The sequence below is a fragment of the Olea europaea genome, chromosome 3 (genome assembly GCF_002742605.1).
Source record: "Olea europaea var. sylvestris chromosome 3, O_europaea_v1, whole genome shotgun sequence".
Classification (NCBI taxonomy): domain Eukaryota; kingdom Viridiplantae; phylum Streptophyta; class Magnoliopsida; order Lamiales; family Oleaceae; genus Olea; species Olea europaea.
Window position 1 is genome coordinate 23,224,796 of NC_036239.1, and position 60,537 is coordinate 23,285,332.

Below are 60,537 nucleotides of genomic sequence, written 5' to 3' on the forward strand. Positions count from 1 at the left end.
ATATATATATATATATATATATAATTTTATTTTTCTAATAAGCTCATAATTTTGATTATTTGTATTTTGGTTGATAATTTTAAGTTTGTTTCCTTTTATAATGTAAGAAGATTTTGATAGGTTTTGAAATTTATTTTGAAATTTCTCGTATATTTTTATCTGTTAAATCAATATTTAAAAAGGCATAAAAAACAATATTACAGTTTTCATATCATTACAAAATTAAAACTTTAATAATGTGTTGATTTTTTATTTTTTATTTTCCATTGAAGACAATATTTTATGATTAGGGTTTTATTATTTTATGTAAAGATGATATTTCATATACGATTACTAGAATTTTAGTTAAACACAAATTTTAAAAAAATATAAAAATATTTCAAAGAATTTATAAAAGTAAACATTAGTGGATGAATTTAGAACAATATATTTTTATTTAATTTTATATATGTCTATATAGGTAAATTTATATAAGATAAAAAATATAATACAATTATATTTCTTAAAGTGAATGTATATATAAAAAATTGTGAATGCAAATAGTGGTACCCTATAATTTTCATTGCCGCCCCGCTTTAACCCTGCAAATTATAATCCCTTGACCTATTACAGGCCTCGAAATGACATCTACTCTACTGTGTGTAGAAGCATCAAACAAATGGCAAATTCACGTGCGCACACACAAAGGAGAAGGTCCTCGTATAATAAAGCTAAGGATTATGCTTGGTGTACATAATTTTATGTGTATAAGGGTGTTCATACACTCGATGCAAATTCCTGTTATTGCACTATTTTCATGGACTCTCATCCACTCGCAAACTCCCCATTAAAAGACTTTAGAAAGATGTATTCAATTGAGACTTTTGAAAACTTTGTTGGACTTTTTAAAGTGATGACCTGTTGATTTCGTTAATCTATTATAGATTTATATGGAATTAGTGGAAGTTTTTTCTAAACTTCTATGAACTTTCATTTTAAAATTTTTATAGACTTTTGTAGAATTTGAAAGTCTTTTGAAGATTTTTATTTGAAAATAGAATACACGTGGATCTAGTACAATTGTGTAAAATTCTCATATACGAGGTGTTGGTTCCCACAATTTTCCCTTTTCCTTTATTTTTTCTTCTCATATAATAAAAAAAATTAAAAGAATAAAAATTTAAGACTTTAATTAAATAAATAGAATCATGATAAACAATAAATTTAATATTCAATATTATTAATATAATATATTTTTATAAATAAATAAAAATCAATATATTTAAATTTAATTATAAATTTTTCATATAAAATTTTATAATTTAATTAATAATAGATATTTTTCAAAAAATTTAAATGAAAAAAGAATTTTTTTTTTATAAGAATACAATTTAATTTTTCATAAAAAATAGAGTTAAACAATAAGAGATGGGAAGAAAAATGGAAATAAATATAATCAATAGAAAAAAATAATCATACATCTAATGTTCGTAGAATGAAAAAGAAATGATAGATTGGATTAAAAAGGGAAAAAAAATTGTGAATGCCTCTCAAAACCTCGTGATTAATGAAAGACAAATTTTGATGTTTTATATGAGTACTTTCTACTTAAAAGTTAATATTCTAACGACTTTTATTAAAGTTTCTGGAAGTCATTAAAATTTGAATATCTCAAGATTTATAAAGAATTCTAAAAAGTCTCAATTGAATACACCATAACTTTTAGAAACTTTTTAAAAAGTCTGTAAAAAATTCAATTAAATACGCCGTGGCTTTAGAGACTTTAAAAGTCTTAATTAAATACATCAATACTTTTTTAAAGAGTATCAAAAAGTCTAAATTGAATACTTAACTTTTTAAATACTAGAAATCGTTAAAAAGTAATGCGAGAAATCGTTGAATTTCTCTACTTCTGTAAATTACTTCTCTCTTCAGAATCAAGAAGGTCCAGAAATTCAAGAAATAAAAAATTGCTGTAAATTTCTTGAATCCTCGATATACTAGCTTGTTATGGGAAAATTACGGCTCATCAATCCATTTTTCGCAGTCCTATGAAATCCTCAAAGCAGAACTGGTTTTCTGTTTTCCAGGAACTTAATGGGCAAGAAACTGGGGTTCTGCAGAATGGGTCATTTGGAATGGCACTCATGTGCATGACCTCAACAGCCAAGGTTAAAATAAGCCCGATTGTGGCTTCATTAACCGCAAATCCGACTTTAGTTTTGGGCTATTGCTCAATCAATAAAGGAATTCTCGAATTTTTGTGTAGAGAGGAAATGGAATTATGTTTTCCTCTGGTGGAATGCCCTCTTCTCACTCTGCTATCTGTACTGCATTAACTACTACTGTGGCTATGTGGCCGACTCACTGTTCCCAGTTTGTTTGGGGTTTAGCTTGACCGTTATGTATGATGCATTGATGCTATTGGTGTGAGCCAGCATGCTGGAATGCAAGCGGAGGTAATTGTTTCTGATGTTGCATTTCCTTCGTTTTCCATTTTATGGTTATTTGTTCATGTGAATGAGCATTACATTGTGAATTGGATGTGGGTAAGCTATTTTAAGTCGTTAATATGTAGCATGTCTTAAAATACTCATGCAATGGAATTCCTTCGAGATAAAAACATTCAACTGAATACTAATAGTTGCTTTCCATGTATTAGTCTTTCTGTTAAACATAGTTACAAGTATTGATGTTGTCAATTTTATCCCGCAAGTGAACGGATCGTTACAAGTGGTAAAGTGGACCTTTTGAGTCCGGATTATTGTTCCCACGAGGAATATACTTTTAACGTTCAATTTATTATTCCTAACTTTTATTTGATGAAAATAAACGAAAACAACGATTGAATGCGATTTTTTTATTTAACTACTAAAAAAATGCGAATGGATGCAATAGAAAATGAGTGAGAATTTAAATAGTAAAGGATATTATGGTGGAACAATTTCACCTAATGGTCACCTTTACTTCGTAAATCAAAATTCATATAACCTAAAGTAGTGTTCGGTCGAATTCTTCTATGATATTCAACTTACCCCTCTCGAGTTCTCGTTAAGTCTATTTAATTAGTTCAATTCCATATCTCTATGCAAATTAAATTTAATGAAACGAAACATTGGTTCTAAGAATTCACACACGACCGCAGCAATCAATATAGGTATCTCTACACGTTATATCGATTTATCGGATTTTAACATGTGGTCTAAACAAATAATCCGCATCTTTACGCAATTATCGTTCACAGATCATCTAATTAGTGGTCAAGTAATTAAATGCATTAAGAACAACATTAAAATCAACACATAAAATATAAAAGCACTAGAATCTTAATTCAACGAAATAAAGGGTTCCAAACAAGTTACGTTGTTCGCCCTAAAATAAAATTTAGCTACGCATAATAATGGAGGAAAAACACAAGTTTATTAGGAAATTCATCACCGGGAATTGATGGAACATGAATAAATTTTCAATTATGCTCCAACCGTACAACTTCGTTTGTGTAATTCTCCCTTTTCTATCTCTGTTTGCGCGTGTATTGATTTCAGCAGTAAGCAACCCAATTCCTTCACCTAGCAGCCGAAATTTCCGTGTGTATGGAGATAAATTTCAGCAGTCAGCAACCTTATTAATTCAATAGTTTTCTTTGCTTCGGTTTCCGTGTCGGCAGCCGCCAATTCACTCCAAACTCGCCTCACTTTCTGTGCTTGAATTTTTTTTTTTTTTTTTTTGATAACCCAGGTGTCCCAGCTTAGCCGGACTAAATTCTGGACCTTTAGCCCCCGGCCCCTCAGTGACTAGTAGCTTGAATTTAGTAATACTCTTGGCTGCCCTCTGTGTGTATGTATCTCTTATGAAAGCAGCCAACAACCCTTTTTTATTCCTCAAGCCAGCTGCAATTTATTTCCCAAGAACTCTCCAATTTCTTTGGTTGCCTCCTCTCCATTTTCCGTGCGTGATGGAGCCGCTATAATTGACTCCAAATTGGAGTCCAATTTTCTCCCATCGACTCCTCCCTTTTTTTTTTTTTTTTTTTTTACAAGGTGTCCTATTCTAGACTAATCCTTGGGTCTGTGATCCGGCCCCTCTCCACACAGTCCGGTTAATCGCAGGATGTGCCTCCAACTGGCCAGGGTCCGAGCGCTCCCCACCTGGTCTGCCAAAGTGCCAAGCAAGCCAATCCAAGTTGCACCTTGCCTTCCAAGAATAATCCTTGCCTTCCAAGTTCCCACTTGCCTTCCAAGAATAAATTCTTGCCTTCCAAATGTTCCCTTGCCTTCCAAGAATAAATCCTTGCCTTCCAAGAGCCCCATGTTTCGAACTCACGACCTCTGCTCTGCCAGGTTTGACAGCGTCCGTCCTTTGCCAGTGGAGAAGTGCCCTGGGGGGCGACTCCTCCCTTTTCTTCTAGGCGTATATGTATGTATATAACTTTCCACCAGCAAACCTATTTCCACAGAGGCACACGTGATCCCTTTAATTTCATTCCCGCTGCAAGTCCAACTAAAGCCCAATTATGTCCATTGCCATTTAATATAATATTTCAATGTTTCATCTTTCCAAAATAATGCAATTGAGTCCTTCAATTTCCGAAATATGAAATTTGATCTCCTATTTTGTATCCAATAGCCAATTTAGTCCTTGTACTTTGGATTGTCACTTTTCGCCAATTTTTTGCCTCTTTCCTTCAATTCCTTTTCGTTCATAAAGTTTTACCAATTAAACATAAAATGCACGAATTTAGGATAAAATTTGTCTAAAAAACTACCAAATATTGTCATTTTAAGTCATCAAATAAGTGTATAAAATACACTTATCAAATATTACCAAACTTAAACATTTGTTTGTTCTCAAACAAAATTAGAACCTAAATAATAACAAACACACAAGTATGCAAAAATATTTGGTTGAACAGTTTAGCTTTTTATCACAAGATTTGAGATCATCGTATGAAATTTACAAACCGCTTCAAAGTCATAATACTAAATCAATATCTACTCTTTCAATGCAAAATCGACGTGTGTGTGTGAAGAATTAAGTAGACATTAATGAATTCACAAGTTATTCCAATTCCCGACCCTCTATGGTCAAATATATTTTTACATTTCTCATTTGATTCACACACCCCCAAACTTATTCTTTTCACTTTTTTCCCAGTGTGTAGCCTAAGGTTGAATATTTCATTACTATCCTTACCCTCTCGAGTTTAGGTAGACTTTACGAGTTGCAAGTCAACACTTCAATTAATAGAGATTCTCCAATTATTTGATTGCTTTGACCTCCAAAACTCAACTAGGCTAATTATCCTCCATCGAAAGTTAAATTCCCTCAAATAAGTGTAAGGAATTAACCAAGGTATTTAGTGTTTTTGCTCTTTTCATGCACTTGATTTTCCTGTTTTTTACAAGTTATTTTATTATTATTATTTTTTATTTTTTTGCATTCTCTCCATTAAGCTTTCCAGATGACCCGTGTAGCAGACTTTAGGCCGATGACTCCCAAATCAGATGATTTTAGGGCACCAGGTTTTAAACACCCTTACAGACTTACTGATCCGAGTAAAAAAGGCTTCGAAGGGAAATTTTCTTTTTCAAATGCCACTTCATCTCTGATTGCTTTCTAAATGACCCCTTTAGTAAGCTTTAAGCCGATGATTCCCAAGTCAGACGACTTTAGAGCACCAGGTTTTAAGATACCCTTACAGGCTTAATTACTCGAGTCATAAAGGCTTTAGAGAGAAATTTAAAATTTTCAAATGTATGTCTTAATTAGTGCAATACCCCTTATCACATACTTATTCAAACAAACCGACCTTCAATTTAAGACTTTCGTCAAGTTTTATCATGTTAATATAAGACAATCCACACATAAATTTTCACATATGGAATCCACATTCACACCGCATCTTCCTACAACTGTAAAGCCACCCCCAAACTGTGCTAAATTTGGTTTAAGGATAAGTAATTTAATATGGTTTAGGTAAAGGATCTACATTCAACTAAATCAACCTATCAATAGCACGAAATAACTCATTTCATCACAATGTCGAACTCAATTCTAGTGCGCTTGTAATATCAGATTTTACAAGGTTAAGTTTCAATTAGTTTAGCATGCATCTCATCCACAATTCATAAATCAATACCAAATCTCAAATTAAATTAGCATAGTCAACCAGACTGTCTAACCCACACAAGCACACAACTAAATAAGAGACATTTATTATTTTTTTATTTTTTTGAAATTTTTTTCTTTTTTTTTTCCTCTTTTATTTATTATTATTATTATTATTTTTTAACGAACACACAAAAAACATATAAACACATGAAAAGTTTTGAAATTTTTTATTTTTTTTGAAATTTTTTTCTTTTTTTTTTCTCTTTTATTTTTTTTAATGAACACACAAAAAACATATAAACACATGAAAAGCAAAAACTAAAAGTTTTTTCACCCTTAAACTTAAAACTGACATTGTTCCCAATGTTATAATGCATAAATAAGCACATAAAGGGGTAGAAATGGAAAGGAAGAAGGTGCTCCCCAAAATTTTTCTTTTGAATGTGTGAGGCAATATATGTGACGACTGGATAATCTTCTTCATCATGTTTTCCCTCGAATATATGTTGGTTTAATTGTTCCACGACGTCATGCCTCTACACATAGCAGTAAATCAAATATTAAAGATTAAATAACATAGAACATGTGTTACTTAGTCCAAACAATCAAAATAACCAACAATAAATTCAAGGGTCTACGGGCAGAAGAGATATGGGTGATGACTCTAGAATAAACTAATAAATTAAACTAAACTATCTTATAACTGGACAAACAAAAAAAAAGCTTGAGTTGCCTCCCAAGAAACGCTTCTTTTAAATCATTAGCTGGACATAGTGCCGCAGTTATTTGGGAACAGCTAGATCAAGACTCTCTTTAGCGGTGGGGAAATCTTCCACATAATGTTTTATGCGTTGGCCATTTACTTTGAAATTTCTTTTAGTTGGATGGTATAATTCAACTGTCCCGTAGGGAAACACCTGAGAGACCGTAAAAGGATCGGACCATCTAGACTTCAATTTTCTTGGAAAAAGCTTAAGTTGGGAATTGTAAAATAGCACTTGATCCCCCACTCGGAAAATTCGTTGCCTGATATTCTTGTCATGCCACTGCTTTGTCCTTTCTTTGTAGATGGATGTATTCTCATATGCCTCTCTTCTAAATTCCTCCAACTCATGTAGCTGTAGTACTCTTGTTTTTCCAGCTTTTTTGAGGTCCATGTTTAACTGCTTCAATGTTCAGTATACTCTGTGCTCAAACTCCACTAGTAGGTGACATGCTTTCCCAAAGACTAGTCGGTATGGGGACATTCCTATAGGTGTCTTGTAAGCTGTGCGATATGTCCATAAAGTATCATCCAATGTTTTTGACCAATCCTTGCGAAATGCATTCACAGTGACCTCCAAAATTCTTTTCAATTGTCTATTTGACGTTTCCACTTGTCCATTTGTCTGAGGGTGATAAGGAGTGGCAATTCGATGTTGTACCCCGTACTTATGCAAAACTGCCTGGAATAACCGATTGCGGAAGTGCGTTCCACCATCACTTATAATGGCCAGGTGATCCATAGCGGTTAAATATGTGTTTCTTTATGAAGTCCACCACTACCCTTGCATCATTTGTAGGCAATGTTTTAGCTTCCACCCATTTTGAAACATAGTCCACCGCCACCAGGATGTACTGATTGTTGTAAGATGATGGAAACGGACCCATAAAATCAACCCCCCAGACATCAAATATTTCCACTTCCAAAATGTTGTTAAGTGGCATCTCGTGACGCGCTGATATGTTACCTGTTCTTTAACACTTATCGCATGACCTACAGAAACTGTGGCAGCCCTTGAACAATTTAAGCTAAAAGAAACCACATTGGAGCACCTTTGCTGCTGTTTTAGTGAGGCCAAAGTGCCCTCCATAAGCTGAAGCATGTGCTCGTGAAAGGATGGGTTTCATCTCATCCTCAGGCACACATCTCCTAATCATCTAGTATGCCCCTCTCCTATATAAATTTTAGATCATCCCAATAATAGAATTTCGCTTCATAACTGAGCTTCTTCTTTTGCTGATAGGTGAGATCCGGATCCATATAGCCACTGGCTAAGTAATTAACAATGTCTGCATACCACGGAGCTTTTTCTACTTGTAGTAACTGTTCATCTGGGAAGACCTTATTAATATTCACATCATCTGAATCCTTCAGCTACTCTATCCTTGATAAGTGATCCGCTACCTGATTTTCTGTTCCTTTTTTATCACGAGTTTCGATGTCAAATTCTTGCAGTAATAGCACCCAGCGAATTAGCATTGGTTTCACATCCTTCTTCTCAAACAAATACTTCGGAGCTGTATAGTCTATATAAGCTATCACCTTGGACCCAATCAAATAAGAACGGAATTTGTCAAAAGCAAAAACAACTGCGAGCATTTCCTTTTCAGTTGTTGCATAGTTGATCTGAGCATCAGTCAATGTTTTGCTAGCGTAGTAGATAACATGAAATACTTTTCCGTTGCGTTGTCCAAGCACTGCCCCCACTACAAAATCACTGGCGTCACACATGAGCTCAAAAGGAAATTCCCAATCTAGAGCCACTATCACAGGTGCCGATGTCAATTTTTCTTTCAAAGTGTTAAAGGCTTTCAAACACTCATCAGAAAATTGAAATGGTATATCTTTCTCTAGCAGATTGCACAACGGTTTTGTAATTTTTGCAAAGTCTTGAATGAATCTTCTGTAAAACCCTGCATGTCCCAGAAAACTCCTAATCTCCTTTACTAAATTAGGTGGCTGCAATTTCTCAATCACCTGTATTTTGGCTTTGTCCACTTCAATGCCATGTACAGAAATTCGATGTCCCAGTACTATTCATTCCTTTACCATGAAATGACATTTTTCTCAATTAAGTACAAGGTTCTTCTCCTCACATCTTTGCAATACAAGAGCCAACCGATCCAAGCAATCCTCAAATGAATCTCCAAACACAGAAAAATCGTCCATAAAAATCTCAATATACTTTTCTACCATGTCAGAAAAGATGGTCATCATGTATCGTTGAAAGGTTGCCGGTGCATTGCATAAACCAAAAGGCATTTTTCTAAATGTAAATGTTCCATAAAGGAATGTGAAGGTTGTCTTCTCTTGGTCTTCTGGAGCAATTACTATCTGATTGTACACTGAATATCCATCCAGAAAGCAATAATGAGAATGTCCTGCCAACCTTTTCAACATCTGATTAATGAATGGCAATGGATTCTGGTTGCATTATTTAGCTTCCTATAATCTATACATACTCTCTACCCTGTCACTAACCGTGTTGGTATCAACTCGTTGTTCTCGTTCTTCTCCACTGTTATTCTACCCTTTTTAGGTACAACATGTACATGACTCACCCACGAACTTCAGATATGGGATAAATTATTCCTGCATCCACTAATTTCAACACTTCTTTTCGCACGACTTCTTTTAAGGTTGGATTCAATCGGCGTTGTCCTTCCACTGATGCCCTTGACCCGTCCTCCATTAAAATCTCGTCTATGCAAAGAGTTGGACCGATCCCTCTTATGTCAGCTATTGTCCATCCAATTGCCATTTTATGCTGCCTGAGTACCTTCAACAATTTATTCTCTTCTTCCCTTGTCATATCATTTGCAATGATTACTGGTAGTGTTGTAGATTCTCCCAAATCTGCATAAAAAAGATGGGAAGGTAAGGGCTTTAGTTCAAGAGTGGGTGCCTTTTCCATTGAGGGTATCGGGGAAGAAGGGTTGTCACCAAGAGATTTATATTGCCAATGCCTTCTTCCTATGGGTTGCTCGGCTAAGTTGACAACACATTCAGCTTTTCCTACATTTGTTGCTTTCAATTGCGCAAGTTCTGCCTCACAAAGATTTGTGTGATGCTCTATATCAAATATATCCGCCACAAGCTCTTCAAGAACATCAACTTGGCAGCAAGTGTCGGAAGTCAATGGGTATTTCATTGCCTTGAACACGTTGAATATGACTTGCTCATTGTCCACTCGAAAAATCATTTTTCCATCATTCAATGCTCTACTAGTAGCTAAGAAGGGTCTTCCCAAGATCAGAAGAATATTTGTCAACTTTGACCAGCACATCTTCAATAATTTCTTTTGGTCGTTTGATCGATCTGTCGGCCAGTTACGAAGAGATTGTTGTAGGTTTTGCTTCTCATAATCCAAGAGACCTGTAGACAGAGATAGACATCAAATTAACACTGGCACCTAAATCATATAAAGAATGTTCAAAGAAATTAGAACCAATTGTACAAGGTATAGTGAAACTCCCTGGGTCTTTTAGTTTAGGAGGTAGCTTTCTCAATAGTATTGCACTGCACTTCTTGTTCAGTCTCATGTTCTTCCAGCTTCCTTTTGTTAGTTAGGATCTCTTTCAAGAATTTTCTGTAGCTAGGCATTTGGGCAATTGCGTCTGCAAATGGAATATTGATGTGTAGTTTCTTGAAAATCTCCACAAACTTGGCAAACTGATTATCTAACTTCTTTCTTTGTAACCTTTGAGGGAAGGGAATTGGTGGCACATAAGCCTTCACGGGGCTAGGTGTTCTCACTGCAGGTGTTTCTTTCTTTTCGTTCTCCTTGTCAGTTGGTTGTTCAAACTCTATTTCTATTCCAACCTCTTCACCCATTATTTTCTTTTCTTTTCGCTCTGGTCTCTTCACATGTATTTCTGAAAGTTGCACCCCACTCCTGGTAGTAATAGCTTGCACTTGCTCTTTTGGATTAACCATCGTGTTGCCTGGGAATTTCTCTTGTGGACGTTCTGCAAGCTGTTGAGCTATCTGACCAATTTGTGTTTCCAGCTTCTTGATTGACGCTTACTGATTCTAAAAGTTAGTGTCAATCTGCTGAAACACCTTGTCAGTCTTCTGCATGTACTAGTTGAACATCTCCCCCAAACTTGATTTTTTCTCCTGTTGGGCATTATTTGAACTGTTCCCTTGCTGATTATCCGACCATCTGATGTTTGGGTGTTGTCTCCATCCTGGGTTGTACGTTGAGCAAATGGATTAAAATTTCGAGACCCATTCTGAATGAAATTGACCTGTTCGTTGGGATAGCCTATAGATGTGTAGTTTTCTGTCAGATGATTAGCCTCGCAGTTATCGCATGATGGACCAGCTGTCACTGCATGTGATCCTTTCGTTTGTGATTTTACCAATAACTCCACCTGTTTTGTCAATGCTACTATTTGGGCGTTGGTAGCTTCTGTGCTGTCTAACTCATACATTCCTCCTGTTTTCGGTGGCGCCACTCTTTTCGATGAGAACATTGAATGTGTAGTGGCAATCAACTCAAACAGTTCCATGGTTTGCTGCACAGATTTTCCTATAATTGATCCTCCAGCCGAGGCATCGACTTGGGATTTTGACAGTGGTGTAAGTCCAGTGTAGAAGAATTGCACTTGATTACCTATAGTAATTCCATGGTTTGGGCATTTTCTCATCATCTCATTAAACCTATTCCATGCTTCGTGATAGCTTTCTTCCTCTTTCTGTTGAAAAGTTTGAATTTTCAATCTGATTTTAGCTACCCTCGCAGATGGGAAAAATATATTTTAGAACTTCCTGGTTAGTTCTTCCCATGTAGTAATGCTGGCGTGAGGCTCAGCATCTAACCACTCCAATGCAGCATCTCTCAATGTAAACGGGAATAGTCGTAGTTTAATAGCATCTTCATTGACCCTCGGAGCATGAAAGTTCTGACAGTTTCTGAGTAATCTAGAGATATGCGTGTTTGGATTCTCATGAGGTAGCCCGTAGAATTGCAGGGTGTTGCTCATCAAGTTAATCCAATTTGGCCTAATCTGAAAGTTATTCACCCCAAAATTTGGATACACGATACTACAGCACATGAGTGCTGCTATAGGTGTCAGGAACTTTGATATTGGCAAATCACCTTCATTTATTTCCCCTCACTGATGCTGTTGTTCCGGTGGTGCCACCACTCTTGTGACCATTTGTCCAATCAGCCGAATAGGTATAGGGATTTGTTGATTGTCAGCCATTTGATGTTGCTTTTTTTGTTTGTGTTCTTTGCGTCTTCGTCTGAAGGTATGTTCTATCTCCGAATCAAACGGTTCGAGATGTTCGTCTTTGGCACGGAGTATACAACGAATACAATTTATCTGTAAATAAAAGAAAAATAAACAAATTAAATAACAATTAAAATAAAAATTAATTAAGACTAGAAGAAATAGTCCCTGGCAACGGCGCCACAAACTTGTTGTCGATTTTATCCCACAAGTGAACGGATCGTAACAAGTAGTAAAGTGGACCTTTTGAGTCCGAATTATCGTTCCAACGAGGACTATACTTTTAATGCTCGATTTATTATTCCTAACTTTTATTTGACGAAAATAAACGAAAACAACGATTGAATGCGATTTTTTTATCTAACTACTAAAAAAATGCAAATGGATGCAACAAAAAATGAGTGAGAATTCAAATAATAAGGGACATTAGGGTGGAACAATTTCACCTAATGGTCATCTTTACTTCGTAGATCAAGATTCATACAACCTAAAGTAGTGTTCGGTCGAATTCTTCTATGGTATTCAACTTACCCCTCTCGAGTTCTCGTTAAGTCTATTTAATTAGTTCAATTCCATATCTCTATGCAAATTAAATTTAATGAAACGAAACATTGGTTCTAAGAATTCACACACGACCGCAGCAATCAATATAGGTATCTCTACACGTTATATCGATTTATCGAATTTTAACATGTGGTCTAAACAAATAATCCGTATCTTTACGCAATTATCGTTCACAGATCATCTAATTAGTGGTCAAGTAATTAAATGCATTAAGAACAACATTAAAATCAACACATAAAATATAAAAGCACTAGAATCTTAATTCAACGAAATAAAGGGTTCCAAACAAGTTACGTTGTTCGCCCTAAAATCAAATTTAGCTACGCATAATAATGGAGGAAAAACACAAGTTTATTAGGAAATTCATCACCGGGAATTGATGGAACGTGAATAAATTTTCAATTATGCTCCAACCGTACAACTCCGTTCGTGTAATTCTCCCTTTTCTGTCTCTGTTTACGCGTTTATTGATTTCAGCAGTAAGCAACTCAATTCCTTCACCTAGCAGTCGAAATTTTCATGTGTATGGAGATAAATTACAGCAGTCGGCAGCCTTATTAATTCAACAGTTTTCTTTACTTCGGTTTTCGTGTCGACAGCCGCCAATTCACTCCAAACTTGCCCTACTTTCTGTGCTTGAATTTAATAATACTCTTGGCTGCCCTCTGTGTGTATGTATCTCTTATGAAAGCAGCCAACAACCCTTTTTTATTCCCCAAGCCAGTTGCAACTTATTTCCCAAGAACTCTCCAATTTCTTTGGTTGCCTCCTCTCCATTTTCCGTGCGTGATGGAGCCGCCATAATTGACTCCAAATTGGAGTCCAATTTTCTCCCACCGGCTCCTCCCTTTTCTTCTAGGCGTATATGTATGTATATAACTTTCCACCAGCGAACCTATTTCCACAGAGGCACACGTGACCCCTTTAATTTCATTCCCACTGCAAGTCCAACTAAAGCCCAATTAAGTCCATTGTCATTTAATTTAATATTTCAATGTTTCATCTTTACAAAATAATGCAATTGAGTCCTTCAATTTCCGAAATATGAAATTTGATCTCCTATTTTGTATCCAATGGCCAATTTAGTCCTTGTACTTTGGATTGTCGCTTTTCGCCAATTGTTTGCCTCTTTCCTTCAATTCCTTTTCGTTCATAAAGTTTTACCTATTAAACATAAAATACAAGAATTTAGGATATAATTTGTCCAAATAACTACCAGATATTGTCATTTTAAGTCGTCGAATAAGTGTATAAAATACACTTATCAATTGACCATTAAACTAGTTTCCATGCTGCTCAAACACGAGATATCACATGAAACTGTGATAATTTTGTTCAAAAATACCGTAATCTTTTTGTTTTTATACACTTGAGATGCAAGTTTTATGCATTTCGACTTGTTACAACTTGTACACTAGTCATGTGTTTCTTCCTGTCTCTTCGCATCCAAAAAGGTGTTTCAAATTTTCAATCATTAGCCATTACAACTAGAACGACGAATTGCATTTACCTTTTTGAACTTGTTACATTTCTGTTGCATTATGCATGTACTGAGCCGCAGACCACATGATAATGATATTCTCTTAGGTCAACTTGAACTTGTCCTCGACCTTTGGTTTGGGTATAAATGGATTGCCAACGGTTATGATTTCTGTCTTAAACTTCAAATCAAAAGAAGCATTTGTATCCTCTTTATGCCCTGGACTGGAGTTTTGCGGAACTGAATTTGCATGTAGTTGGAAGTTTCAGTTGATGTTTACTAATTTAACTTATTTAAATAAATGACAAATTCAACTTACTCAAATAAATGACGTGTCCTAACTTGATCTGTTCTGGAAGTGATTATCTAGAAAAAGTCGAGTGGTTAAGAAATGTGTTATTGGTGGTTGGTAATACTTTTGCTTGCTAAATTTGCTCTCAAGTACATGATTAAGTTTGTGAATGGAATATTTCTAGGTGAGACTGCAGGATCAATGAACTGAGATTGTTGGCACTTGGCACCCTTCATTTGATGACATTGATAAATAAATATGTTTGCATTTCTAATCTAACTTATAATAAAAAAAGGAAAGAGGGTCTACTATTGATGCAATAATAAATTAATCCAATTTTATTGTGCATGATGTTATTTTTTATTTTTCATTTTGCTTATGTCAAACAAATGTTCTTCCACACATCATGCCAGTAGCATTAAAAAAATAATTATATCAAACAAATGTTCTTCCACACATCATGCCACTAGCATTAAAAAAATAATAATAATTTTAGTAAATTTAAAATGTCACGAGAAAAAAAAAACTATTCGCACAGCGCGGAGAGATGGCAAACCATTTGCGTAGTAAAAAAGGAAAAAAAACTCTCCACACTATACGGAGAGATGACAATCCATGTGCGGAGTGCAAAGTGTATATATATATATATATATATATATATATATATATATATATTGGCAAACTCTCTGTACAGTGCGAAGTTAAAAAATAAAATTCCGCACAGTGATTGTCACGTGCGTTGCATGAATTTTAGCTTTATCGTATTTTTATCAGTGTATGAATTTTGATTTTTTGGAAAGTTTTTGAAACAATATCTAGAAATATTTCTATAATATAAGAAAATAATTGCAAATTATTTTTACAATTGTATAACAATATTGTATCATCTAGAAAAAATATACTTGTATATTTCATACTTGAATAAAAAATAGACGAGATTATATAAATTATTTTGCTTGTATTCTTTGATAGTGTTGATATGATTGAGTTGAATGTGAAGATTATAATTCTAAATTTTGTGTAATTCAATGTTGAAAAATTGAAGATTGAGCATCATATTCATGTGCATTTATATTTTATGCTTCATATATATTTATTTTATGCTTATGTTAAAAAAATAAAAATTTGAATTTTTTTTAAAATTCGGTTTGGTAAGTGAATGTACGGTGTTCTGCATTCTCGGTATTTGTAAATGCAAAAATCGGTATATAAAAATTTAGTAAGCTGCAAATACGGTAGGTAGCAGATACGGTAAGCTGCAAATACGGTAAAGTAAAAATACGATAAGTTATTTGCAAATATGGTAGGCTGAAAATACGATAAGTTACAAATACGGTAGGCAGCATATACAGTAAGTTATTTGCAAATACGATAGGCTGCAAATACGGTAGGCAGCATATAGTGCCTGCAAATACGTTAAACTGCATATATGGATTTTAGATTTGTTATAAATGTATAAAATTTATTAAATATTGAATTTTTTAAGTATTAAATGTTGTAATTCAATATTGTTTCATTTTTTATAATTGTATTTCCGAAAAAAAAGTGGTTATGAAATTGCTAATTTTTAAATGTGTTTGTTTGTTGAAGATAAAAATGAATTTTTTTATATTATTTGTAAAAAAAATTTATTGTAATTTTATTAGCGTAATGAAAAGATTTATTATGCATTTTTTATTTTTTGCATTTTGTGAAGAATTTTGTTTATGGTGATTGACAAATATTCTTCCACACACGCATCATGCCAACAATATTAAAAAATAATAATAATAATTTTAGTATATATAAACTCCATGAGACAAAAAAAAAATATTCGCACATGAGCAAAAAAAAAAAGACTCCGCAAAGTTCGGAGAGATGACAAACTATCTCTCCGCACAGTATAAAGAAAAAAACAAAAACTCTAGGGACTTTATCTGCAAGTTCCAAGAGGCATTTTCTCAAACAATTTTTGAGCAATGCATTGAACACTTTAATTCCTTGCTTACAACTCGAAAGTATAATTTCATTGAAAATTATATCCGCTTTTAATGTCCAAGAGCTGTTATCAAGTAAGTGTAAAATATTAAATTTGGGTGGTAACCTAGAGCTTCCATTTGTGAAAGTAATGTCATGGTACTATCAATATCCCCTTCGTTGCATAACTCACATATTATTTCATTGTATGAATTACAAGAAAGCTCCTTTTCAATACTGTAAATATGATTTGCATGCTCAGAAATTGAGCTGTGACTGAAATTTAAAAAAGACACAATTGATTTTGAGCCATGTTTTTCAACTCTGTTTCGTTGTATATACGAAAAATTTACAATCTTAAAATTTAACTTGTAATTAAGGATTTGAAAACAATTCTTCACACTGTGCAGAGAGTTAGTTTGTCATCTCTCCGCATTGTGTGGAGAGTTTTTTTTTTACTCCGCACATGGTTCAACTCTTTCCGCACTGTGCGAAGAGGTTTTTTTTCTCTCCGCACTTTTTTTTACTCCGCACATGGTTCAACTCTCTACGCACTGTGCGGAGAGTTTTTTTCTCTCCTCATTGTGCAGAGAGTTTTTTTTTTACTCTCCGCACTGTGCGGAGAGTTGGTTTGTCATCTCTCCGCACTGTGCGGAGAGTTTTTTTTACTCCACACTGTGCCAAGAGTTTGTCAACTCTCCATACATGGTTCAACTCTCTCCGCACTCTACGGAGAGGTTTTTTTCTCTCTGCACATTTTTTTATTTTTATTCCGCACTTGGTTCAACTCTCTACGGAGAGTTTTTTTTTCCAATTTTACAATATTGAATTACACAAAATTTAGAAATATAATATTCGCGTTTAATTCAATCATATCAACACTATCAAAAAATACAAGCAAAATAGCTTGTATATTTCTTATTCAAGCATGAAATATACATGCATATTTTTTTGTGGATAACATACTGCCATGCAATTATAAAAATAATTTGCAATTATTTTCTTATATTATGAAAAAAAATTTAGATATTACTTCAAAAATTTTCCAAAAAACTAAAATTCATATATTAATAAAAATACGATAAATACAAAATTCGTGCAATGCACGTAATAGCGACTAGTTCTTTGAAGTGTTGAATTAGTTCAAGGGAATGAAACCAATACTTGGCCCTTCGCGGCTTCTTTCTCACCAGTCACACACTTCAACTCAATGACCCTGATTTGATTAGGATTGGACATGGTTCGATCCGAAATGTTCGGGTATTTAATAAGTAGAAGCGTCAGGTCCAAATTTAATTATGAAATCGTTCGGGTCCAGTTCCATTCGGTTCGGCTCGGTTCTCAGGTTCCGTATTATAATTATTTTTTTAATATTTACAAAGTTACATTAATTCAACTAATGATATATTCAATTTTAACTCTTACAAAATAACGTAGTCCAATTTTATGTGTCTTTTACGTCTCTTTTTGTGGAGTTTTTCATTAATTTGATTGTTAAAATTATAAGAAGAAGAAGATAGCGAGCTCACAATAATTAAGAGAGGCATTGTCAAACTTCATTTCGATTTCTCCAGAACAGTAGAAATGCACTACGGTAGAGTAACAAGTTTTAATAAAATTTAGATCAATTTGATTAAATTGATTTTGAATTGAAAATTAGAAATAGGAAAAATCATATTTTGGGTTTGAACTAAATTAATTAGTTAGCAAATTTATTTTGAAAAATAAAATAATTTGACTTATTTAAAATTAATTAATTAAAAAAATTAGAGAGATTCAATTCTCATTCGGTTCTTGATCTAGAACCGAGAACATAACCAAATTCTTCGATTCTCGATTCAAATAATCGTTCAAACATTTAACATAAAAGGAACCGCCCAGTTCAAGTCGTGTCAGGTTGGGTTTGATTGGTTTACCTCGAGAGTTAGATTCGATAGTTAGCAACTGGCACGCGACTTCATTAATGTGCCTTGGAGCATGTTTTGCTAAGTTCAAGAGTAATTGTAAGTTACTTTTATGTGAATTCGTGTCCTTGTTATTTACATTTAAGTAAAAATAATTATTTGTTTGAAAGTAACTCTTGCCTTGTTTCGAGATAAGCAATTCATGCAATAAAAAGAACTATAGGACTTATTTACTTGCCCACTCATGCTGTTGCAGTGGTTCTGTTAACTTTTTTTCTTTTGATTTTAGTTGTTAAGACGCTTTCTACTAGTGCGCTTTTTTGCGTGTGATTAATGATATTAAACGATGTATAACTTATTGTTGACATATAAAAATTCAGTCCAAATTGAACGGCCCAAGGAATGAAGCCCAATTGGAGGATCCCCAAATCAAATAGCCCAAAGAACGAAGCCCAATCAGACAATTCAGGATGAAGGCCCAAATAGGGAGGCCCATGAACGCGGTAACACCATCGCCCAAACTTGCAAGTCGCCCAGGATCTGAGCGAATGGAGTGCCATGCAGTCGCCCAGAACTGCTAATCTATTCTCGTCCAAACCTTCGAGTCGCCTAAGGTCTTAGCAAACATGAAGTGTTATGGTTATCAAGAAGCGCAGTTATCAAAGCAGTTATTAAGCAGCCCTATCACGTTCCACGATTCAAGGAATTCAATTGAAAACGGTTGAACGACAAAGAGTAATGACAGCAGTTAGAAAAGGAAGTTCCATGACAAGTTGGCCATTACGAGGAAAGTGGGCAATTATAGAACGATCAAGCAGTTTTTAGGCGGTTGATCACAAAGAGATCATCCAGGGAGTATAAAAGGAAGAAAAGACATAGAGCAAAGGTCCCCGAATCAAAAACTCTCAAACAGAGAATATGTAATTTTAAATTTCTTAGTTTAGATTTAAACACTTCTTTCAGTAACTCGTGTGCTTGCGCCCTTTGGAGGCATTCTGTTTTTACTTTCCGATTGTAAAGTCATCGCCAATAAAAACGCCACTTTTTGGGACTTTGTCTCAAGAGGTTTGTCCCTTACACAATTATCTGATCCCTTTTTAATTATTAGCGACTAACCCGCGCGAAACAATTTGGCACGCCCAGTGGGACAGTAGTGTTTGGTGTTGAAAATACAAAAGGTGAAACAATATGCCTCAAAGATCCAATAAGGAAGCAGCAAGTCAGGGAGGAGTCCAGTCTGTGATCGAGCAATATGAGGAGCAGCATGCCTCTCCACGAACAGATGGACAGAATCAGAGCAATAACAGTCGTTACGAACCAATGACAGAGTTGAGTCCTCGAACTATGCGTGCATTACTTGGAGAACTCACACAAGATGTCGTTGAACAGGTAAATCTTCGAAATATTCATAATATGGAAAGATTTACCCAAAATGGGAATGCAAATTATGACAACATGGCCAAACAACTAAACACTTTGAACGAAATAATAAATAAGTTAGTAGGCCAAATATGTCAACCGGTTCTGCCTCTTGCAAACCACTTTCAAACTAGGACAATTGTGGGACATAATCCCTCAGTCCTAAATTCGAATCAAGGGATAGAACCACTTTCTGGTCCCTCTACTTCAAACCAAGGGGGTGGTGCAGCGCAAAATCAAAACAATGGTAGTGGTACGCCTAACTTGGGGGGTAATCCAAATGTAAGAGATAATGTCCTAAGTAATGGACAGAATACCCCACGTGTTAATGAGGGAATAGATGTTCAGGCTAATGGTAATGGCCCATATCATGGTAACTTTGTTGCCAATCAAGGACCAAATATCAGGCCTCATACAAATCAACCAGTTAACCAACCTGTAGGAATTCCATATGACCCCAACGTCATGTTGAGGAATCAGATTATGAAAATCATACAGGATCAGATGGCTTTTGAGATGCGTCCTGTCATTAGGCCGACTTACACAAAGCCATATCTTGATTGGGTAGACCAAGCATATCCATGGCCTAGAGGGTATAAAGTGCCAGAATTCTCACTGTTTACCGGTTTAGGGGAGGTGTCTATTCTAGAACACATAGGGCGATTCACATTGCAAAGTGGTGATGTAACTAATTACCATAAAATGAGATTTTTCCCTAGTTCATTAACAGGAGTAGCTTTCTCCTGGTTCATCAACTTGCCAGCGAACTTTGTTCAAACATGGCAACAATTGGAACAATTATTCCACGCTCAATTTTATAAAACTGTGTCTGAAGTTACTTTGGCTGATTTGGCGAATCTACGTCAAATGCCAAACGAATGGGCAGAAAGTTTTCTCCAAAGGTTCAAGACAACAAGAAGCAAGTGTTTTGTACCTCCGCCCGAAAAAAAATTTGTCAAAATCGCTCAAGGTTGTTTGAACTTTGATTTAAAAAAGAAATTCCAAGACAAGGAATTTCCTGACCTTTTTCAGATGAGTGTGAATGTGATTAGGTATAAACGACTGATAAGAGAAGAAGAGCAGATGCAAAATTCTAGTAAAGGGACTTATTACAAAGACCCAAATTTTGACGTTCATACCATCAGCGACGAGTCATACGATCAAGCCAAAATGTGTTTGGCTGAATTGGTCAAAAGAGACACGTATACTTGTCCTATAATGGCTAAGTCTAGACCATCGGGCAAGGATGAGCCCATGAAAGATGGAAACATAAAGGCTAGAACGTTCTCGTTTGATGTAACCAAAGCTGACCTTATATTTGATAAATTATATAGGGATAAGCAGATAAAGCTGAGCAATAAGCATAAATTGCCAAATCCTGAACAAATTAAGGGTAAAAAATATTGTAAGTGGCATAATGCATGGTCACATTTGACTAACAATTGCTTGGTTTTTCACCATGTATTGCAGGATGCCATTGAATCAGGACGAATTACGTTCAACGATAAGAAGAAGATGGCAGTGGATGAAAATCGTTTTCCACAGTCACTTGGAGTGAACATGGTGACGTCTGGTTTCAAAAACAAGTTGTCAAAATTCAAATTGGTCATAGATGATGGAGAAGAAGACCTTGAACCACATCCCAGTGTCTTTGAACGAATCAAGGGGAAGGAGCTAAAAAAGGACGAAGACGTCCTGTGTGCAAGATGTAAAAGAGAAGTGAGTGGGAACACGGAGAAACCAGGGATATGGCAGCATCCCCATCGCCCTACTTTCTTCTCAAACACTCAGCCTGGTAGAGGGCGAGGTATATCATTCTATAGAGGACCGCCTTTTGAGAGGCAGTTCAGATCAGTAAATAGTGGGAGAACATTCAGGTCGCAACCTCGCCGACCAAATGTATGGCATTCATTCCAGTATAGTGCAGGGATGGCGATACCCTTCAATGAGATAACTAGAACCCAGCAAAGGCGTTTCCAAAGAAATTATGGACGAATGATGAGACAACAACAGGGGGTGTCACATCCTAAGGCGCCTAAACTACTCAAAGTAACCAACCAAAATGTTCTCAAGGACAGTGAAGAAAATGGTACAGACAAATCAATGAAAGAGTTGCCAGAAACTTTTTCTGGGAGATCAAAATTTGAGCGAGACAGAAGGGATGGAGAAGATCCAGATCAGTCCCTTACTATCAAGTTCGGTACGTTACCTCCTGTCGTGGCTAATAATTACTTACTGGCCAATGAATTCAAGAATAAAGAAAAAGAAGAAGAAGAAAGGGAGGACAACGAAGGAGAGGCTTGCGTGCTGGAATGTGAAGAAGGCCAGACTTCTAGAGAGACCTACAATGATGAAGAAGACGACGAGATGACAGACATCAAAGAAGAAATCGATCTAGAAGCAGAAAAAAGAAGGAGAGGAGTATCGCACAATATTCTGTTAAAGCAACTACATTGAGAGGGAGTTCGCGAAGTAGACTTGTTGGGAGAACCATCTGGGCGTTCTTTCGATTTCTACGTACTGTACGGGACGCCCAAAAGGAAGAAGAGAGTGCCTCACTCTGAAAAGTATGGATCACCTCCAAGAATAATGCCCCCTCCCACAGGTTGGGTAACTGATGAAGAAGCATTAGAAAACAGTAAGGAGGAAATTCAGGAGACAGAGGCTCAGCGTGATATGCTGCACGTCGACTTATCACAGGAGGATAATTCGACAAAAAATAAGCAGGAAGTAGAAATAGAGGCTGCCGAAAAGGTTATTTTTAAACGGCCAGCCATGAAGTTGACTAAACACTTGAGGCCATTGTACGTTAAAGCTCTAGTTAACGGCATCCCTGTGGTAAAAGTGATTATCGACAATGGAGCAGCTATAAATACCATTTCATTTAGGATGATGAGGAAATTTGCAAAGACAGAGGGTAACATGATTCCAACAGAAGTCATCCTTACGAGTTTCAATGGAGGAGCAACTTCAGCTAAGAGAGTTATGCCATTGGACATAACTATAGGGACAACTACTAGGACCACAGTCTTCTTTGTAATAGATGGTCCTACTAGTTACAATGTGTTACTAGGAAGAGATTGGATACACGGAAGTCGCTGCATACCCTCATCACTCCATCAATGCCTGGTCTTTTAGAACAACAAGGGTGAAGCAGAGGTGGTAAAGGGCCGATCATAGGCCTTTTGTCGTAGAAGAAAACTCAGTGGAAAGGTTCATGTACGAAGGAAACTATGGACCTGTTAGGGTAGTCCAAGATGGGGAAGAAACTCAGATTGTCGCACAGAGTGAAGAGCCATTTTCAGTGGACGCACTCACTGAAATGTTCAGCCAAATGAGACCAAATATAGTGGTCTTAGAAGAGCCAGTAATTGGCAAAAGAATAATCAAGGAGTCTTGAATGAATTCTAAGCCACAAAAGCAAATGGCCGATATTCAGGCCTTCAAAGCCAGATTAATGGCTTTCAATAAAGAATGCAAGGACAAAACGAAAGAAGAGGCAGCCCTAAGAGCGCTGAAAGACAAATGGGCAGTATTCGAGTTAGAACAAAGCATTGGCCGAGAAGTCAACAAGGTGGACTGTTTAGAAGAAGAAGTACTTACAAAGGAATTGGACGACGAAGTGATGCGGATCATCAAACATGGATACGCTCAAGCACAAGACCCTCTGATCAAAGTAAATATTGGCAATGAAGGAGAAGATCGTCCAACATTTATCAGGCAGATGCTCGATCAAGAGGTTAGTGATAAATTAATCGCTTTGCTAAAGGAGTATAAAGATTGTTTTGTTTGGGAATATGAACAAATGTCTGGTTTAGATAGAGACTTGGTGGAATATAGGTTACCAACTAAGCCTAATTTTAAACATCATAGTCAACCTCCTAAACATTTTGCTCCTAATGTACTCCCTGAGATTAAGAAAGAGATAGAGCGATTATTGAAAGCAAGCTTTATTAGAACAGCCAAATATGTCGAATGGTTGTCCAATATCGTGCCAGTACTTAAAAAGAATGGTAAACTAAGGGTGTGCATAGACTTTAGGAATTTAAACATAGCTACACCCAAAGATGAGTATCCAATGCCCACGGTGGATTCTTTAGTAGACTCAACTGCCGGATACGTCATGTATTCTTTCATGGATGGGTATTCAGGATACAATCAAATTTATATGGCTGAAGAAGACATACACAAAACTGCCTTTAGATGCCCTGGATCTCTAGGATGTTTTGAATGGGTGGTCATGCCTTTCGGCCTAAAAAATGCAGGAGCAACTTATCAAAGGGCAATGAACTTAATCTTTCATGATATGATAGGCAAGTTTGTTGAAGTGTATGTAGATGATATAGTGGTCAAATCTATTAAAGAAGAGGACAATTTCGAACAGTTAAGATGTTCGTTTGAGCGAATGAAGCAATATAAGTTAAAGTTGAATCCCTTGAAATGTACATTTGGTGTTAATGTATGGAACTTTCTTGGTTTCTTGGTACACAAAAGAGGGATTGAACTTGATAAAAATAAAGCGAAGGCCATTTTAGAGGCCAAACCACCTAATAACAAAAAAGAATTGCAAAGGTTTTTAGGCCAAATAAACTTTTTAAAATGCTTTATTTCTAACTGTGTAGGGCGAACTAAAGTCTTTTCACCGCTCTAAAAGCTGAAAAATCAGGACGAATTCGTCTGGAAAGAAGAACATCAAAAGGCTTTTGAAAACCTGAAGACATATTTATCAAGTCCACCAGTGTTGGTGTCACCAATCCAAGGACGCCCAATGAAAGTATACGTATCGGCTGAAAAAGAATCAATAGCTGGAATGGTCGCGCAGGAAGACCAATTTAGTGAAGAAAGGGCAATTTACTACTTAAGTAGGAGGTTAACAAAATGTGAATGTAATTACTCTGCTATCGAAAAATTATGCCTTGCATTGTATTTCAGATGTACAAAATTAAGGGCTTATTTATGGCCCGTAACCATTTATTTAATTTCTAAAGTAAATTTAGTTAAGTATATGTTCTCTCACCCTATTTTACACCAAATGGTAGGCCTTTGGACATTAGCTTTATCAGAATTCGAGATACAATATATACCCCAAAAGGCAGTCAAAAATCAGGCTTTGGCTAACTTTCTAGCCGATCATCCATGCCTTGACATGCCTGAAGAAATTGAATTAGAAATCAATTCGTTCAAGCTAAAACCTTGGGTGTTGTATTTCGATAGGTCAAAAACCTCTAAAGGTGCAGGAGTATGAGAAGCATTGATTAATCCTTTAGGGATTTGCTACAAGTTCGCGTTCACTTTAGACAGGATGTGCACCAACAATCAGACCAAATATGAAGCCTTAATCGTAGGCCTAGAACTAATGATAGATATGAGAGTAAAAAATGTGATCGTTAGGGACGATTCTCAATTGGTAATTCACCAATTGATTGGTGATTTTAAATGCCAAAGTAATTCCATTATAAGTCAATATGAGATCGCCCAAGAATTGTTAGAAGAATTCGACCAAGTAGAACTTCAATGCGTTAATAGGATATATAACGACATGGCAAATGAGTTGGCCCAAATGGTCTCAGGGTACTTAAAGGTTTTGAATTGGAAGTCTACTTGTGAGTATGGAACCATATTGCCCGTGAGCCAAAGAAGGGCGAGAAGGATTAAACTTCACTGCATACAAGATGAAGATACAATGGATTGGAGAACAGAGATTAAAAAGTTCTTTAAAGAACCTAATAGAGGGATTAGCAGGAAAATGAAGCTGTGTTTGCTGAACTATACACTAATAGATGAAGAGTTGTTTAAGAAATGCTCTGATGGTGTATTGCTAAAGTGTGTAAGTTTGCAAGAAGCCAAGACGATCATGGCTGAGGTGCACGAAGGGATATGTGGAGCTCATCAAGCTGGCCAAAGGATGAGATGGTTAATTATTAGGAGTGGATATTGTTGGCCAAAGATGGGAGAATTATGCGTTCAGTATATAAAGAGTTGTTTAACATGTCAAAAGCATGGTCCAATACAAAGGGCGCCAGCACGAGAGATGGCACCTATTATTAAACATTGGCTGTTCAAGGGTTGGGCGATAGACCTGATAGGGAAGATTTATCCCCCATCGTCCAAGCAACATATTTTTGTTATAGTTGCAACCGACTATTTCACCAAGTGGGTAGAGGCAGTACCTTTGAAAGAGATCACCCAAAAGAATGTCATAGAATTTATTCGTGATCACATCATTTATAGGTTTGGAATTCCACAAACGTTGATAGTAGATCACGGAACATCTTTGAATGGGGATCAAGTGAACAAATTCTTGAGCGAGTTTGGGGTTAAATTAGTAAAGTCCACACCATATTACGCTCAATCCAACGGACAAGCAGAATCTTCTAATAAGATTCTAAAAAATATTATCAGAAAGATGATAGATGAAAATGCCAGAAATTACGAATGTCTGAATAAGGCCTTATGGGCTTATAGAACATCACCTCGATCAAGTACCAAAATTACTCATTTTCAACTTACTTATGGACATGAGGTCGTTTCGCCTATGGAAATCAACGTGTAATCCATTAGAGTGTGCTTGCAACATAAGTTAAATGATGATGAGTATACCAAATCACTAGTTCAAAATTTATTGGGGTTGGACGAATTAAAGTTGGACATCCTAAATAGATTGCAAGTTCAAAAACAAAGAATGACTAAGTTTTATAATAAAAAAGTCATAGCCAAGTCGTTTAGCCTAGGCGAATTAGTTTGGAAGACGATACTCGCTTTGGATAGCAAGGATCAAAAATACGGGAAGGGGTCACCCAGTTGGGAAGGACCATACAAAGTAAATAGTGTGTTGCCCAATGGAGCATATTATTTGGAAGATTTAGATGGCACCAAGCACGTGAGATTCATCAACGGCAAATATTTGAAAAAATATGTTCCTTTTTTATGGAAAAGTGAACAGATAAAATCGTAATCAAAACATGTTGAACGATTAAGGATAAAAAGGTCAGAGCGAAATATGTTCAAATAAATTCCTTTATTATCAAACGTTCATTACAAAGTTGCAAGATACAAATAATAGATGCTCTACAAGCTACAATTAAAAGTAAACTAATCTCCCGGTCGATCGCCGAGTAAGAGGGTGGACTGGCCTCGCACCGCCTTCCTAAATGCATCGCTGCAATAGCGGGCAAAGAGGCTGAGAAGCACTCTCAGCAAGCAAGGTGACCCACAAGCATCCCAAAAATTGTCTTCCATCATCGAACCCCTTGTAAAGAACAAAGAGACGATGGAAAGAACTTTGATGGGAAAAACTTCGCTGCTGGGAAAAACTTCGCTGCTGGCCAAAAAATATTTCCTATATCTCCTATACCAAAGGTGACATCAAGACAAGTAGTAAAATGGGCGGACCAAATAATCCATTTTTATAGAAGAAGAAGAAGGTTTTGGATTGATTGTCAGAATGCCAAACAATGGCAACAAATTGATTTCGAAGAAGAGAATGAAAATGAAGATGGAAGATGGAAAGTGCGAAGCATACGTGCATTTATATGAAGAGACAGAATATGAACAGCCACATTCTGCCTAATAAATGGAATTAAGTAACCCAAAGACTTGGGAAAAGAGGTGGAAATATCAAGAGAAAATGTGCAAAATTTTTAGCACAAAGCAGTTAGATGCTTGAAGGATTGGCGATTAAAAGACAAACGTCTAATAAATGCACAAGAAGTTAACATAGATGTTCATTAATGATGTACAAGGTTACAAAGGGAAAGTCAAATGCGAAATTACAAAAAGAAAAAGTTAAGGCATTATACGTCTTAATTACAATCCGCCCCATACCGAACGAATTCTTTCCCTAAGTTTCCCCCAGTCCTCGTTCTGCCGAGAGGAAGTGATGTTCAATTCGGCCACAACATCATCATCAACTTCCAACTTCTTATACTGCTCGACCAAAAACTTAGTTCGTTTAATTCCTTGGGAGGCGTTACGCTTTTTAGCAGCCATTCTCACCTTGCAGTCGTCCATTTTGGCTTGAAGTTCCTTCATCTGAGCAGCCAAACTGGCCATCAAAAAGTCTTCAATCATGACTTCGGAAGAGATTTCTTTCAACTCGTCCTCAGCTTTGTTGATTTCCAGAAGCAAAGACTCTTTTTCAGATACGGGGCGAAGATATTGAGTACTTTTGGCCTTCAGTTCAACATTCTTGGCCAGCAAGGAGAGGACCTCGAAATGGATAACTTTCAACGTCGCTTTAAAATCAACAAAAAGATTGAGCGACGGAAGTGTCAGTGCTTGCTCCAACTTCGCATTCAAATGCTCAAGCTTATCCTTATGTCTGACAGCACAAGCCTTACCAATGTCCATATCCATGAAGGACACGTACTCAAATATCGACTGCTTGAGGAACTTCATATCTTCTTCTGAAGAAGTAGCAGGACGACCAGCTGGAGCAGGGCGAGATGTCTTGACTTGCCCCCAAAAAGCGAACAAGTCTTGGATGGAACGCATAATCTTATCAACATCCTGCAAAGAAAATTGCCAATAGTGAAGATTCTCACTACAACGAACAAGATCGAAGTAAAAGTGAAGCAAAGATTACCTCATCAATAATCTTGGAAGATGGCATATCCCCAGCCAAGTCTGCCACCTGTGGCTCCACCATTCTTGAGGACTTCCCCTTGTTTAAGCGAAAAGATGTTGCCACAACGGGCAGACTCAAAGGAGCATCTGCAGAACTCAAAAGCAACAAATGAGAAACCAATAGCACAAGCAAAGGTAAATCATCAAAAAACTGAATTACCTTCTACTTCGATGTTTGGGGGGTCGACGCCCTAGGAAGAAGGTGGCTCATCCATTGGTTGTGATGAGGATTCTGGAACTGAAGATATCTCTTTAAGCATAGTCCCTTCATTGGTAAGTTTGGATGAAGCAGCCTCAGCGGAGGATGATGGAGCAGGAGCTGCCGACACCAAGGCCTTCAAAAGAGAGGCTGAATTTTTCTGAGAAGTCCAAATAAACCATCACCACACAGAAAAGTTTCAAGTATGGAAAAATATTCTTGTGAATAAACCAATTTAATTACCTTCCTCCTGGTGATAAGAGGGGTATCATCAACATCATCCTCCAGAATGGGAGATGCTAAGGCTGGCCGTTTGTGGCTCGGGGCACTTTTGGTTGCAGTAGGCTTGGCAGGGAGAGAAGAAGATGGACGAGCAGACTGTTTAGCGCGACGAGGAGGAGAATGACTCTGGATGGACAAAGGGATGACTAAAACAGGATGAGGGAAAGAAATGCTTGGCTGATCCAGTGAATGAAAGGCACGATTGGCATCAGTCGCAAACAATCTGCGCTTCACTGACGGTCAGTGTTATTCAAAAAGGGGATGGACGTCGCGGCTAGAATTGAAGGGGGCTAATGAAAAATGGCTCGTCAAAAGAAGATTGCGAGCATTTATAACCTCTGCCTCCGCCTTATTAATAATATGGAAGCGGTCTATCAAGTTCCTTGAATAGCAAGGAGGAACAGGCCAGGTTTGGCCGAAACCAAGTTGGCAAGCAAAAAATTGGGGAGCATATATTTCTACCCAGTCTTGGCATGGTCCCAGTCATAATATCATGAAATAACTCCCTCCCGGTTAAAAACTGGATCCAAATGAGCAGAGAGGTGCTCGCGCTGTCTATAGTGGAGGGAGGATGCACATAGTCTGGAGTCAAAAAGGGAGGAAAAGGAAAGAAAGAAGGGATTGAATCCAAAGAATAAAAGAATGAAAAATGTCCCTTCTAGACATATTTACAGGAGCCAGGGGCTCAATGGCTAGCCCATAGCAGCTAGCAGAAGGACAAGAAAATGATGGAGCACCAAGCGATGGAAAATAGGATCTCAACCACATTTGAGTGAACCAAAGAGGTCCACTGCCAGTGGGAGATGCACCATTCTTCAATTGAGATTGAAGAGAAGCTATGCCTCTATAGAGAGTAGCCAAAAAGAAAGAACATAAATTCAGAGGTCTATCACGCGCCAATTCGTGCGCTATGGGTAAATAACTCAGGGAGGGCTTTATACTTGGCACACGAAAAACATATTTATAAAGCCAAACCAGAAGAAAGACCACTCACTCAGTATGGGAAGGCTCAGCGCTCGAGTGGTTATAAAGGGTTTGCAGGCTTGAATAAGACTCGGTAAGGTTTTTACCAAACTTTGGGGCGCCACCAGAAACCAAGATATCAGGAAAAATGGTATCGCCCAAAGGTGGCAGATTCACTAGGGCCCCAACATCCCTTAAAGTAATAGACATGAGGCCAAGAGGGAAAACAAAGGTATTATACTCAGAAAACCAAAAACTTAAAGCGGTTGAAAAAAGTGCTGAATCAAAAGTAGGGGGTTGAAGAGAGATTTCTAATAAATCAGAAATCTTAGCATTATCAAAAAGTGCCTTAGTAGGACCATGGTCCACAAGGCGAGCATGCCACCTACGGAAAACTACATCAGATTTAGGCCAAGTGCGAATACCTCTTTCGCGAAGCGGCCCCAGCGGCAGAGAGTTTAGAAATTGAGGGCCTTGAGTACAAGGAAACAGCTAGCCCACTGCCGCTTGTTCGACTGCCTCTGCATTGTTGAAAAAAAGACCTAGGTAGAACTCATTGAGTTCGACATTGGCAAGTGCGAGAAAGTTCGGAATTATGTATGGACGATTAAGGAGTTTTTGAAAGTCTTCAAAACTAAAGGAGTCGCCAGATTGAGATTGTGAAGTAGCCATTAGAGACGAAATGAAGTTTTTCAGAGTTACGTAGCAGGGAAGCAAAGAGATGAACAATAAAAATGTGAGAGAGAAGCGCGAAAAAAGTGAGGCGTGATTTAATGGTGCAGTGAAATGGCGTATTTGGGGGGTTATAAGGGTTTGCAAAACGTCGCACCTTTTCAAGCTATAGAAGAAAACAATGATTGAAATTCTTGGGAATTTCGAATGTTGCTGGAAACACAAAGTGAATATGGCAAAATTTAATAATTGGTATTAATTCTGCCATATTGGGGGATAATTGTTGACACATAAAAATTCAGCCAAATCGAACGGCCCAAAGAATGAAGCCCAATTGGAGGATCCCCAAATCAGATAGCCCAAAGAATGAAGCCCAATCAGACAATGCAGGATGAAGGCCCAAATAGGAAGGCCCATGAACGCGGTAACACCATCGCCTAAGCTTGCAAGTCGCCCAGGATCTGAGCAAATGGAGTGTCATGCAGTCACCTAGAGCTGCTACTCTATTCTCGCCCAAGGTCTTAGCAAACATGAAGTGTTATGGTTATCAAGAAGCGCAGTTATCAAAGCAGTTATTAAACAGCCCTATCACGTTCCACGATTCAAGAAATTCAATTGAAGACGGTTGAACGACAAAGAGTAATGGCAGCAGTTAGAAAAAGCAGTTCCATGACAAGTTAGCCATTACGAGGAAAAGTAGACAGTTATAGAACGATCAAGCAGTTTTTAGGCGGTTGATCACAAAGAGATCATCCAGGAAGTATAAAAGGAAGAAAAGATATAGAGCAAAGGACCCTGAATCAAAAACTCTCAAACAGAGAATATGTAACTTTAAATTTCTTAATTTAGATTTAAACACTTCTTTCAGTAACTCGTGTGCTTGCGCCCCTTGGAGGCATTCTGTTTTTACTTTCCAATTGTAAAGTCATCGCCAATAAATACGCCTATTTTTGGGACTTTGTCTCAAGAGGTTTGTCCCTTACACAATCGTCTGATCCATTTTTAATTGTTAGCGACTAACCCGCGCGAAACACATATACAATGAATGTGGGTTCTCAATCTGATCGTTGAGGACTTATTCGTAGGGCATCCAATGAGCCAAAGAAAGCTCAAAGAACTCTGTCCCAGGTTCTTGCTCGAGCTCTGTTCGGAATAGTGGTAGCTTTGATTTGTCAGGGTCCTTAAGTAAATTAGCCGTACCAATTAATGATACTTTTATTCCACTGATCTTACTGCCAGTGGGCCCAACTGCCACCGGATGGAATTACTCTTGAATAGAGTCACAAAAAGTTGTAAATCATTTTTATGGTAACTTGAGTTTTGTAGCCTCATTTGGGAGTGCTGACGAAACACTGAACAGTTTTAAAGAAAAAAACGATTAGAATCTTATTTACTGTAATATTGGCGATATGTACGCATCATCATTGTTCATTTTATTAACAAAAAAATTGCTGATTTCCTCTATCCGTCTCTGTATTTATCAAACTTCCCCCCACTCTTTGCTCCGTGTCTTGAAGATGGTAGAAGAAAGACGAACAGATACGTAGCCCCCGTTTGAACCACATTATTGTAAAAATGAGAATAAAAAATATAGTCGTTATGAACCTCACACAAGAGATAAAAAGTCAAATATGGTGGCTTGATTTAATAGATAATGATAATATTTTTCATTTTAATGAAGAAATAACGTGACTCAAAAGCTCTTTGTTCATCTTTCATGAACAAGTTCAACATATACCTATAAATATTTGGGTGGAGTGGGGTGCATATATCAAACTCGCGGCTAGTCTTTGCCCCATACCTTGAAGATGGCAGGAGGGAAACAAAACAGATTGACAAGCTCTAGATCCAAAAATGGCATAGCATGTGTAAAGATGCGACTAAATGTACAGCAGGCGTCTTTTCTTGTTACTTCTGCTCAAAATACTGCAAGTACACATCATATATATAATTTACAAATGGAGGAAAGAATTGGATAATCACCATAATTATTCATACTGCAAATTATTTATCAAGATATCACAAACATATCACCACATTTGAGCATAATACAGAATAATTATCACATTTTATGATATCAGTGACTTGAATATAGCAATTCTGCTCCAGCATACTTAAGAGTAAGTTTTACTATTTTTGCATTCAAAGGGACAGTCACTAGAACAGATCATCAGCTTCATCTATTATGAGAAGACGTCAAAGGTTTTCAGTTGGGGGTTTTATTTAGAAAGTGTCACTATTATTCCCCAAACAAGAGAAAAGAAATAACAACCGTGATGGTTTAATATGCAACTCGATAAAAGAAAAAAATGATTTCAGAATGATATCAACTGAATTTTTGTAAGCTCTTTGAGTTGTTAATCGGAGCAAAAAATTAACTTAAAACAGGCAAAGGTGACAGGGCATGAGAAAACCAATACCTCAATGACAATCCTCCGAATAAATTTCTCATTCACAGCTTCGTGCGCCTTTTCAGTTTCCGCTTCGATCTCTTCCTGTAAAAGGGAATAAAAAATTTGGAGCAAGAAATTAGAATGACTAATAGCCAAGAAAACCTAAAAGGATATTACTTCTATGTTGTCTAACAGATACCAGGACTAGAACCAGATTGAAACCCTTACAAGGTTTATAAGATTTTTAATTACCTCTTGGTTGGCTTGCTGATCCCAAATACGCCCTTCATCAATCCATTTATATCAACAGAACGGTCCTGCATGATTTTATCATGATATATCTTACTACCTATTTCTAAGATTAGTTCTTCTACTTCTTCCAATGTTTGGTCCACATTGAGCTGCAGCTGTCCTTTTCTGATGACAGTCACACTGAAACCATTCGCCTTGGCTTCTCGAAAAGCATCCTGCAGAGAATCAGAAAAGGTGAAGTACATTATTCGAGTTCGCCCCCAAGAAGAAAACTTCATTTTTTCTCTTAACCATTTTCCTGGGGGTGGGGGAGTTTTTCACAAATATAAAGAAAGATAAACATCACATTCAAAAGTAACCGAAACAAAATCCATGAGAACACAATCGAAGAAGCATAAAGGTATGAAATACCTTGGGAGGTCTGGCAACAACAAAGGCATTTCCATTTCCTAGAATTTCCATTTGAGCTTGTATAATGTAACAAAGATTCTTACAATCACCAGCATCCTCAAAAGCAATCACATGATACTGCTTTGGGTCCAATTCAAGATCAGCAGCCATCTCCAGTGAGTAGAAACCCACTCTCTGCTCCCCATTTTCTACTGTGTACAATTCTATGCACTGCAAGCCAGAAAGTCAATAAAAGTACTAATTCAGCCATCACTTTATAGATACTAATATTGGTCTGCAATCAAATGAAAAACAAGGGCAAGAAGTGTACTTATATTGTATTATCTTACAGTAAGGAATGATGTTTGCCTTTATTCACATTAGAATGTTTGGATAAACACTACAGGGTAACAGGATGTACCAGTACGAAGGGTAGATCTAGCCACCACAAATAATCTTCTTCCTTTTCTTCTGCATATTCACGATACTTGTTAACAACAGCTTGAGGTCCAAATAGTTCCATTTCTCTTTTGACTTTTTCGAGTTTTTCCTTAACGAATTTACGACCCTTCTCGGGAATTTTGTCCATTAGGTCAGCTGCTTCCTGTATTTCTTTCTCAGTGATCCATCTATCCAAGTCTTTACCCATTTCCTTCATTACACCTCTGACTTCTGGGTCTGTTTCTGCATTGTACGACTCCAAGAATCCTTGGGACCATTTCTTAGTGTGTTGCCAGTACTCCCTCCCAGACCTTTTGCCAGCTCTCATGGAACCATCACTGCCTTCTATAATAGTCTTTGAAGATATTGTAGCCTCTTTCCGAAGTTCTGTACTTCCATCAGAGACATCTTTTGACCTAGGCATATTGTCATGAGATGAAGGTTCTTCAGATTTCTGAAGGACATTTTGGTCAGTCTTCTTTACGAGAAATGAATCGTTAATGCTTTCACCAAGAAGTTCTTTTCTCTGTTCTAAGAAATTGTTAAGGAACTCGGGATTCTTTTCTGCTGGGGGAACTTTCCACCGAGGTATGATTTTCTCTGGTGGATCATACAAGCTAATGCCATCTACAATAACAAAAAGAAGTCACATTAGAAAATCTATCTTATCGAATAATAGAAGAAGGCAAGGGTAGATCCAGGATTTAAAATTACGGTGAATCTGTCATTCAACATAATTAGCAAAATTATTGAATTATTCAGTTTCATATTAAATACTATTAGATCAAAGAAGAAAGAAAAAGTTTCACCTGCTCCATAATCAAGGTTCTCAATGTTGGAATGGAAATATTTGTGCAGATTCATTAGCTTCTCATTTTCCTGTTCAACTTTCTTCTCAAGGCCAGCAAAAAATGAACATTTATCTTCTTCATCTACGAGATAAAACGGATCTCTTCCTGAAAGTTCGTTTTCTCTAACTTTGAATACAATATCTCTGAGCTTTTCATCTTTCATCCACTCGAGTTCATTGTCATCTCCTAGGGACTTAAGCTCTAACTCTTGATTTGTATTTTCCCTTGCCATCCAGTAGTTATCTCTAAAGCCAGCTCCAATCTTTTGCACAATGGGCTCAAATTCTTGAAAATTTTTCTCAATCCAGTTTTCCTTATTTCGAGATGATGCTATCTTTGCACTTCCGCCATTAACTTCATTACTGTTGGTTGTTTCAGGCATTTCAAGATCCATCCCTGCTGCAATGTTTTCAGTACCTTCAGAATTATGCTTCTCATGCGAAGAAGATGCTTTTTCCAACAAGCTTGAATCTTCATGACCTCTATTTTGACTGCTGAGGCTCACTCCATGACCTGAGGGCATCCAGCTGTTATCTAGATAATTTAGGCCATTCACTTTTCCGTCTACCACTTCAAAGTCCCCATTGTTAGCTGAAGCATGTTCCTTTACCTCAGAACTGGAATCTTTGTGACTTCCACTTAAAAATGAAGAGTCGGAAAATTTGATATTGTTGTCAGATGCTTCATTTGTACTTGGTATAACTAAAACAGTGTCAACTTGTTCTTTAATTCTGGCTACATGTTCTTGATTTACGTCTGCTTTGTCATTCTTTCTAGAGAGGTATTCTCGAGCTTCTTTAACGGATTTTATGACCCGCAATTTAGTTCTCACAGAACTTTTACCAGAATGTAAATTAACTTCATTCAAATATGAGGAGTTCAAACCAAGTTTCATGTTGCTAACCTCAAGTGTCGAATTCTCGCTGTCATCTGAATTTGATATGTTACAAATTTGCATCGGAATTTCTTCTATTGAAGCTTCATCAGTAGGAAGTCCAATATTTTCCTTGAAATCACCAAATGATGTAAGCATAGAAGTTTCTTCAGAATCTGTAATATCCATTGCCTGTCCATTAGGAAGGTCATTGTGAGACCTCGCACCACCATCCTCTCCATCACTATTGTCCTCTGAAGAACCTTTTTGCTCAAGTTCCCGTGCATGCCTCGCCATTGCTCTGATTTCTTCAATTTTGTCATTAAAATTGTTAGGTTTATAACCCGAATACTCCATTACTGCCAACTCATTATCCAATACATTAGCTTTAATAATGTTGTTCACAACTTCTTCCTTATCAAGCTGAGGCCTCCGGAGATATACACTTGTTGACTCTGTGGAATCCTGCATAACTTCTACACTACCCTTCACCATTTTCTCTCTCTCCATTCTAGCTTTCATCTTCCTCCTCAACATTTCCTTCTCCAACCTTGTGTATTCCTCACTATCTTCCCTGAATGTGAAGACTCCTCTAACTGCCCAAACCACAAATAAACCACACAATACTATGAACCCAACTCTCGACATTCTAGAAAATGTGCCTGGCTTTATTTTAACACCCTGAATCACGTCCAGAAAATCTGATTTTTCACCTGACATTACAAACTTCACCACTGAACTATTCTTCGGAATCACCCCGCTACCCCTCTCCATTTCTCTAGCCAAATCTTTAGCAAAAGAAATTTTAAAATTCACTTCAGCTAAGCCCTCGGTTTCATTATCATCCCCCGGATTTACTTGACTTCTTCTCAAAATTTCATCTTCGTTCACAATTACCCTTTTAATTTTACCTTCAGTATCCTGAAAAGCAGTAAATATAGGACCAGTTCCAATGCCCCACATTTCTGTATCCTTCTTATACTGCTCAACCCAACTCTCTAACTTATTCCACAAAACTGACTCACCCAAAATCTTTCTTCTCGGTTCTGTTTCCGGTTCTATAACACTGCCACGTTCGACATTATTATCACCAAAACTCTTATCAAGATTGCTCATTTTGTCTAGATTACTGTTTTCTTTACCATAACTATCAAAATTAGATTCAGGAATATCAATTTCATTGAATTTATGAACTGGGTTTTCGATATCATTCACCTGTTGTTGGGGTTCAGTGAGTTTCTTCCTCAGATAATTTTGGCGGTTTGTGGGTCTGCCAAAATGAGCTGAAACTTGGAATTTCTTCGAGCAGGGTAAACAGAGAATAAACTGAGGCTGTAAAGAAGGACTTCTAGAGTTGGGTACGGTTACTTTTGATGGGTATTTCATGTTTTTCCATGTTGTGAAGGGGAAATTGTGGGATAAAAATGGAATTTTAGAAGAAATTTGACAATTTATGGAGACGATAGAGTTCAATGACTCCATGGATGTGAAGAACAGGAGAGAGCACTTAAAACGATGCCTAAAACCCTGGGGAAGTTTTTAGGCATCCAGTGAGGATTTATCTGCAGCGTCAATTTTTAAACTGAAAAACCGAATTATGCCCTATAAATATTTCTTTTTTTCAGTAAATTTCTAAAATAATTTCGAGAACTTTGCTTTCTACAAAGTGCGTAAATCCATTTACTGGAATGTAGCATTCATTTTTGGACGACTCAAGGCACGGTTATGTACAAAGTTTAATCTTGTATATGTACAATCTAGTTCAAATGCAGATCATGCATTAGTCCCAAATATTATACATACGACCTTCAATGAGAATTTTTTCATCTCAACGTGGTCTTAGATTAAGAAGTGTTCGAGCCACATTATTTTGGTAATAATGCATTCTTGAATAATGTATTGATGGAAAATGTGTGATTAAAAAATAAGGAAAAGTTTTTTATCTACGTGTAATATTATTTTATTGAAGAATGTGTAGTTGAAATAATGTCAAATCACTGTTTACAAATGTATTTTTTTGTAATAATGTGACTCAAACAGACCCTTAAAAATGAAAAATAAGTTCAATGAAAAATTAAAAAAAGCAAAAGTTTAGACAGATAAGAAAATGTACACTTGCTTAGCAAGTTTCAAAAATATCTCTCTGTATTGAACTCACAACATCAGCAATTTCAAAAATAAAAGCTTATTGATAAGAGCTGAAACCTCCACAACATATACATACATTTCTTGCCAACATTAAACATATCGAACCACTAATAACAGTTAACAGAAAGTTCGACATGAACGGGTAAAAAATAAAATAAAAATAAAACAAAGCAGCATTTAACTGCAAAGATTTGGTATGCACACTCCACCATCTGGATTCTGCTGTTCCTTCCATATTCGCCCTGTTACACGAAGCTTAAGCTCTTTTCCATCTCCTCCCGAGAAAAAAAGTGCCATATTACGCTGTATAATGAGGCCGTCATGGCTGTCCCGAACTTTTCTATGACTATCCCGAATGCTCCGTGGGGTGCCTTCCCAGATAAGTTTCCGGCCATTCCCCCCAACCTCCAAGCTATAACTGTAGTTTCGAGCCTCCACTTCGTCTCCCATGAATCGAAGAAATGCCATATAAACAGGAGCCGTACCAAGTTGAAAAGCTTCAAAATGAAGACAGAAATACTGGCCAAAACAATGGAAAACCTGAAAAAAATGATGGGCAAAGACTTCAGCAGTTACAACGCACAAGGACATCAATTGTGTACACACTCAATATTCAAAACGGGAAAGCTAGAAAATAATCAAGAAAGTTTGGCATGGATTAGCTGGGTTCAAGATTAACATTGATGTCGCAATAGAATGAATTCTATTTGATAATTACGCAAAGCATTTCCAGTTATGGGCATGGGCGTGGAGACATTACATAAATTACAAATATTATTATTTTGTTCCGAATGGAGTTGCAACACCGCAAGTTAGAAAAAGAGAGTAAACAAAATTAACATGGTCTCATGATCTTGTCACATTAGATCTCCAAACAGATCTAGTGATGTGCAGAGCAGGTTAATGGCAAGACGAATTTACGTAGAGAACCCTAAATTCATTGGGAATTATTGTCTCGCTGGAGTTGCAACACAACTCAGGATCTAATCAAACAGCAAGTTGTTCGGTGAACCCCCTTAACTGTTGTTGCTATGAGCCATTGAAAAGCCTAATGAGTCAAATGGGCATTAAAATCCTTGAAGGTACATTATATATTATATATATAACATCTTTTCAGCAACAAAGATGAGATAAAATCCAAACCAAAATGAGAAGGAAAAGAGTATCCTTACAGTCAGCATCCATGTAGCGTTCTCCACATCTTGAGGATTTGATTTAACATAGCGGTGATTGAATGTGCAACCGGAGTGCATATCTACCTTGTGATCATCTCTCAAATGAGAGACCAGGTATGGTATATCCCCGACTACTGAGCACTCCGAGCCAGCATATGGGCAATTGTAAGGCCTAAAATTACAAACCACCTCGTGCTTCAACTTACTGTAGTACGGTAAGATTTGTGGGCATCCGAGGGAGAAATACTTGCAAGGAAGTTCAAGTGATTCTGCAACTTTTTCAAGCGCTAAACATCGAATATCACCAAGTTCTTGTCTACAAGTGGGACATTGATTGTGAACCCGTACTTTACAGGTGGAACAGAGTGTGTGTCCATTGTGGCACTGCAGTAAAAAGACACTTTATGAATCTGCGGAGCACTTAAATGCGATCAATATTGTCAACACGCATAAAAACTAAACGCAAAAATATGATTTATAAGTACACTCGCAAACCACTGTGACTCTGTGAGTGCATTTGATAGTGTTGTTCTGCTTAGTAGATTGCACCAGCCTCTTTTGACAATGTGATGTCAAGAGAGCTCATAAAATAAATTTTGCTTCATTCATAAAGAAATACAAAAGTACATCAGACGATAAGAACAAAAAAGACAGGTTCAGTTCAAGGTATTGATATGAAGAGGAGCTGCATGGTTCCAGTTTTAGGTCCGTGGAATCTGTCTACACATATACTATCCATGTGTTTGCATGTTTTTCTATGACTTGAAGTAAAGCCTGTTTACAAAAAAAAAAAATGTCTCAGAGCTCATACCAGAGATACGAGAGTTGATATCTCAGAGACCCTTGACGAATAGGTGAGCCACTATTTCATGACAAAAGCAATCCAGACGAATATGCACTTGGAATGCTAATTCATAAAGTGAAAGGAATATGCCTAAATCCATTTTAGTAAGACAACATGGAAAACTTTCTTCCAAGAAAAACCAGGTAGCTCCACAACAATGATTGAATGAGACAAGGGATGGCAAAGATTTCAAAGCCTCTTGTCCATCCAAGATACAAGTTACACCACGATTTTGAATCAAAAAAGAGATTTCAAGAAATGATAGATCTATTCACTCTATCAATATAACCGAGCCAGATCTCATGTATCATAAGGGATATGCCTTTTCTTTGATCAAGAACAAATTGATAAGAATATAGCAAGACTAAGATACAGTATCACCGGGCTTCAAATTGGAAAAGGTAAAGGTCAAGGGTCGAACTGGAGGCTAAGAAATAAATAATTAGGTTATGAAATTTAATTTTCATCGATGCTCAATTAGATTTTCACATCAACAATATCAAAATCAATTTATAAAGAGGGGAAAAAAATACTATTCTTTTCCTCTTCGATATTTGAGCATTACTGTCTCAATATAGTCAAATCTGCTCATTCTAAAAATAATACCCACATTCAACACACACTGTCTCTAAAAAAGTACCTAACTCCACTCTTTATTTCTCTATCATAGGAAGAGCTAAACAGGAAAATGAAAGGGAAACTCAAACAGCGCCACAAGCCAATCTGCAATGCCCTTATTCCACTTCTTCACCATTCATCTCTACCTCTCTTTTTTATAGTTGGTCAGCTTCTCCACGGGAGGAGTTAAAGTCTCTTAGGTGTAGGCATCACCCATATAGCGGGAGAATGATCATATTGGATTTAATCAGGGGCGGACCCACATGGGGTCATATGGGGTCAAATGAACCCACAAAATTTTGCCCCTTTTTTTTTTTTTTTAACAATCTACTTTGATGCATTCATCGGGATCCCAAATAAAGTCAAAATATTGCATTCTTAATATCATTTCGAAATACTCATGACCTAATTTTTCACCCATTAATGGCATGCGAAATGGTCAACTATAGCAAAAGTTATGACATGTTAAAGTAGGTCCTTTGAAACTAGTATTTTGAGAATTTCGATAATATCCTAATTTTAAAAATTCGTTTACGATTATATACTATCTGAATCCACAAATTGTCTATGTCATGTGAAAGTTTGTTTCGAAAACTACATCGTTTTCATATCGAATGATCCAAACGGATATCGAAGATAGTTAAATATGTATCAAACGTATGCCTCAAAAAAGACGTCTAACTCGTTTTTTCTTCTAAAAAATTCAATTAATTATTATTTTTGCACGATAAATTTTTCAATATAATTTATATCGTTCATTCAGAAGTCTTACATGAAATATGACGTAAATTTTTTAGGATCGTTACGGATTAAATGCAATTAGAATTACTTTCAAATTATATTTGCTTTAAATTTGAATTTCATTTACTTCCTGAACTAAACTTGAATTTTATTTCAATTCATTTAATTTCTATATTCTTAGCATTTGCCAGTGAAATGATAAACAAAACTATACAAGTAGTAAAATTTATTTAATAATATTAATAACGATGTAATTATACGATGTTTTCAAAGTGTCAAAATACATATTAACTTATTTTCATTGATATTATGTTGTTTATAAAATTTTGACCCCACAATACTAAAGGTCTGGGTCCACCCCTGGATTCAATTGAATGGTACCAACGAAATCGGTTAGTACTTCCCTTGGGATAACAGATTGATCTTTCCCAAAAGCTCACCTCGACGGGAAGGTTTGGCACCTCGATGTCAGCTCTTCACCAATGGGGGGCGCACGGTACTTCTCGACTTTTTTGTTGTTCTGTAATACCCACCAAACTGCCCTTTCTTTTTAACCTTTTTGTTCTCCACATAGGCACATACTCACAAGGTGCATGCCGAGGAAAATATTAAAGCTCTTGAGAAACTAGCTCATGAAGATGGGTGAAGACTGAAGATGAAGAAGATTATTCAATGAATTTCCTTCTTTCAGAAAATCAATTATAAAAAATGTGTTTGTGCGGCCAGTTCACCAACTTCTTGCCGGCTTCTTTCTAAACAGTTTTAGCCATGTAATCCAGCCAGTTCTTGTTTCCAGGCTGAACTGGCCTGTCTGGTGCATTTTTGAAAATAGAGGCTAATCATTCAACACAAATCGAATTATTCAGGTTTAGTTAATAAGAAAGATTAGAAAAGCACAAGGTAACTCCCTTGAAGTATGAAAGCAAAGGTTACAGGTCTAAGGCGCCTTGGTTTCATTAAAAGAAATAGTTGGGCATTTATTGTTTGAGGGGAAAAATCACGGCATGGAAAGATGATGCCTATTTTTATCTTCTTTTCCTTACTCTGCATTCCAGGTGTAATATCACCATGGCTAGAAAGGCAATTTTTGAACACCAGAAGCCCAACGAAGAGTGAAAACTATGAGCTAAAGCCCTTATTCGCCAATTGACTTTATAAAGACCTTTTGTTACAGCATCGAACATATTCGTTTTTCTTTCCTTTCTTTTTCTAAAACTGGGGGTGGGGGTATAAAACAGCATTGACTAAGTTAAAATTCTGCATCCTAAATGCACATTTTTAGTCAATGACAACCAGAATCCAAAAATAGAGGTTCTTTTTTTGAACAATAATAATAGATCTCCAATTTTTAACAAAAAGCTTCGCTTCTGCATTCAATTCAACCAACATCAGATCATGTCACCTTTTCAGCCGAAATATAACAGATGAAGAAAGATAACAAAAGATCACAACTTCAGTATAAAGTATAAGATACTCATTTCTTGATATTAAATAATTGATGAAAGCATTTAATGATCTCATAAGGAATTTGGATGACTAGGGCTTTTTCAGATCCATAATCATGCTTGGCTCTTTTGGCCTAAGGCACAGATAATGCCAACTGGCATATCTATAATGACCATTTAAAAATGAACTTCTTCAACAATTTTAATGCTGGCCCGGGCCTAATGCTCCTTTAACTATCTCTTCTGATCTCAGTAATCCACATATGAGATATGGTTTATTTTTCTGTTATATTCTTTCCAAACTCCAAGTCATAAGATGACCCAAGTTTCCTACATACAATTATCACTGATCGGTTTAATGGGATTCACCTTACACCAGATGAAAATCTGAGAGAGAGATTTGAGAGACCAATTCGGAAACCAGTTTTTCAGCATCATGAACATGATACAAGACTACTTTTTCCAAATCGACAACATAGCTTATTCTGAAAAATAAAAGGCTATTTATCCATTATCCTAACATGCTCTTCTACAAACCAAATTCGCTGCATCAGCATCATATGTATACAAGAAATAAAATGCAGGAGAGCCCGATAACCCATTTTTTTAATTCCTAATAAAATTCAGCAATTTCCCAAACCTGGAACGCAAATTCCAATCAGCACATCCTTTTTAAAAGGGTCTACCTAGTACATACTACTGCCAAGATCAAACAGAAAAAGCTACAATCTTGCATCGATTAACCCATCAAGATAGCTATGGATAACCCAAGTTTCTTCAAAATGAACCAAAATTACAAGAAAAAAATAGAATCTGGAATGAAATCGACACAAACCAATTAATCAAAATTGGAAAAAATAGGGACAAAAAGCAAAAAAGGGCAAAACCTGGTGGATAGGAGGGTACATAGAATTGGTACAAACAGGGCATTCAAGAAGCTCATGGACACTGGAGCCTGGATGAATCACCACACTGTTGAGATTATTAATGCTAGATGGCTTGGAAGATGAAAACTTAGAGTAAGTATGGGGGTGGGGGACCTGATCCGCATCAATGCCATCAGTGGATGATATGCATTCAATTCGAGACTCCATTCTTGCAGATCCTTTTTTCTATTCTTCCTTGACAAATTTGTAGATCAACTATTGTACATCACAAGTAGTTTTTGACGTGGGTACATGTATTTTCTTGATGGGTTTTTCTCAGTCATGGTTTCGAATCGGTTATCAGTAAAATCTGGAGTTTTCCGACTATGGAGAGAGAGAGAGAGAGAGAGAGAGAGGAGTTCTCTAGAAGAAGATGCTTTCCTTGATAGGGCTAACCTTTCTCATGCTTTTTCCGGAGTGAGAGCATCTGAAGGGGTAGTTAAATTATGCCCGGGTTTAGGCCCGAGTCTACGCATCTGTTAAGAAGAGAATTTGTGAAAATTGATTTTTCTTTTTTTTTTAAAGTGATTAAAAAGTAGAATAAAATTTAATTTACTTGCAAAATTATTTTATTCAAAAAATGTGGTTAAAAATGAGTTCAAAGATAAATGAATTTTTTAGACTGATGCTCAATCCTGAGCTTAGAATTATTTTGAAAAGAACTCAAATTTAGGTTTAACCTAGAAATTGCTTTATTGTTTTAAAAATAATTGAAGCTTAGATGGTGTAAGAAAATCTCACTTCACTTGAAAATATCGTTAAAGTGTTCACACCCATCACTCGTTAAAATTTTCTCAGTTTGTTTCGACACAACTAATTACATTGCATATGAGGTTATCATGTGATATAAATTGCCATCCAAATATTTTTTAAATAATTAACATATACAAGAAAACGTAATGTGACTTTAGTGTTAGTTATATTTCTAGGCTTAAACCATATAGTAAATCCGCTTTTTTACTTTAACAACTTTTGCTGACTTGACGTGATAAGTAACGTCGTTTGGTCACACGTTGACAATGAATGAGGGGAGAAACTTCGCAGTCTTTGCCAACAAAAAAATACAAAATGCCCACAAGGTCGGTTGATCAACAACAACTCCACAATTGATCAATGCTCATATACAAGGTCACTCCAAAGACATAATGCCCACAAGGTCAACAATCACCATCAACTTGACAGTTGATCAGTGCTCAATCAAGGCCTCCGATAATATTAGAGATCAAAATATTAAGGAGGGGTGACAGTTGGCAATTTTTTGCATACTCTACCATTGGACTCATGTATGGATTGGTACATGTCAACGAAAAAGACAGAATACCCACATAGGTTGACTAATCACCAACAATTTGACGGTTGATTAGTGCCCGATCAAAGCCTCTAATCACTACTATGATCAAAAGATTAATGAGTGTTTACACTCGGGAAATTTTTGCATACTTTGCCAATGGACCAATACATAGATAGTAAAAGTCAATGAAAAAGGGAGAATGTACACAAGGTTGACTAAATTAATCACCCTTGAATTGATCAAAAGATTAAAGAGTGGTGAAAATTGGTAAATTTTTGCTAACTTTACCATTGGATCCATGTACCTTGAAGTTGATCATAGTCAAGCGGTGATATCCTTCACATTTTTCATTATTCCTTTGATCTCTCGACTACCTATTATGTACTATTTTAATTAAATAATGTATATCGATTAGAATAAAAGGCATAATATGTAAAGACGTTTTAGTTTTAATAATACAATGCAATTAATTAAACAAAATTATACATTAAGCCCTTGTTTGATCCTCCATTTTGGGGAAATAATGCATCATAAATAGTAGATTGATGGAAAATGTGTGGTTAAAAATTAAAGAAATTTTTTAAATATATGTGTAATATTATTTTATTGAAAAATATGTGATTAAAAATAAATTTTTAAAAGAATGAGAATCAAACAAGGACTAATAAATTGTGCTCTCATTGTACAATTTTTAGATCATGATGTCAATAAGCTTAAATATATTTCTAAAAATCTTTATGAATATCTAACAATATTAACATGTTTTGTTTAATGATGATGTTTTGTTGGTCCAAAAAGCCTCCTACCTACCTAGAGTATAATGTCTTGATAGTCGAACAATAATATCGTCATCTGGTGTTTGTTTATCGAGAACAACGTGATTACAATTTATCTTTATAAATATCACATCTTCTAAAATAGCACCGATATGTCCTGATCTAATCTCAATTCAATTATGTGACACGACGACGACTCACGAAGATAAAACAAAAGGTACATACCTTATTAATGGGCACTATCTAACTCATAAGAACCAACTAGGTACCTTTAAAGATCATGTCGAAACAAATATAGTGACTACACAATTGAATAATGCTACATAGCATTAGTTTAAATGACTGAAAGCTTCACGAGTTACAATTGTTGAGCACCCCTGGTCCTACATGGTATTACTTAACAAAAATAAACAATGAGAGCCCAACAAACAAGATATCATGAATTTTATATCGAATGTAAGTTTCAAAAGTCAACAATGAGAGCCCAACAAACAAGATACTTATTTCTTGATTAGGGATACTTCTCAATGTCGTATATTTATCATTTTTTTTTCACAATATCAAACCCTGACTTAACAATCAAACAAAATCTGTAACACCCTCAAATCTAAAAATTTGATTATAAATTTTTCTTTAATATAAAAGATATTAACGACTTTCACTTAAGAAAATAATTTTAGAAAACTTTTATATTTAATAAAAATATAAGATGATCAAATTAAAAGTTAAACTTATTTCAAATTGAGTCAACATTGAATGTATTAGTATCGAGTCCGTCTCACCACAAATAGTCTTCTCGAATCATCATGTCTTCATCATCTAAAAATGGTGAGGGGTAACGTGGAATGAGCTAACGCTTAGTAAGCAAATCTCATACATATGATGTACACGTGAATTATTTCAAGATAAAAATATTTCTCAACATGTATCCCCTTTCTTTCATTTATTTAAAAAAAAAATTAACATTAACGTCGTGAATCGCCTATTTAATCAGAATGAAGTGGATAGTTAATATTTGGAACCCTGCCAAATCCTACCGGTATTACCGCAAAGCGGTTAAAATTATCATTATCATTAAATATCGACCATTGGTCGGGTGTACCCCACGTCCCATTTCCCATTCACACCTTTCATGGCATATACATACACTTCGTACTAAAAATATTTGGGATACATTACTTTTTAAAATATTCATTGACTCTTGTTATTTGGAAATTTTTTTTTTCTTCGAACTTCCTGAATACTTATGGATGCACTGATGTGCATGAATATGTCATGAGAAGTATTAATGACATAAAATGTAATAATTAAATATCAAATTCACATAAGGACAATTTAAGTAACATATTTGTACATTTAACTCTATGACGTACACATGAAAATAATGAGAGGTTTACTTACCTTTAACATTTAGCAACTCACTTTCTAAATAGTAGGTGGAGATGTCCTTGATTGCCTACTACTCGTCATGCCAAAATTCCTAGTTCATTATCATTGATTAAAACAAGGCTTCCCCAAACCCATCATTTGACGTTATTATTTTACGAGACTCATTATATGTTATCTCATTTTTAATACCACTTTAGTATTTATCAAGAACTGAAAAGAAGCTTCAAATTAACTATGATCATGCATTTTAGATTCATAAAAATGAAGAACAATTTTTATATATAAGTGCATTTTAAACTCGCACAAGTGAAAAAAATATCTTAAACTTCGTATGTTTCTATATTAATTGGTGTATCCATGGTTCCACTGCAGTGAGAGATTCACATTAAAGCAGTACCTACAGTTAAAATGCACAAGAAGAATTTACTAACAAAAGATTTAAAACATGTAACGATGAGTATAAGAAGAATAATTCACTAATGTGCATTAAAATGAATTAGAAATCACAAAACTTATAACCGGCGCACCATTGATCAATAATTATGAATGTACAAAATTTCATATTCCTGCATATAAGATTGTTTTTCCCTTTTCATCAATAGATAGGGGCTATTGTAAGTATTACGCCTTAGGTCTAATCAACTTTGGACATAAATACTTTCGATATATAATTAATGCAATTTAATAGCAAATCTATTATTTAATTAATAGACAATTAAATAAGTAATAGAGTCCGTAGATTCAAATCTTCATAATTTGTTAATCATAAGGAGTTGTGATTGTGAGATACAAATTACATCTGATTGAATCTTAAATCGTCCGTGATCGTAAGTAATAACGAGATACGGATATCGTTATTACGGATAGACCATCATATGTGGCATTTCTTACTTATAAAGTAAGTAACTGATCTCACAAGTTAAAGTGTGGTGACACTTAAACGAACAAGTGGATGTTTTGTTATAGAACAAAACGTTGGAGACCCACCGAGAGATTCCACGTGGATAACTATCTGAGTGTCAGTGGTTAATCTCTAACGTTCGATAGTGGAATTGGTCCTTTGACTTGAGGTCGTCATGGTACATTCTATGAGAACAGTCATACTTTGGCGCTGTTGGATGTTGCTCTACAAAGGACCGCTAATACGGCATCGTTCGAGTACGTCAAGAATCATATGAAAGTTGTGATTGACCAATAAAGGATTTGTCACTCTTAGATAGTAGAAGATTATGATCTGCGTTTCATTCAATTAAGTCGATGATGAAATCCTTGGCCAAGGTGTACTCATAAGTCGAAAAGAAGTTTTCGACTTATATTGACTTAATAGTGGAGTGAAAGATACGATCGATAATCGAGATTGACACACTTCCATATCTCGTAATTGATTGGATCATATTGACGAAAAGATTATAATTTCACGGTAAACAAAGGAGTTTGGTTTTGTCATACCACGTGATATTTCCTGTTACATGTATTGTCCTGACACATTGCTAGATGTCAATATGGGACGACGAGTGTGACTGGTGATAAATTAAAAGGGTATTGTAATTTATCAATTTTGACTAAATCAAATTAATATTTCACGGCGTTAAGCATCGTGATCGGGAACCTGATGGGTCACACACAAAAGAGAATTGGAAGATTGTAATTTGTCAATTAATTAATTTAACAATCGTTGGATAAATTAATTAATTTGATTGGTTATTTATAGGCCCAAATTAATTAATTGGATTAATTAATTTAAGGACCGGATTTAATTAAATGGATTAATTAATTATTGGACTGGACCGGGCCAAGCCCGTTTGGACTTATATAAATATATGGCTAGGGTTTTCAATCCATATGGTTTTTCTCATAATTATTCTTGCTAGTACAAGAGGAGAAAACCCTGGTAGCTGCAATCTTGTTCTTTGTGTAGATCATCGTTAGGGGCTGGACAATTGGACAGCTGTGGGTGGCGAATCAAGATTACTAGAACGAAAAGAAAAGCAAAAAATTTGCAGAATTCTTCAAAAGTACAATCTTTATCACGATTTCTATTTAAACACAAAGGGATCCTCGGTGGAAATCGAAATAATTTTAATTTTCTGCTGTGCATATATAAGTAGATTTCCAACAGTGGTATCAGAGCCTACTTTGTGTTTGTTAGAGATTGTTTAATGTCTTTGTGCAATCAAAAGTTGATTATTGTGCATGTTCTAGTTTCTAGCAATTAAGAATATTTGTTATCACAATCAAAATTTAATTTTTCATAAATAAAAAAATAAAGGGGTTGGGCATCGCGCCGCGCACTGCCCTGCGCTTGTAGCAGCGCTCGGCGCCGCTGCAATCAGGAAGCGGCGCCTGACAGCATGAAATGCGACACTGGTCGCTCCATCATTGGTAACGGCCAGCGTCGCTACTGAACTTTGCAGCAGCGAAGTGCGCTGCTGGTTGAAATTACAGCAGCGCGCGATGCTGCTGCTTGGGCTGGGGTCAGTTTGTAAATTATTTAAGTAAGGATAGTTCTTGCAATATTTGATATTGAGGACTCCTTTCCTGCAATTCCATTTTCGGGGTCTGATTGCAATTAATAAATGAAATGGGGCTTCTGTGCAATTTCAATATTTCGAAGGCCCTGCCATTAATTTCAAACTTGGGTCAAACTGTAATTTTCAAAAAAGGTTTTGAATATGAATTTTAAAATGGTTTTAAAATTGTATTTTAAATGGGCTTGACCCATAATTTTAATTTTGACCCAAATTAAAAGTTTTATTTAAAATTGATGACTTTTTATATTTTCGTTAAAATATGATTTTAACTTAAATATTAAATTTGACCATAAATTGAATTTATTTTATTTAGGAGTGTTATCCTAAATTAAAATATTAATTCAATTTAAATTAGAGTTTGACTCTAAATTAGTACTTAATTAAAATTTGATTTTAATTAATTATTCACCCGAACATATTCTAGAAATTAGAATTGGATTCTAATTTGACATTTAATTAAAATTTGATTTTAATTCATTTGTCCTGCCCTAAAATTTGTTCCAATTAGAGTTGGACTCTAATTTGGTATTTACTTAAAAATATGATTTTAATTAAATATATTTGCCCTGAAATCGTGGAATTTGAGTTAGACTCTAGTTTCGTTATTTAATTAAAATTTGATTTTGATTAAATTCAACCGCCTTAAGTTATGAAATTAGAGTTGGACTCTAATTTGATATTTAATTAAAATTTGATTTTAATTAAATGATATCGCCATATTATTGTTGAATTACAGTTGAACTCTAATTTGGTATTTAATTAAAATTTGATTTTAATTAAATATGCCCGCTAATTAAATAATTGATTAATATGATTAATTAATTATTTAATTGGTCCGATCCATTTGTTTAAAAGAGTTTAGACAATTTTAATTACTAGAAACTTGAAACTAGTTTGCATATAATATTAAATATTATATAAGTATGCATTTATGTGATGAATGTATTATTAGTGGACGATTATGGACTCGACCATATGGATGTGTTGAATGGTTAATTTTTATTCTTATCGTTTTACGGGTCTGCGAGCTCTTAATTGTTTTGGGTCTGTGAACCCGTTATTATTGTTATTATTATGGGTCTGCGAACTCTTAATCATTTTGGACCTGTGAGTCCGTTATTATTATTTTTACTATGGGTCTGCGAGTCCAATTTCATTTAGGTCTGGGTGCCAACTAGTATAGGATATAGATTGCAACTAGACTAATTGAAGAAACAAGAAGAGGAGGAGACAATGGAGATTGTGCATTGATACTGTTCAATGCTATACCCTCTAGGAATCGACCAACTAATCTTCCTTATGGTTCGAGAAGACTAAATAGTAAAAGTCCATAATCGTCCACACTATATATATATATATATATATATATATATATATATATATTTATTTATTTATTTATTTGCATGGTAGATGTATGATAATATATATATTATTGTTACGATGAGACCTTTGAATGCAAAAACCTCTCAATAAAATATTAAGTCATATTTTACTTTCGTCTTTCATCATTATAGTGAAAAATCAGAGTCCCAAATCGTTTCAACTTGTTGAGTACACTCAAGATTGGTCTATTAGGGATATATTTGACACTATGAAATATTGGATATTTCAGAATGATAGATTCGACTTAACTAAAGTTTATCTCTTGTTGAGTACACTCAAGAAGATAAGTTTTAGAGGCGTGTTAAAATAACACATAAGATGTGTAATGACAAAGAGTTGTCAGCTTAACGATCTGGGAGTTGTATGGAGATGCAATTGATAATAATATCTACCTAAATATTTTATTAAGGTTTGTTGAGTACACTCAAGGTCTTGATATAACAGATGGGATCCTAACTCATTGGGAGTCAAATATGAACTCCATAAATTTATGTGAGGAAGTCATAAATTTGAGTTAAATAGTGGGAGTATAATTAATTTAATAAAAGTCCATGTTAAATTAATTGATGCATTTTTTATATTATTCTTTCCTTTTTCGTTATTTATACTTATTGAATCGTGTGTAGCCATATGTATTTGAATGTCATACTAGATGCCAACAACCAAACTAGATTTTCTTAATTGACACTGCAATTTGAGAATTGTTCTTATGCGTGAGAAAATTGGTCACGTCCTTGAGTAGCCCTTTCCAGAGATACCGCTGATGACTCGATTAAAGAAGAGGTGGCTACTATAATAAACGCAGTGATGACAATAGTACTGCAACGTATGTGATCCCTGCAACTATGTCACCTGAGTTACAAAAGCAACTTGAGAGTATAAATGTTAACACATAATTCTTCATTACAAAGAGTTGTATGATAGTAATCATGTGTGGAAGGATATGAGACTTTCAAACAACTATACTGATGCAAAGTGACAAAAGAATTTTCCGTCAATCCTCATGTGCTGAAGATGATTGACATGAGAAGCGTCTCAATTGAGTTCAATCATTAACTATGAACTAAGTGTTGACTTAGCTCTACAATCTTTGTCATAGAGTTATTCATACTAATTATGAATTATGATATGAATAAGCTCGAATGCATACTCATTAAGTTGTTTAACATGCTTAGGACTGTTAAGCCATTTATCAAAATTGGTAATAAGCAAACCATTGATTCCTCTAAGAGAGTTAAGAGGAAATCTAAAGGGGTTTTGAGAAAGCACCTAATATGGTTAAGACAGTCTAAGTGAAGGATAATACCAAATCTAATGACACTTAGTTTTATTATAGAATGAAAGGTCATTGAAAGGAATATTGCGTGGCTTACGTCTACTTCACGAGTTTCTTTGGTATTTGATACCAGATGTAAATCTCATATTTATACAAATATAGAGAAACTAAATATAAGTAGACAACTGCAAAAGGGAGAAGTTGAGCTACACGTTGGAGATGAGCAAAGGTTGCTCATTGCCTGTATGAATATACTTCTTGCTATTGCCTTTTGGTTTAGTATTGGAATTAGAGAAATGTCGCTTTATACCCACCATAACTGAAACATTAAAATGAATTTCATGTTCGAACATGAACTATTTTAATGTTAAGGATAATTGTTGTTCTTATTTATCTTGATATAGATCCTAATGGCTATGGCAAATTACAAAATGACGTTTATATTCTTTAATACTAAGGATTCTGTAATGAGTATAGAAATTATAAAGCGTAAATGCGATAATCTAATTATTACCAAAATCTGGCATGACAGATTTTGTCATATAGATGAAATGCAATTCCAAAGTTACATAAAGATGTATACTCGAGATTAATTGATTTTGACAAGTACAAATTACGCATGTCTGGCACAATGACCAAATCTTCTTTTATTTGAAAAGAAGAAAGGTCAGTATAATTACTGGTCTAATGCATAGTGATGTATATGGATTCATGTCAATTGATGTCAGATAATATTTCTCTTATTTCATCAATGATCATGTATACTTTATGAAACTCGAACATGAAACTCTTGAAAAGTTCAAGAGATTCAAACTAGAAGTAGAAAAATAAATATGTAAAGATACTCTCACATTAAGATTCGATCGAGTGAGAATTTCTTGAAGATAAAATTTGGATTATCTAAGAGAGAATGAGATTCTCTTGCAGTGAACTCCTCCATATACACTACAGTATAGTGATATATCTAGAAGGAGGAATCGTTAATTATTAGATATAATGCGATTAATAACAATCCATGCAAATCTCCCAAAATTGTTTTGGGGTCATGCATTGATTGCAGTGTGCAACACACTAAATCATGTCACATCTAAGTTAGTTAACAGAAATTCGTATGAGTTATGGAAAGGCAGTATTCCAAATTTATCTCATATGAAAGTTTGGGGCCATGACACTTATTTGAAGTGCCTTGAATCGGATAAGTTTGACACTAAATTTGATAAATACGTATTTGTGGGGATATTCAAAGCAGACATTTGAATATAAATTCTATTATCATGAAGAAAGTCTTCGTCTCACGATATATTGTCTTCTTAGAAAAAATATTTACTCTAAGGGAGGACAGTAGGAGCAAAATAGAACTTGAAATAGTTCAAGAGTCCACAGATATAGTTAAACAAGTAGATAAATCCAAGTTTGATCCCATATCTGATATGGACATACTATTAATCAGGGAGTAGAGACTTCTGAGGACATGTCAGCTCTATGTGAGTCTAGTAGGATCATTTAACCTTCAAGAAGGTACGAATCCGTGATTACTAATCAGGTATTACTAATTTAGGATGATGAACCTACTAATTCCACCAAAATAAAGTCAAGTGTTGACTTAAAAGAGACATCAAGAGGCCATGATACTCGAGATGAACTCGGGGGTATGTGAACAAGGTTTGGACCTTGGTCGAGCCTCTTGATGGAATAAAACCCATAAGGTTTTGTAAATAGTTTACAAGGAAAAGGTCGATATGGATGGGAATATCCATATATACAAAGCAAGGCTAGAAGTAAATGTTAAGTGTTGACTTTGGTGAAACCTTTCTCCTGTGGTCTTGCTGAAGTCCATTTGGGTTTTACTTGCAACAGTTGCATATCATAACTATAGGTTAAGATAAGTCTCTATGGAGTTGAAATCTTCGATTTAATGAAAAAGTCAAAGTTTTTGATTTTATCAAATTTGAAGATGAATTGTGTGTTTACAAGAAGATAGTGGGAGCATTGTCGTATTCCTGAGATTATAGAAAACGACATCCTTATGTTTCAATCGTTGAAATAAAAGGTTGTCAAATGATTTATTCATGAACGATATGGGAGAAGTAACTTGATCTATAGATCTAGAAAATTGCCTAATTCATCCCAATTTACATTGATAAAATCTTGAGAAGATTTTATATGGAGAAATTGGTTTACTCTTAAGTGGTATGCTGGAAAGATTCCAAACGTGAAGCAACCGTTGATTCAATAGTAGAAACCTAATATATGATTACTTTAGAAGTAGCAAAGAGTTGAAATCTGGATCATGAAGTTCAAAAATGAACTTGGAGTAGTTCCTGATATTTTTGATCACATGTCATTGTATTGTGATAACAATAGAGCCATTGCGAAAGCGAAGGAACTAATGTCTTATCATTGATCCAAACATGTATTAAGGCGGTATAATCTCATTAGAGAGATAATACATAGAAATGATGTAAAGAGAAGAACAAATTCTCACATTTAACAATATTGCAGATCCACTGACAAAAAGTTGTCGTAGCATAAACATGATCGTCATGTAGACTTATGGTATTGGATACATAAATGATTGGATCTAGTGCAAGTGGGAGTTTATAAGTATTATGCCATAGGTCTAATCAATTTTGGACATAAATACTTTTGATATGTAATTAATGTAATTTAATGGCAGATCTATTATTTAAATAAATAATAGAGTCCGTAGATTCGAATCCTCATAATTTGTTAATCACAAGGAGTTGTGATTGTGAGATAAAATTACATTTGATTGAATCTTAAATCGTCCGTGGTCGTAAGTAATAATGAGAGACGGATATGGTTATTACGGATAGACCATCACATGTGGCATTTCTTACTTATGAAGTAAGTAGCTGATCTCACAAGTTAAAATGAACCTGTGGATGTTTTGTTATAGAACAAAATATTGGAGACCCACCGAGAGATTTCACATGGATAATTATTTGAGTGTCAGTGGTTAATCTCTAACGTTCGATAGTGAAATTGGTCTTTTGACTTGAGGTCGTCATGGTACCTTATATGAAGACAGTCATACTTTGGCGTTGTTGGATGTTGCTCTGTAAAGGACCGCTAATATGACATCGTTTGGGTACGTCAAGAATCATATGAAAGTTGTGATTGACCAATAAAGGATTCGTCACTCTTAGATAGTAGGAGATTATAATCCACGTTTCATTCAATTAAGTCGATGATGAAATCCTTGGTCAAGGTGTACTCATAAGTCGAAAAGAAGTTTTCTACTTATATTGACTTAATAGTGGAGTGAAAGATACAATCGATAATTGAGATTGACACACTTTCATATCTCGTAATTGATTAGATCATATTGACGAAGGGATTATAATTTCACGGTAAACAAAGGAGTTTGATTTTATCATATCACGTGACATTTCCCGTTATATGTATTGTCCTGACACATTGCTAGATATCAATGTGGGACGGCGAGTATGATTGGTGATAAATTAAAAGGGTATTTTAATTTATCAATTTTGATTAAATCAAAATAATATTTCACGACGTTAGGCATCGTGATCGGGAACCTGATGGGCTACACACAAAAGAGAATTGGAAGATTGCAATTTGTCAATTAATTAATTTAACAATCGTTGAATAAATTAATTAACTGGATTGGTTATTTATAGACCCGAATCAATTAATTGGATTAATTAATTCGCGGATCAGATTTAATTAAATGGATTAATTAAATATTGGACCGGACGGGACCAGGCCCGTTTGGACTTATATAAATATATGGTTAGGGTTTTCAATCCATATGGTTTTTCTCATAATTATTCTTGTTAGCACAAGAGGAGAAAATCCTGATAGCTGCAATCTTGTTCTCTGTGTGGATCACCATTTGAGGTTGGATAATTGGACAGCTGTGGGTGGCGAATCAAGATTGCTGGAACGAAAAGAAAAGCAAAAGATTTGCAGAATTCTTCAGAGGTATAATCTTTATCACGATTTCTATCTAAATGCAAAGAGATCCTCGATGAAAATCGAAATAATTTTAATTTTTCGTGGTGCATGTATAAATAGATTTCCAACAGCTATGACATGAATATAACTCACTTGGGCATGTGTTGGCTATTTTGAAAAGTATTCTAGTAAGTAAACATTACTATAGAAAATTATTACATATATGCTCAACAATCCTACAGACCTCAAGTTTAACATAAAATGCATCTTATTTTATTAAATTCTAGTCAGATTAAATTTTAAGTATTTGCAGATATTAACCTAGATAAATTAAGAAATTTCTCATATAAAAATATATTCACCAAAAGAAAGGCCAATCAAATCAAACCATAAATATTTACATTTGATCTCATTGGATCCATTTTTAAGCTTTTGTAATTGTGGGCAATGCAATTTAAATAAATAGGCATACAATAATATTTAAATATATTATATCCACATGTATGTGCATACAAGTGGTTATTAAATGATGAAGGCGGCCATGATATAATTTAAAGGTCCGTTTGATTGTAAAAGTGTAAAAAATAAATCAATTCCATTTAAGTTGGAAAAGAAAAAACCACAAAAATCATAGAAATTCGGTTTCCACTTAATTGGCCAAAAAATGCTTTAAATATTTGTACTTTGAAATTCGAATTTCATTTCCACTTTTGCATCAAACAACCAAAATAAAAAACGAATTCTTCGGATGTAACATTTTTCGTGGAATTTAATGCTTCAAATGGATCATAAATGTATTGGCAAATGACATGAAAGATATAATTGAATTCACATATGATGGAAATAAAATAAGAATCTAATACCTTTGCCAAAGATGCAAATCGGAAAAGAGACGCCAAAATAAGCTTTAGGAACTCGGGAGAACGTACAGTTAATTTGCAATGAGCTAGGTATATAAATAGAAAAAGAAATCAATACTTTTAAATCTAATTACGTTTACTGTGGCATAAAATCTGTAAATTACGTAATTAGACACCAAATCTTTCCATATTATCCCGTAATGTATTAATTCCACAATGTCATCCAATTATTATTCTTGAATTAATTTACCAAATATATATTGAAAGAAATTTCTAACTCGACAACTAAATCTAAATGCTAGATAAATTAAAAAGTACATAGTGAAATAATCATATTTTATAATTTCATATAATTTAAATAAAATCATAAATATATTAAACTTTAATTAATAGGAAAGGCAAATTGTCTTTGATGTTCAAGGTATATTCCACTGGAAATAAAATAATTAGTCCCGATGAAAATAATTGTATGTATTTTTTTTCTTTTTTTCTTTTTTTAATTTTATTTATTATTATTTTTTGAAGGTTACGCTTATCCCATGTCAAACATTATAACCACACCGTTATATTGTACCAACATAATAAATTTTTAACATTGCTGGAACATTCTTAAAACAAATATATTTCTACGTTGTGAGCTTATTCCAATATATTTCAGGTCACTTGAAATTATTATAAACCATTTTTGCTCTTTATTACATTAATAAACAGACATCATATTACCCCCTAAGCACACCCGTGGGGAGCAAACCCGACCCGAGAAGTCTCCAGGTCGAATACAACTTCAAAACCTTGCTGCTGAATGTTTCCAATTATAGAAAACCCGTCGCTCGTACCCGCAAATGCAAAGCAAAACCTTCCTTTAGAGTCCACAGGAATTAAATAATTCGACGCCGGCAATAAGATATCGACATTTGTAAAATGTAGAACCACAGTTGGAACCATCACTTCCGACTTTCCGGTAAAGTTATAACAAGTATCGAATAGCAAGAGATTCTGTGCCGATTTCAAATTCGAAGCTCCGGCACGAAAAGCGTCTCGTAAAGCAATATACGCGGGTAAAACTAAACGTGTTACTGACGTACCCGAATCTATAATCACCCCTCCGTTACCGCTTCGGTTCAGTCTAAAAAGTGATGATGTGATACCCGGAACTCGAACTCCTCCAACTGAAATTCCATTTAAGCCCACATAGTAAAATGAGCCTAATATTGGGTTCGTTAACATAGGGGTAAAAACGACATTTCGAGAAATTGACGATGGACCGAAGATAATCCACGACGGGTTGGAGGAAGCGAATCGGTCCACCAAACAGTAAGAGAATTTCCCTCCAAACCGGTGGCCAGTCTGAATCGGAAATGACAATTTCCCACGGCCAAGACCCAATAAACCGGAGGCGCCCATGAACAATCCCTCATTGTCGTGGCCACATCCGAGGGCGAAATTGTTGACATGACTCCGGGCAAACCTTAGCGTTTCAATTGCCAATTCACCGATGGTGAACGACCCATCGCCGTAGTTGACTTCATATTGGCATTTCTTCCGGGTGCTGCAGCTCGGCGAGTACAGCAGTCGGCAGAGAGGTGACCCACACGCTACACTGGCAAATGACTTGGATTTACTCGAGATGAATATGGGATCAGTCTGATTGTAACATTTTTGGCAAGGGGCGCACTGGACCCAAGAAACGTCACTCCCAGTATCCAACACCATGGAAAAGTACCTCGCCGGTGTCCCAATTCCAATACGCGCTAAGTACTCCCCACTTCCCTGTGCAAAACCCGACGTCACAGGACTGCTAAAATCACCCTCCTTCCTTGGCCGCGCGTGTCTACCACCCCTCGCCACCATATTACTCAGCATTGAAACTCTGACGCTATCCCGTTCAAGACGGAGATTGAATAGAGCTTCTGGGGTAGAACTGAGAGCAGATGGTGACAAATTATCGACATGGTGCAAGTCTACAGACAGTAGTGTAGTTTCGGCTTCGGATTCAGTTGTCGGAATAATCCTGGCTTCTTTTTGGATTGTCCAATTGAGGGACTGAGGCATGGGGAGGAAGTGGATAACAAGAGTTTGGTACTGAAGAGAAGTGGAAATGGACATAAGGGAAAGGAAAATGAGCAAGGAAATGGATTTTTCTTTGCTGTCCATTTTCCTAGTGAGAAAGAGAAGTGGGGAAGATGGAGCATCATATATATAATGGAGGATGGAGACTAGACTGAAAGAAAAAGTATGTGAAAGTGTTAAAATAAGGGGTTTATTTATAATTAGTCACAAACAAGGAGGAGGAATCCTTCTAATGGTAGACTGAAAATGAATATTGATGTATCAACTCGAAAAGGGACGTATTTTCATCATCACATGGGATGTAATACGTGACCAAGCGAGTTGAACATCATTTTTTTCTGAATCCAAGTTAATACCAGAAAAGATACTCTTGATTCCTAGCAGGCATGCTTTTAGCTGTTCTTTAATGGACTATTATAGACGGACTTTGCTACACTTACATTGGCGTGTACATAAGGGTGTCCATTATGGACACCTTTATGTACACGCCAATGTATAACAAGAATAATCCATTATAAACACTGCACTCGCCTAGGCAAACAGACACAAACATTTTGTTTAAACCAATTATAATCTAGTCTTAACACAAGACAAGTCAACTAGATAAGGTTATTGAGTTGGTGAAGGTGATAAGACACTTCTTGTGGCCATTGCTTCTTGTTTGATTAAGATTACCAAGATTTCCATATAATCTAAAATTGGTTTCAAAAGCATCATATCTAGTTAAAGAGGGGAGGAGGAGGGATAATTACTGAGAGGGCAATATCTAGTTTTGTCAATAAAATTCTGTATGAGAAAACCGTGTGGGCCTGCAAAGATAAAACTTGTGTAACTAGCATGGAAAAAAGAAGAAAAAAAGTAGAGAGCTAAATGAAGAGGGAACTTGGCTGGAAAGGAAAAATTTGCATGAGGTTGCATGTTGTGTAGGAGCTCTGAACTTTATTTCAAAGACATAAATGGATAACAAGCATTGTATTCTAAATTCTCAATGGAACCTTCAAAGTAGGAAAGCTCAAAAAGACCATTAAACTAACACGTGCTACACTTGTCGAAATAAGGGCAACTAAGTCATTTTGAGGGAATGACAGGTGACGACACTTGTTGATTATCTTGTAACCGATTCAGTTAATATTCACGCTTTCTTCACTTGCCCTTGGACCATTTATTGACAGTAGTAGCTAATCTGGATACGAGAAATAGCAAGTGATTTTTAGGCGAGCCTTCTTTTGCTTTCCTTCCCTCTCGTGTCGCCTTCATCTCGCCAATGACTAGTTGAGTTCTCGGATTTTATTTCGAGGGTTAACACACCATGTATCCAAATAGGCGCAAAACATCCCCATTTTTTGCTATACTTTTACACACTTGCTTTATCTCGTGTTTCAATTTAGAAAAATATGCAACGAGAAGCATTCAAAATATATCACAAGGAGTTAATTTAAACCCTCACTTAACCTAGGTTTTTACTTTCTATT

General features: G+C 35.7%; 4 protein-coding genes and 1 pseudogene across 4 annotated transcripts in view; 1 reads left to right on the forward strand and 4 right to left on the reverse strand.

Moving 5' to 3' along the window:
- The first annotated feature begins 2,030 nt into the window (after window positions 1-2,030).
- LOC111380280 lies at window positions 2,031-32,717 on the forward strand (annotated as a pseudogene).
- On the reverse strand, window positions 32,093-37,207 carry LOC111390737. The gene is made up of 6 exons (XM_023015830.1): window positions 34,735-37,207; window positions 33,906-34,552; window positions 33,506-33,715; window positions 33,095-33,309; window positions 32,870-32,944; window positions 32,093-32,375 (listed from the first exon to the last, which is right to left on the reverse strand). The coding sequence occupies exons 1-5, from the start codon at window positions 37,130-37,132 to the stop codon at window positions 32,902-32,904; spliced, it is 3,513 nt and encodes a 1,170-aa protein (XP_022871598.1). The 5' UTR covers window positions 37,133-37,207; the 3' UTR covers window positions 32,093-32,375; window positions 32,870-32,901.
- Window positions 37,208-37,819: 612 nt separating this feature from the next.
- Window positions 37,820-43,978, reverse strand: LOC111390742 (E3 ubiquitin-protein ligase SINAT5-like). Its single transcript, XM_023015843.1, has 3 exons — window positions 43,509-43,978; window positions 38,971-39,357; window positions 37,820-38,338 (listed from the first exon to the last, which is right to left on the reverse strand). The coding sequence occupies exons 1-3, from the start codon at window positions 43,713-43,715 to the stop codon at window positions 37,976-37,978; spliced, it is 957 nt and encodes a 318-aa protein (XP_022871611.1). The 5' UTR covers window positions 43,716-43,978; the 3' UTR covers window positions 37,820-37,975.
- Window positions 43,979-57,581: 13,603 nt separating this feature from the next.
- LOC111390750 (aspartyl protease family protein 2-like) lies at window positions 57,582-59,212 on the reverse strand. Its single transcript, XM_023015855.1, has one exon. It carries the CDS (start codon window positions 59,147-59,149, stop codon window positions 57,722-57,724), a length of 1,428 nt encoding a protein of 475 aa, XP_022871623.1. The 5' UTR covers window positions 59,150-59,212; the 3' UTR covers window positions 57,582-57,721.
- Window positions 59,213-59,784: 572 nt separating this feature from the next.
- LOC111380285 (probable E3 ubiquitin ligase SUD1) overlaps window positions 59,785-60,537 on the reverse strand; it is a 15,708-nt gene continuing 14,955 nt past the window's right edge. The window contains exon 9 of the mRNA XM_023003807.1: window positions 59,785-59,874. Within this exon, the coding sequence (XP_022859575.1) occupies window positions 59,785-59,874 (90 nt within the window). The remainder of the gene's footprint in view (window positions 59,875-60,537) is intronic.

Excerpts from the sequence above, each read along its gene's own strand:
- LOC111390742 (XM_023015843.1), bottom strand. The coding sequence starts at position 43,715 with ATGGAGTCTCGAATTGAATGCATATCATCCACTGATGGCATTGATGCG. Across the intron at positions 39,358-43,508 it reads TGTACCCTCCTATCCACCAG|TGCCACAATGGACACACACT; the intron begins GTTTTGCCCTTT and ends TTTTTACTGCAG. Across the intron at positions 38,339-38,970 it reads ACGCTACATGGATGCTGACT|GTTTTCCATTGTTTTGGCCA; the intron begins GTAAGGATACTC and ends CATTTTTTTCAG.
- LOC111390750 (XM_023015855.1), bottom strand. The coding sequence starts at position 59,149 with ATGGACAGCAAAGAAAAATCCATTTCCTTGCTCATTTTCCTTTCCCTT.
- LOC111390737 (XM_023015830.1), bottom strand. The coding sequence starts at position 37,132 with ATGGAGTCATTGAACTCTATCGTCTCCATAAATTGTCAAATTTCTTCT. Across the intron at positions 34,553-34,734 it reads GAACCTTGATTATGGAGCAG|ATGGCATTAGCTTGTATGAT; the intron begins GTGAAACTTTTT and ends TTGTTATTGTAG. Across the intron at positions 33,310-33,505 it reads TTGTTGCCAGACCTCCCAAG|GATGCTTTTCGAGAAGCCAA; the intron begins GTATTTCATACC and ends GATTCTCTGCAG.